The following is a 72,089-nucleotide window of genomic DNA, read 5'->3' on the forward strand; positions in this document are numbered from 1 at the left end:
CTTCTGTTTGTGTGCGTACATAAACGTCTTGTTGATAGTCGGGGGATATCTTCTAGGGTCTCTATAGTAGTAACACATCCCACAAAGACTGAAATTCAGTTTCCCTAGGAGAATCCGTCACAACTTACCGGATAAAACACACCAAAATAAATATGCTTTAAGTAGCATGTGAGGGGTCAAACTAGGGGTTTTTCATGACTCTGAATCCATTGCAAGCATTTGTTTTGCACGAAAAACATTCCTTGGGGGGAAGGTGGCTCCCACAAAACTGTGAAAAGTGATGACTCATCACTAAATCATAGTGTTGTGAGGTCTTTTTTTTTTAGCCCAAGGAATGTTTTTTGTGCAAAATAAATACTTGCAATGGATCCAGAATCATGAAAAAAAAAAAAAAAAAAAAACCCTAGTTTGACCCTTCACATGCTACTTTAAACATATTTATTTTGGTGTGTTTTATCCTGTATAGTTAATTTAATGGGACTCCAACTTTCAGCAGCTGTCAGATTCTCCTATAGGGAAACTGAATTTCAGTCTTTGTGGGATGTGTTACTAGGTTGCTAGAGACCTTTACAAACACATTGGTGAAGACATTTTTTGGTAAGGAATTTATTCCAGGATATGACACTATTTCTGAAGATATCCCCCGACTATGTGTGATTCAGCCTGTTGACTGGGTACTCCACAATAAAAGCTGACTTGAGTGCTGGTTACACCACAATAAAAGCTGACTGGGTACTGTGTCTCCACAATAACAGTGTCTGGAATCTAACCCATGTGTTTACTGGTGCCATCATTTCAGCGTGTCTGCATTAGTGAAGCACATTTAGAGACATTCATGTGTTAAACTAAATTAGTATCGTTGGACATGAAGTAAAGGCTATTTGAAGGTAATTATGTAACAGGATCTCAATGACACATTTTTATTGGTTTTAAAGAAAGAAAGAAGAACACCCTTATTAAATGTGAATGTTATTACACCAGTAAGACTCCCTAATCGGGAGATAAGCGACCGTAGGTCACTTATCTCCACAAATAGGGCAAAAATGTGTTTTGCCAAAATCTTCCTGATCCATGTTGATGACATGAGTGTAGACATACTGTGTAGTGATTTTCGTGATTTTAGGGCAAAATCTGTAGGAGCAGTGTCCAAAAATGTGTTTTTAAAAATCGGCCTGGAGGTGGCGCTATATGGGACAGATTCATGTTGATGGGATGAGTGTAGACATACTGTGTACCGATTTGCATGATTTTAGGGCGAAAATTGTAGGAGCAGTGTCCAAAAATGTGTTTTGCAAGAATCGGCCTCATGGTGGCGCTAGAAGAGGGCCATGTGACAAATGAGGGGTGGGGTCTCCGCGCCGGCAAGGCGGACGAATAGGTACCGGCCCCGGCTGTCCCGGTCGCTCCTAGCCGGAGTTACGGCATTTTATGTGAGCTGCAGTGTAGGGGGTCCTCCACTGGGGGCGCCACCACTTTTGCATCCGTTCTGGAGCACCAGGAGTCGGCGGTCCCCGGGAATTCCCCATGAGCAGCCCCGTTGGGGTGGTCATTTGGTCATGTTTGCGCATTTGGTCATTTTTTACATCTGGGGGTCCCCCAGTGAAGTGACAATTTAAGGACTTTAATAAGACCTTTTTACTTACACTGACCAAATTGTCCAATCATTTATCAAAATTTCTGCTACTGTACCTGCTACAGATAGTGAAAGGCCCTCTGTCTGTAACTGTTTGTGTTGTCATGGTCACAGTGGTGGACAAAGTACTGTAGTCAACTCCACATGGGTTTAATGGGTTAAATCTAGCAGCAACAGGGAGAATATAAAAAAGACAATGGTTTATATAAAAAATGTAAGGATTATTACTTTAACATTATTGCTGTAACTCACTGTAGTGTGAGTTTATGCTGTCTTTTTTAGTATGTGTGAGCAAGTGTCCAGGTGAATAAATAAACAGGCTCTGGCACTGGGATAGCCAGCTGTGCTGTCAGGATGAATCCACACACCTCCATATTATTATCAACTTTTTGGAGCTGTGTGAAGCACAGGCTCCCTATACGTGGCTGTGTGGGTCTGTCTGTGTGTGTGTGTGTGTGTGTGTGTCTGTCTGTATGTAGCCTGAACTTCCTAAACTTCGGCACGCCACTAGTCCCACAGTTTTGCCACCACACACTCGCGCCATATGTCAAATCGACCGGCTTACTCGGGAATCGTGGGCTATTACTTTTCTAAGAGAAAGGTTCTATAGTTTAATTGATATTAATTTATTAGTGAATTAATTTTCCCCATTGACTTATAATGGGAATTGCGAAAACTCACATTCAATTATTTGTCTCTCGCAAACCATAGGGGCTAGAGTTTCAAGACTTGGAGAGGAGGTTCATAATGATTTCAAGGATTAAATAAAAAATAATTGTGTCATTTGGCCGCATGGTGGCGCCATAACACCCCACTTTACGTTTTGGCCTGTAACTCTTGAACCGTAGGTCGGAAAATTAAAAATATTTTTTCCCTGGATTCCTTGGGTCATGACGCATCTCCCCATATAGGCCACGCCCATTTGCGCCATGATAGATTTTCCGCCATCTTGAATTATCTCCAAAACACACTTTTTGCTCCTTTTCCTACATATTTTCTTCAAATGTCACAAAAATCGGTACACATGATCTACACACACACACACACACACACACACACACACACACACACACACACAGCTCCACTTCACACGGGTGTGATTTTTATGCTTTAAATGAATGCCTGATTCATCATAAAAGAGTAGGCTATTGCATTAAAGTATTGAAAATGAGCATGTGAGCTTATACCGTTAGATTGTTTATTTTCACTGTTTAAAATTACTTCATTCAGTAAAAGTACAGTGTGAGTATAAGTGTGCAGTAGGCCTATATACTCACTGTCATTGGCGCTGACCTTTCTCTATTCAAATGGATGAATAGAAAGTATTTTTCCCATCATTGAGTACTTTATTTACAGTTTGCCAATAGTACAGTGGTACGATAACGATGTCATAGAATGAATGCACTGTATAGGGATTTTATGCACATGACTCAATCATGACTGTTCAGCATGTTTCAACATCTTAAAGTAATTAATAAATGGCATTGCACCTACATTAACATGCTACAGGCGTTAGCAGAACGCTCATAGCTTATTTATTTATTATTTTTTAAATCTTTTTGTCTATTTTAAATGTGGAGGAAACATCTCTGTGGAAATACTCAAGTAAAGTAATACCTTAAAATTGTACTAAAGTCTTTAGTACAATTTTAAGGTATTACTTTACTTAAAAGTACAGTACTTCAGTAAATGTACTTAGTTACTTTACAGTGTACTGTCTACTATGGGAGTGCATGTGTCTGTGCCCCTCCAACGAGAGGACAAAGGGAAACGGTGTGTAAACATCTGGCCAAGCAAGAATGTGCATGAGTGAGAATTGTGTGTTTTGGACGGTGGCTTGGCTCCAGCTTCCAGCAGGCACTCCTGTTCCCATGTTCCCTCATCATCCTCACCTGCCTGCCATCAGCTCATCACCGGGAGTCTATAAAATAATGTTTGTTGCTTACTCTGGTAAAGAATTGTATTTTTCAACCTTGGTCTTTCCCCTTTCCAAATGGATTTTGTGGCGAGGCCCTGTATTTGGGACCAATAGCGGGGAGGGGTGGGTAGTGGAAGCATGCTCGATATCAAATGAACCCTTGGTAATATGTTCATGTTTATAATGGATATTCGACTGCTTTTTGATTGGACCATCTATCTAGATCGTTGCAAATTAGCCGGGGATCCAGTCCCTCAAAATGGGAGAGGACCTGTGATGTTCTGCCGCACTTTTTATTTCTGTTTTATTTATTAGTTTGGTCATTAAGATCCACAGAATGAGAGGCCTGCTCTGCCGGAAACATTGCAAAAAAATGTTAGGGCCATTTGTATATTCACTGTCCCATTGACTCCATTACACAGGAAAGGAAATATATTATAAAAAAGAAAGAACATATGCTTTAAGTAGAATGTGAGGGGTCAAACTGGAGGGTTTTCATGATTCTGAATCCATTGCAAGCATTTGTTTTGCACAAAAAACATTCCTTGGGCTAGAAAACGGACCAACAAAAGTGTGAAAAGTGATGAGTCATCACTTTTCACAGTCATCACAGTGATGAGTCATCACTTTTCACACTTTTGTTGGTTCCTTTTCTAGCCAAAGGAATGTTTTTTGTGCAAAACAAACGCTTGCAATGGATTCAGAATCATGAAAATCCTCCGGTTTGAACCCTCACATGCTACTTAAAGCAGAATTGTTCTTTTTTTATATATATTTCCTTTCCTGTGTAGTGGAGTCAATGGGACAGTGAATATACAAATGGCCATAACTTTTTTTCGCGATGTTTCCGGCAGAGCAGGCCTCTCATTCTGTGGACCTTAATGACCAAACTAATAGATAAACCAGAAAAATAAAAAGTGCGGCAGAACATCACAGGTTCAACCCTATTCCTTGAGCCTTTGGGCATGTGGATCCCGACTAAATGGAATTACGTAGAGTTTTATAGTTAGCAGCTGCAATTCTATCAATAGATGCAAATATATTTATTCCTAAATATTTAAATGTAGAGACCTGAGGTATTTCTGTTTGCAGTCCTAGATAGTCTGCTGGCTTGCCTAAGGGTAAAAGAGGGTAACATTTCTTCAAGTTTATTTTGTAACCTGAAAAATTACTGTATGATGAGAAGATGTCCATAATTTGCGGCAGGTCACGCGGTGTATTTCCTAGGTACCGTATAGTAAAATGTCATCTGCATACAAAGATATATGATTACTAATGTTCCCCACCATTATAGGAGTTATTGTTTGCAACTGACATAATTATTTTCTGTTTTAGTGGTTCCAGTGAAACTGCAAACAGCAGTAAAGAAACCGGACAACCTTGCGGAGAACCTCTGCTAACTGAAAACAGGGGTGAAAAGTGCTTAGTCCTTGTCCCTTTTATGCCCATATATGGAGATCCTTGATGTCATCAGTAGGTGATTATTCAGAATGCCGCAGCACGATTGGTCTTCAGCCAGCTGAACCAGACAAAATGTCTCCCCCTTCTCCGCTCCCTCCACTGGCTCCCTGTTGCTGACAGCACAGAGTACAAAACACTGATGCTGGCACCTCCATACCTCCAAAGCCTGATCCAACCCTAAACCAATATTTCATATGTTTGTGGGACATAATATGGGTAAATCTCGCTTTTGCAAACGCTCATCATTTCGACCGGAGGGTTAGCGACTCACTCCACGGAGGTTAAGGTTAGGGTGAGGGTTAGAGATGACATGTAGTAACAGCGACACGCTCCCCATAATATGCTATATGCTATAGATGCTAAAACGTTTACATAGTGCTGCTTTAAGAAGTAGTAAAAAATCAAGCGGCGGTGACAGACATTTTGTTTTTGATAAAACCTGTTAATTCTGGACTGAAACGACCATATATGGACATGGGACACACATTTTGTTTTTGATAAAACCTGTTCATTCTGGACTGAAATGACCATATATGGACATGGGACACACATTTTGTTTTTGATAAAACCTGTTCATTCTGGACTGAAATTACCATATATGGACGTGGGACCCCCAAAGCCACTCCTTGGAAGCGGCTTTCACCGCTTAAAAAATAGACAAGCTTACAACGCCTGAGCTTATAGATCAGATTTTCAGTAGTTTGGGTCCCAGGGAGACGGTGCAGCGCTGCGAGCTTGTATATCTGCAATTCTTTATAGATAAAGCAGAAAATAATGCATCCCAGTCTAAATGGGTTAAACCCCCTCCAGAACATTCATTGTACCCAGAATTTGTTTGCGACACCCCTGAGCTTTGCAGCTTTGCCATATGGACGATTTGCGTGATGTCACAGCAACGTCACGTCTACATCACGGCAAAATCACGTTATAAAAGGATCGTAAAACACATTCCCGTCCTTCTAACACATCCTGAGCTGCTCAGCCGTATATATACACCTCTAACAAGATACACGGAGATTACTATCGTAGGCTATATAGCTCACTTGCAACAGACATGGCTGACTTAATCGCGGACGGCCCCGACACCCCCAGCTTCCAGGAGAAGCTCCGAGCTTACGTGAAGACCCAGAAGGGCTTCCTCCTCGCCGCCGAGATAGCCCTCAGCTTCGTGGTCATGGTCTGCTACCTCTCCTCGCCGCACGGCGTGCTCGCCGTCGTGCCCGCCGTCATGATGTTAGCCGCCGTATACTTCTTTGGCGTCTCCCTGACGGGCCTGGACAAGCCCCTGGTCCTCCACTTCCACTGGCCCTCCGGAGACGTGGTCCGAGCTTCGCTGGGCGGCGTCCTCTACCTCGTCGCCTCCGTCATGGTGGTGTTCAGGGAGGGCGGCGCGGCCAGCGGCGCCTTCGGCCTCATCGCCGGCGCCCTGTTCTGCTACGACGCGGCCACCACCTTCCTGCTGCTGAAGAGCACCGGGCTGCAGCAGAACTACAACTACAATCTGGGCGTTTAGACGGTGAAATCTCGCTGTTTCGACGTCCCCATCATTTTGACTTCCAGCGTCGGCAGGTTAGCAACATTTCACCAGGTTAACGTTCACCTGCATCGAAAAGATGGGACGTCGAACAAATGTCGAAATGATGACATGCTCCTGTTTAGACGCCCAACGCGCTCTTCACCGGGTCGAGGGGGCGAGGATAAACCCTAGTCCCTAACAGATGAAAATAGAGAGAATATAAAGTAATAATTAAGTGCTTCAAGGAAACTCAGATACCAGGTAAATGCCAAACCTACCCAACATCTAAAGAACATTCTTAGCATTTGTAGTCTAGCAAAAAAAATACCTAAATATCTAAATCACCATACGCAGATCTGGAGATAACTAGCATCTACGTATTAAAACAAAGTCAACAAGAAGCATACACAACGAAAGAGGAGTGGGGTGTAAAGGAATGATGGGGATCTGAAGAGGAGATGGGGAATGGGGCAGTCCTGACTAGGAGATGGGTGAGCCATCCACAGATGGGTGAGCCATCCACAGCTTGGGAGCCAGCCAAGGTGGGATATCAAGAGTCCAGGATGCTTGGAGCATGAAGCGTGGGGTCATGGGATGCAAGGTTGGCTGGCCTTTCCCCAAAGGGTGAGAAGTTCAGTCATCCACAAGAGGCCCGGAGTAGAACCGCTGCTCCTTCACTCGGAAAGGAGACAGCTTAGGTGGGGTTCGGGCATCTAGTTCGGATGCCTCCCGAGCGTCTCCCAGGTGAGGTCCTCACTGCACGTCCCACTGGGAGGAGGAGACCCCCTGGAAGACCAAGGACCAGATGGACCAGATGGGTTATATCTCCACTGGGAGGAGACCCCCTGGTAGACCAAGGACCAGATGGACCAGATGGATTATATCTCCACTGGGAGGAGACCCCTGGAAGACCAAGGACCAGATGGGTTATATCTCCACTGGGAGGAGACCCCTGGAACACCAAGGACCAGATGGACCAGATGGGTTATATCTCCACTGTAAGGAGACCAAGGCCCAGACGGGGGGAGTACATCTCCACACTGACCTTGGAACACCTCGGCTAATGTTGCTCAGGAAAGGGAAGTCTGGAGCCCTCCTTGCCACCTGATTCCAGATAAGCGGTTAAAGACGGATGGACGGACGGACGGACGGACGGACGGACGCACGCACGGACGGACGGACGCACGGACGCACGGACGGGTGGTCTGTACTGGGTTGTGGACAAGCATCCGGAAGCCAAAGCGAAGTGAACGCAAAAGAGAATTTGGGGAGTTTTTGAAGACCAAGATGTGCCGCGCCTCTTCTGTATCATTTGAAGTGGTCTGAGCATAATGTCAGGGGGACCATGAGCGAGGGGGATAAAGATCAGAAAATCCCACCAGCGGCTCTATTTCCTGCAGCAGCTAAAAAAGTTCAGGGTCAGCCAAGCAGCCATGACCCACTTTTATAGGGCTACTACCATTGAAAGCGTGCTCACCTTCTCAATGACTGTCTGGTTTGGTCACACAACATCTCAGGACAAGACTCAGCTAGAGAGGGTAGTACGCCGAGCATAGAAGATCATCAGACGTAGCCTTACTAGCCTCCCCTCACTCTCATCACTCTTCTCCACAAGAATAATTAGGAAGGCTAATAAAACTAGACCAGGTCAACCTGGTTGTGCCAGACTCCCTGTCTGTCATCATCATTTATGACATCATGCCTTTTGTAGGCATGTCATCATCATGTCATCATCATATATACCCTTTATATAGAAAACCCGGACAGACCGACATTTGCTTATGTAGGCCTACCCATTTCATGGGTCTGGCAATCATAGCAGACAACTCTCATCCTGCACACTACCTCTTCAATCTCCTCCCATCAGGCAGGAGATACAGAAGCATTATAAGCAAAACATCCCGCTTCAGAGACAGCACCCCATAGCTATTAGACATCTGAACTTGCACTGACTCCTTATGCACTTATGTGGTAATATACTGTATGTATATAGCACTTTAAACTGCTGCTGGTGATTGTTTCCTGTTGTTTACTCTTGTGTGTTTATGGGTGTCCGTATATGTGCACTGTCCTTGTTTTTTTGGTTTATGTCTGAGAGTGAACCATGGCAAATTCCTATCCTAATTTACACAATAAATTGAATCTTGAATCTTGAATCAGAGGATGGCTGATGCTAGGCAGGCAGACCCTTTGGTGATAGGGTCCCTATCAGGGTACCCTGTGTCATTTTTATTACCAGCTTTAGCTGGTCAATAGAGAGACAGCCGATGACGTCGCAATCTCCTGCAAATTGCAGGAGATTCTGACGCCATATTTATGAGATATTATAATCATACCATTTATATATTGTTATAATATAAATGGTAAGACAGAATTCAGTTCCCAGTGGATTCCATGGACAAGGCCGCTGAACTGCTTCAGCTCCAGCTCCACCAGTGGCGTCAGTTCAGAAAAAGCTAAGGTATGGCAACATGACTGGTGTCTTGCACGCGCGCCTTCGCGTGTGTGCACGCACGCCCCTGTGCTCCACAATAGTCCACAAGCCGCAAGCTGGTATAAAAGGACTGTGTCATTTCTTGTTTTTCTGGGTGTGTCTGTCTGTCTGTCTCTAAAGGTTTACACAGGCACACATAATTGCAACCGTAGGTTGCAGTTTAGTATCAGAACCGTCACATCGTACAGACTGTACAGTATCTGTTCTGTATGGGTAATGCTTGTCTTTTTTTGTTGGTTGACTCCCACACTCTGACATCACACTTTGACATCACTGTGTTGTCAGGGGAACCAAATCCCTTTATGCCCATATCAAGGTCAAGGTCAAGGTCAAGGTATACTTTATTTGTCCACAAGGGATATATATATATATATATATATATATATATATATATCCATATATATATGGAGATCCCTGTGATGACAGGGGAACCAAATCCCTTTCATGCCCATATATGGAGATATGGAGATCCCTTTGATGCCAGGGGAACCAGGGGAGCCTTAAACGGACATGCCCCATCTTACATGTCCAGCTTTATAGACCCCTACATCCCTGGAAGACCACTGCGCTCCCAGGATGCTGGTTTACTGACTGTCACAAGTTATAATAAAATAACTGTTGGGGGCAGAGCACTCACACATCGTGCCCCCCATCTCTGGAATGCTCTCCCCCGAGCTGTCAGAGATGCCGACACTCTGGCCATTTTTAAATCTAGGCTGAAAACCCATCTTTTTACCCTGCATTTTGGTTTTCCCAATCTCCCTAGTTGTACTTTTACTCTAGTTGATTTTAATTTTACTGATCTGCACACTTTTGCAGCCGTGCTCTGCCACATTATTATTATGTTATTATTTCACCATGCATGCTAGCACATTCATTGTATTGTCTTGTTGATTTGCTACTAATGTTTTTGTTGTATCATATTGATGTTTATGTTGTATGACTGTTTTTAATCACTTGTTGTACTGTTGTGAAGTGCACAGAGACTCTATAAATAAAAATAAACTGAAACTGAAACTGAACCAAGTCCCTTTTATGCCTATTATGGAGATCCCTGGTTTCATCAATATTAAGCCCATATCTGTGATGGATCTCCATATATGGGTAACCGGTCTGATATACGTGACTGGCCAGATGGCCAAGACGTGGCGCGACCTCGTTGAGGTCGCTTTTTGCCCTTAGGCGTCTTGTATTATACTGGTAATTGTAGCCCTGGGTAGGCCACCCAGCCGGGTGAAGACCTTTCTAATTACTTGTGCCAGCAGAGCGCCTAAGTAGCTGCGATCGGCTGGCTACTTACTGTATGTATGTCGGTGTCCTTCTTTGTTTAAGCCCGTAGCCCAATCAGGGGCCAGCATTTCTGGCAACGTCATCATTATAACAGCCAATTAGGGACCAGCATTCCTGGTGATGGCAGTGGTGATTGCACCAGCACCTCATGGCGCATTCTGCTGGTGCACAAAGCGCAAGTTGGCACCTCCACAGAGTGCAGTTATAGTTTTTTTCCCCTTGTTGTTGTTGTTGTTGTTGTTGTTGTTGTTGTTGTTTAAGGGAATTCTAAATTGCATATCATTGCTGACAAGCTCACTGCGAGGCGTTGTGAGCTTGTAGATCTGCTATTTTTGGCTAAAGTTCTCTGAATATGGACACTAGGGTTCAAGTGTTTAAAAAAGGAGGGAAAAAAATAAGTTTCTACCACACAAAGAGGGTGCACCTGGAGGACCCCCTGTATGTGACTCTCTGAGGACCCCCTAGGGGTCCCGGACCCCTGTTCTCCACCGTCTCTGATGGCATGATGATGAGGCTCCTCTACAAGGTGCATGGAAACCACCTTCTCCGGGCCTTTCTATGCTGGCTTTGATTTCTCATTGTAGACATCAGCTGGAGCCATGGCTGAGATTGTGAGACCGACTGAGCCCATGGAACTTTTCCTTCTGTTCTCCTTCTGTTCTCCTCTATGGCAGTGAATGCTGGACCCTGAAGCCAACCCTGCAGAAGTCTCTAGATGGGTGCTACACCAGAATGTTGCGTGCAGTACTTAACATCAGCAAGAGTGCACATGTTACCAACAAGAGCCTGTATGAGGGAATACCAAGGGTTAGCGAGAAAATTGCTGCCAGAAGAATGAGACTAGCAGGACACTGCCAAAGACATCAGGAGCTTCCTGCCAGCAAACTGGTGCTGTGGGAACCAACACATGGGCACCGGTCACGAGGACGTCCCACAATAACATACGTGGATGTACTCATGAAAGACGTAGGAGCACAAAGCACCAACGAGCTGGCCAGATGTATGGAGAACCGGGATGACTGGAAGCGACGATGGAAGGCTCGTCTGAGGACGACCTAGAGAGAGATCAAAGACATGTTTAAAAAAGGCCTTTTAATGTAAAGAATGCCTTGGATTTATTTTCACATAACAGATGTAATTCTATTTTACTAATGTATTTGGGTACATTTTATAGAATTTAGCAATTGTTTTGTATCAATACTGCAATGTAGACACTCTCTGTTACAAGTAAGAGTCCAGTACATTTTCATTATTATTTGGCTTCAAAATATACTAATAATTATTGCATTATGCCCCGTCTGATGCCCCAAATCCCTTAAGGTTAAAGCTCCAAACAGCCCAGAACAAACTGATTAGGGTCCTGCTTGGTCTTTCTTCTCAGGCCCACCTTACTGCTTATCACCACATCAGAGTGGGGCGGCTCAAAGTAGCTGACAGAGTACAGCATCTTGCAATGGTCCTGGTGTACAAGATACACTACACCTCCAAGATACCCATGTACCTGACAAACTACTGGTGTACAAGATACACTACACCTCCAAGATACCCATGTACCTGACAAACTACTGGTGTACAAGATACACTACACCTCCAAGATACCCATGTACCTGACTAACTACTGGTGTACAAGATACACTACACCTCCAAGATACCCATGTACCTGACTAAATACTGGTCTACAAGATACACTACACTACTAAGATACCCATGTACCTGACTAAATACTGGTGTACAAGATACACTACACCTCCAATATACCCATGTACCTGACAATTACTTCAAAGCGTCTGTCAACTCCACAGCCAGGTGGAAATGATGGTTGTGTTCTTTTTAAGATCAAATGACAACTCATGTGTATAGTTTTAAAGTTAAAGGGGGTGGTTCATCTTACCCAATGGTTCATCTTACCCTGTTCTCCCCTATAGTGTTTTTATAACTGCAATATTATTGAATGTTTTCTTTGCTTGCTATTTATTATGTCCATGAATTAAATACAGAGGACTTCCAACGTAAAAAGAAGACCATAAAAGGTCTTATTTGGGATGTTCCTTTTAGGGCAGGGTGTTTAACTGTACTTGTACTTCTATTGTATTGACCATACTTGTACTGTTTTTGTCTAATAAAATAATCAATCAATCAATCAATCAATCAATCAATCAATCAATCAATCAATCAAACAAACAAACAAACAAACAAACAAACAAACAAACAAACAAACAAACAAACAAACAAACAAACAAACAACTTCCACTTTTGGGGGCTCCTCTATAATTTCTGTTTGTCATTCAATGTTATATGAGTTAAACAAAGAATCATTCAATGTTATATGAGTTAAACAAAGAATCATTCAATGTTATGAGTTAAAAAAGGATCTCAATGTAAATAAGCCATATGCTTTCCTGAGCTTATCCGTTTTAGTTGACCTTGTACCAGTGAACTGTACTGTCATGACACTGTACCTTTTCCTATGCAACCTTCTAATAATAAAGTCTTCAATCAATCAATGTTGTGCTTTTTAAAGAAACAGCTACCTCTGCGGTCACACAATTCAGTAGGTCACTAATGTCGATGTAACATCGTAATCTTGGAGGTCTTCCTCCGCCTGGATTGATTTAATCACGTTCATACAATTGTGGTAAAAAAAATATAAATATGAAATTAATATAAATTATAGAAAGACCGTATTTCACTTCGAGGGAGTGTTTAACAACATTAAATTACCATTATTATTATTATTATTTTATTTTTAATTATTATTTGATCGGGCACGTTGTGGACAGCTATACACTGTTGACGTCATCGGGGTCCTTGGTGAAGGGTGTGTTTACATTGTTCAAGAGCTGTGCTGTGGTGAGTTGATGAAACAACGTCTTTTTGGGAGATTTAACTCAAATAAAGCCGTCCTATTCATTCATTAACATGTTATACAATAACGTAGCGTTCACGTGTGACATAATGCATACATGTTGTGTGTTTCTCTGTTAACACTCATAATATAAGCGAATTCCACAGGAAATGTCAGCTAGCTATAGCGAGCTAGCACTGCTAATGTAGCTAACAGCACAACAACATCATCATGGAATGAGTAATACATTGATTGAATAATTTATTAGAAGTTTGCAATGGGGAAAAGTACAGTTTTACGACAGTACAAACCACTGGTACAAGGTCAACTAAAAGGAGATCTTAGTAAGCTTTTCGTGGGTCTGAGTCTGAGATAAGTAAGGATTGAATTGGAAATGGAATAACCGACCGGTTGGATGAATGTTGATGAAACTGATGATACTACCTTGCTTGTAGAGAGTCTAGAGACTGTCAGTGTTTGAGCTCAACAACGTCATTTTAGTGACACTGTTATTATGTTTCTTTGTGTCAGTGGTTCTCAACCTTTTCAGGCCGCGACCCTCTGAAATAATCATGTTTTATTCATTTTAACTGGGGACCCCCCACCCTGACGAGCACTGTGGAGGAATTACATTTTGTATAACACGGTTCTATTGGGAAAATAGCTGATCTACATGCTCACACCGCCTCGTGTTCTGTAGATCAGCTATTTTCAACATTTCTGCCTAATATTTGACAATTTGGCCGATGTTTAATTTGTCATTTTAGAGGTATTAAAAGGTCCTTAAATTGTCACTTTAGAAATGTGCAGATGCCCTCTATATACTTAAACGTTATGTTGGTTTGTTTACTGGTGAGTGAGAAAACAATGTTGCACATTAAGTTAATCATCTGGGGACCCCCCAAAATAATTTGGGGACCCACAGGTTGAGAACCAGTGTCTAAATAAGGCTACACAGTAAAATCCTGGGCACACACAGACAAACAGGGCCTCTTTTAAACAGCTTATAGATGTAGTATTGGTGAACTGGCCATTTGTATTACTATCTACTTGTGCTGTGTATTGAACCTTTTGTTTATTTTTCTACTATTTTTTTGTTATCATTTATTGTTCGTTGTCTTTGATTAGATAAACAAGTAAAATCCATCCCTTTTTCTCTTTATACTCGTTTCGGGAGAGGTCATTATTATCTGAGAACTGCTTCTGTTGTTGTTACAAATAGGTATTACAATTTCAGGCAACAAAACCAAACCATTTGAGTTATAGTTGCCTGTTTTCAAAGTAAACCGTTGTCTTTCTCTTCCTCTCTGTTTCTCTGTAACATTACTTTTAGTTGAACCTGAAATCCTGAATATTCAATATCAACTACAACTATAGTGCTACAGCGGCAGCAGCCATGTTCCATGGAATACCTGTGACCGGAGGCATAGGAGGAGGTAGATACTTTACCCAGAACGCATTGTTACGCCTTATTACTTGAACCATTATTTTATGCTTTAACTATTGAAAAATAGCAGATCTGCTATTTTCTCAATAGCTAAGGTACAAAATAATGCCAGGTCGTAATGGGTTTAATAACTCATATATCACTGCATGCCATATGATTTAAAAGGTAAAATAATCTAATGTTATATCCCTGCATTTCCCACAGCCCCGGCCAACAAGCCAGAGTTGTATGAGGTAAAACCTTTTTTTTTTTAAATACATACTTTCAGACTGTCTGAAATGTCTTGCTTATTGCTAAACGCCTACATTGTAAATGAAACAGCGTTAATCATTTAAATCAGTTCCTGATGATACATAGTAGCATACACACATTATGAATCCTATTTTCCTTATCCACGAAACAAAGTGACAAAACTGGTCTAAATCTGACACTCTTTAGAAGTGAAGCTAAAGAATATTTATATTTTTTTTACATGATCAGTTTCTCTGCTTCTTGATTAATCAGTTATCAATCCAGTTAAATGCTTTAAAGTTTACTTCACTTTTTGTTTACAGTTTTTGTATGGGTTTTTTTTGCTCTATGTGGTGGTGGGGAAAAAAAAATATATATATATATATATATATATATATATATATAAAAATGTGTCAAAATGTCTTTAAAAAAAAGGACATAACATGCGAAAAGTTTTGAAAAATGATTTAATAAGTGCATGTTTTGACACAATAAAGTATAAAAAAAAAAAAGTTTACTTCACAGACCATAAGTGTGGGTGCAAGTAGGGATAAGACGATATGAACATTTTATGTCACGATTATTGTGACAAAAACTATAAAAAAAAAAAGTGATTTACGATATCGCGATAATCAAAATCCACTATTCTTGGGCGGAACGTTTTCCAAAAAATTGTCGATCTACAATTGCAACACGTTTACAGGATTTAAGTGGTACCGGATATGCAGCTCGGCAAATAAAAGGTGAATTGATCCCAGTTCTTGACGGAGGACGATATCACGATAAATTAAATCTCCACGAAATGATTATAATAATAGTGATTATCGTCCCATCCCTAGGTGCAAGTTGATGCCAGTAACAGCCCGTTTGAAACATTGTAAAATTGTTCAGTGATATTTATGGTGCAAATGTAATTGGTAACCAGTTGAACCAGTACTTGTGTTGTTGAGGCCAGGGAATACTTGTCATGTTAAGCTGCTACTAATCACAAATTGATGCTTGTCACTTCAGGAGGTGAAACTGTACAAGAACGCACGAGAACGAGAAAAGTAAGTGTCTAATGTCTTACCTAATAATGATCAGGCTGATATGAATCAATGTCATTATATAATATGAATGAATACCTTTGCATCCCAGTGACTCAAGCTATGTCTTCTTAATATTATGTGTGTTTAAGGTATGACAACATGGCTGAGCTGTTTGCTGTGGTCAAAACCCTCCAAGCCCTGGAGAAGGCTTACATCAAGGACTGTGTCACGCCCACCGAGTGAGTTCTCGTGTGTGTGTGTGTGCGTGCGTGCGCACGTGCGTGCGTGTGTGTGTGTGGACGGTACTGTATGTATGCAAGTACACTTCACTTTCAAATATCTTCGCAATTATAAAACACTATAGTATTAGTAGCATTATGTAGACAGGTGCCAGGTTAATCTGCTGACCTGAGATCCTTTAGGGTGTATAGTTTGATATGCTGTTTAGACTGATGATTTGTTTACCCATGAAGATCCTAGATTACTGTTTCTATACATTATTTTACCTTGCTTACTGGATTAAGAGAGTCTGCTTAATGCCCTAAATTGTAAATTGAGTTCTGTGTGATGTTAATGTGTGTGAGTTGTATGTTTACAGGTACACAGCAGCCTGCTCCAGACTCCTGGTTCAGTACAGTAATAATAGTATTGTATTAACAGGTATACAGCAGCCTGCTCCAGACTCCTGGTTCACTATAATAATAATAGTATTGTATTAACAGGTACACAGCAGCCTGCTCCAGACTGCTGGTTCAATACAAGGCAGCGTTCAAGCAGGTCCAGGGCTCTGACGTGGGCTCCATCGATGACTTCTGCAGGAAGTACAGGGTGAGTTAAACTGACTGACTCTGGAAAGGGTCTCTTGAATAGATCACTAACCTCGCTCACCAGGCCTGGTCTTCGTTTACAAGACAGGTCTGTTGATCCGGTCTAGAGCGGATAGCATCCTACGTCATTCTGTAGTCAAAACGGACTACACTTTGGCAGGAATCGGTTTCAACCCAGTTAGCGCATGCGCAAGTAGTTTGCGCATGCGCAAGTAGGGGTTAAAACTGTTTCCAGTTTGGTGTTTCCTGCCAAAGTGTAGTCCGTTATGAATACAGAATGACGTAGAACGTCATCCGCTCCCGACCGGATCAAAAGCCCGAAATTGGAAGCCAGCCCAGGCTAATAGATCACTAGTTGGTTAATCCGTCTTCAACCGCTTATCCGGAATCGGGCCATTTCGGCCGTTTGTACCTTATACTTTGGGTCATGACCCACAATTCATGACCGTAGGTGAGAGTAGGAACGAGGATTGCTCGGTATACAGAGAGCTTTGCCCTCTGGCTCAAATCTTTTTTTCTTCATAACAGTGTGATTTAGCGACTGCAAAACCGCTCCCGCCGCTCCGATTCTCCGGCTGATCTCCTTCTCCGTCTTCAACGCTTAAAGTTATACTATATAACTTTTTTTATAAAACATATCTTAAAATTAAATCGCTAAAGTTTTAGAACCCCCACTCCGTTCATTTTCAGCCCCAAAAGCCTTTTCTTTATATGTTTTCTACTTAGCCGTGACAGGGGCGGGATTTCGCGGCAAAATGACGTCATCTGCATCATCCGTATACGTTGTGTATACGTTGGCCAATCACATTGCAGATCATACACACATGATACACTACCGACCATAGCTTGCTTCAACAGCTTTGTTTACACTGGTCTAGAAGTCTAGCCTGTAAACCTCCCCAACGCCGGTCCGCAGAGGGACACTACAGATGCGTGGCGACTTGGCGAGGCGGGCGAGGCGGACGCGGGGGTCTGAAGGCCCGGTCCGCGGCGAAAAACTCGACCGCGGTTTGCTATAACGCTACTGACCACTAGTTGAGCAACTTACACAGTATAGCTTTAATTCAACGCTGTCAGTCAGTTCCCTGTCTCCATATACTGTAGATATTGTTACATTGCGTTATAATATGTCACTATATGTTGTATCTGTAAACGGATGTGAATTCTCACGCGCCTAGGATTTTCTACCACCAGGTCAGGCACGGTAAGGCAAGGAGTAGTTCACCCCCAAAATGACTTTTTGTTCTATTGATTACTCACCCCGTGTAGACTTGAGTTCAATATCATTATTTAGTTTTTGTCGCATTCCTAAGATAATAATTTGAGGAGACTCTTTGTAGGCCCATTAATTCCGGATGGAGACCCAAAGGCATTTGGGTAATATTATTGACCTCAAGTCTCCATGGGCTAATAGTAATCTATAGAAAAAAAGTCATTTTGGGGGTGAACTACTCCTTTAAGGAGAATGTTCTGTTTTAGTTGGGCAGTATAGTGAAGAGTGACATAATAATAATTATTATTATTATAATACTGTCTCCTAGCTGGACTGTCCACTAGCCATGGAGAGGATCAAGGAGGATCGACCAATCACCATCAAGGACGATAAGGGCAACCTGAACCGCTGCATAGCAGACATCGTATCGGTACGTCTCTCTGTCTGTCTGTCTGTCTGTCTCAGTCAATGTAAAGACATTATGTCTGTAGTTATGTACTGTATACAGAGAAAAGATTAATCTCTCTCTCTCTGTGTCTCTCTCCCTCCAGCTCTTCATCACAGTGATGGACAAGCTGAGACTGGAGATCCGGGCCATGGATGAGGTACGCACCAGCTCTCCTCCATGTGATTACTGTGTTCATAGGCGATGCCTTGATAGGGAGGTAGGGAGTGCTCCGCTGTGTTCACTTGCACTGCGAGGAGGTGCCCAAAGTCAGGGGGATGAAGATTTACAATGCCGTCTCTAACGGGATGTAACTCGAACAGCGCTGAGTCGGCTCAAGCAGACTTCGCTTTAGCTGGCTCGGCGGTGTCTCACGTGACTCAAGCATAGACTGTAAAAAATATGATGGTGGGAACCCATTGGTTTCTATGCTGCGGAAATTATGTTTTGTTTTGCCCTTGTATGGGTGTCAACATTGTTTTTAATGGTACCCAAGCACAGGGATGCTTGGGTAAATGTGTTGAGCCTGCCGAAAATAAAGCACACAAAGAAGAATCATCACAAGCCTTTGATCACAAGCCCCTCCTACAGCATACCCTGCTTTAACATCAATTATAACATAAATTGGACCATATTTTCACAAAACGCATATCATGGTGATTGAAACGAGGCTTTAAACTATCAACACAGGAACCATAAAGTATTTATGACAATGTATAAGAATCAAATGTTTGGGGGGAAATGAAAGGAATTCTATGGAGAACATGTTGCTTCTGGTACCAGAACAGCGCAACTAGCAGCCAATCATATGGACTTTCAGTTCCATGTTTGCTTCATTTTAAATCCAGACAACAGGGGCCTCTTCACATCTTCATAATCGGCTGTACAATCGGTTGGTTCACGTCTGTGTGTCCGTGCATTGCAGATCCAGCCTGACCTGAGGGAGCTGATGGAGACCATGAACAGGATGAGCAACATGCCTCCTGACTCTGAGGCCAAGGACAAAGTCAGCCTCTGGTGAGTTACACACCGTTACCGTGACAACCTGGTGTTTATGTTAGCACTGGCGGTGCTGCCAGAGCTTGCTAGAGAAATGACAACAAGCCTAAAGGAAGCGACACCGCTGCGTGATAACACACAAACACACACAGGGCGGTCCCCAGCAACATGACTTGATGGCATTAGAACCACTTGAACCACCCATGCTGTACTGTACCTGAAAATAGCCGATCTATGGTGGTATTGAGTTTACAATTTACAATTTAGGCATTTAGCAGACAGTGTTTTGTATTCTGTGCGGGCCGCAACCGGGAGCCAGTGGAGGGAGCGGAGAAGGGGGGAGACGTGTGAATTTCGTGTGGTTGAAGACCAGTCGTGCCACGGCATTTTGGATCAGTTGGAGAGGCTTAAGTGCACATGCCGGGAGGCCAGTGAGGAGAGAGTTACGGTAGATTGTAAACCTTGGAGGGAAAAATAAATATTTGGAATATCTTTTATGACACAAAATATTCTCAGATGGGGGTCTGTGGACACATACATATTAATTAGGGGGTCGTGACATGAAAATGTTCATGGAAACTTTAGAATAATAATAATATAGTTACCTACTTTCTCCCGAGGGGGAAATTCAGTATTTTCAGCCCAACCCAGCTGATTCGCTGCCCAAAAGGAGCGTGTGAGCAGTTAGTGGTTAAGAGTCTTGCTCAGGGACACACATCCACATTGCTACCCTGGCCTGGAATGGAACCTGGGACAACCAGGGGCTCTGGTTCCCCAGGTGGGCTCCCTAACCATTCAGATATGGAATGGAACCTGGGACAACCAGGGGCTCTGGTTCCCCAGGCGGGCTCCCTAACCATTCAGCTATATTATTAGGTTGGAGCCCAAACAAGCCCCCAAAAAACTGAAGCGACAACAATGCATCTAAACTGCACCTCACAGAGTGAAGTGCTTCAATCCTAACCCTAACCCTGCTCTTCTGTCTCCAGGGGTGTCTAATAGGGGTGTCTTCAAAAATTCGACGATTCGACGCGTCGTTTTAAGCCCCCGGAATCGACGCCAATTGTTTGAGTCGAGCCGTCAAAAATATATTATTTTTTATCACACCGGTGCGGTATGAGAGCGCTGGACTGTCATGTTCTTCCTATTTAGTCCATACTTCCTACTGCTTGCAACTAGACTTAAAAATAAAACCAGTTCACGTGACTTGAAAGTTGCCTTGATCATATAACAAGGTGCTCTTATTTTGAAGTTAACCGCTTTGAGAGGAAATGCGTCGACTTGTTGTTATTCTACTTGTTAAAGCTGACCAAGAAGGAGCTGCGCGATGCGCTTTCACTTTCACTCACTGCCGCTGACTCGCTGAGTGTGGCTCTGTGGTGGTGGTCTAAGGCAGAGGACTGCGGTGGAGTAGAGGACTTCTTAAAAAGTTTTAGATTATGACAATTTGCTTGCATTGTGATGCAGCTGTGTGCCGTTCTACATCGACGCAGTGATGTTACATTATTGTTACCTTTAGCCTACTTTGGTGTTGTTTTTCCTCCTGAAGGAACAGGGCTAAATCGTTAGCATGTTAGCGCTTTAGCCCTGTTCCTTTAGCCTTGGAGAGGAATAAAATCATTACAACCAGGCAGTTTTCAAAGCAGAGAATCCACCAATCATAGTGGTTTACAACAGCTGTTGTACCGGTACTCTTATCAATGCGTCGCGGTCGCGCCTCCTCTCCAGTCATTAAAGCACAACTTATTTTATTTATTTTTTTATTATTTTTTTACACATAAACGATTCGTCGACGCGTCGGATTAACCCCCGCGACTCGAGTCGACTTGATAAATCCTGAGTCGAAGACAGCCCTAATGTCTAATAACCTGCTCCTCTGTCTCCAGGCTGACCACTCTGAACAGCATGCAGGCCTCAGAAGAACTAGACGACTCCCAGGTGAGACAGATGCTGTTCGACCTGGAGTCAGCCTACAACGCCTTCAACCGCTTCCTGCATTCCTCCTAGGCCTGGTCCTGGTCCTACCCCCCCCACCCCTCCCACTCCTCCCATACATCACATTACATCGGACTCTTTGCCTTCGACGTCTGACAAAGTCCTTGTAGCAGATGTCCTGTCTGTCAGTGCAGTCCTCAGTGTTCATCTAAACCAAGGGTCTTCAACAGGTGGTCCGGGACCCCTAGGGAGTCCTCAGAGGTGCTACAAGGGGACCTCCAAATCGTTGTGTGATAGAAACCTTTTTCTTTAATTAACCACTTGAACCCTAGCGTCCATATTCGGAGAACTTTAGCTAAAGATCTTCAACGCGAAGCGTTGTGAGCTTGTAGATCGGCTATTTTTGGCAAAGAGCTTTGGTGTAGAGGGGAAAAAGAGCAGACTAAGTACAGAGTGAAAGGTCACAATTATTAAGTATTGACAGTTCAAGTGGTTAAACATCTGAAAACACAAATTGTCATGAATCCAAAATACACTGATGATTGTGCTGTCAAACAGTGAAACTATCTGGAAGGTTGTGGGGGTCCCTGCTTCATTTCTCTCTCAACTAAGGGGTCCTTGGCCTGAAAAATGTTGAAGACCCCTCATCTAAACGCAGAGAGTGTACACTGTCTGTGTTCAGATGAACACTCAGGACTTTACAGCTTGTTTCAGAAACGGGAACACCCTACTTTTTTATTTCTTTGTGTCTCGGTGTGGCCGGAGTCAGCCGCCCCAAGTCGCTCCTTCTGTCCCTCTGCCCGGGCCATCATAACTATTCAGTGATTGTGGAACAGTTGTCTGGCTTCCTCAGACTAATCAGAATACCTCCTGAAAGAACATGGTTTAATCTAATCATACTGGAGATGTACTTGATCTATATCTGTTTGATTTGATTTATTGCAGACCAAGATCATAAGCTTGTGTCAATCCAGTGTTTAAGTAAAAGGAAGTAATAGTGGAGTGAGTTTGTTTTTTTCTAAATCTTTAGCCACTAAACTAAAGGGTCGTAGAAGTGTGCGGGGTAGAATTCGTGTCGGGCGGGCTGTGTTAACGGCATCTGAAGTCAGACCAAGATATTATTCAGTCATGTTAACAATCATCAGCACATTAACGGAAGCTTAGAAAGGATGGACCTTTTGATTTGAGGTGGTTTTAATTTAAAGATGGCCAGGGTGCACTTTTTTTCTCTTTTTTTTTTTACTGACGCGTCGGTCAGGTTAATGGTTTAATGTTTCTACTTTTGTTACGAACTACTTTTCGTGTACATTTTCTGTCTCTAGCGCTGTTTGTGTAATCATATTCTTTACTCGGATTCTTCTTTAGGAGTGAGGACTCAGGAGGTGAGGACAAAGAGTTGGTGGAAACGATCTGTATGTTTTCAGTCCTCCTCCTCACCAGTTAGTTCATCCTGGTTTATGGTTTCTATTCCCACCGTACCACGCTATCTCTCGCCTTAAAATAGCCGATCTACGAACTCGCAATGCGTGTGGAGCTTGTGGATCGGCTGTTTTCGGCGAGCGACACCATCGTACGTCGTAGCATAAGCATCATTTATGACTCTGTGGTACGACGGCGCTGCTGCTTGCCAACAAACCGATCTTCGAGCTATCAATGCGTCGCATGTATCGTACCGTGCGCCTTTCAAACACATCAAAAACCTCACCGGTATATAAGAATCGAAGGTCCTCACAGCAGGCTCTTCCTCAGACCTGTTGGCTCAAAACGTTATATAAGTCAACTTGCATTTGAGATACTGGTGTGCAGAATATATATATATATTTAGTATTCTTATATACATGTCTTTGCATTTGCAATGCACAGGGCCACTTATTGTTATGGAAGCTTGAAGATCTTGTGCTTGTTGGCAAAGGAAGCGGTCGTACAATGGAGCATAGAATGATTAAGGTTTAGGAGAACATATTTATTATTAAGACGTATCACTTGTAAATAATTCAACTTTTAATTGAAAAGAAAGCATGTAACACCTTTTTAGAAACAAATAAATGTAAAAAATTCAACTAAAGATTGTCTTGGCCTCCAATGCGTTTATGAGTAATAAGGGATTGTCCACAAAATACATTTTTCTTTATCCTACAATCATATTTTATCCTTGGTTTTGAACTGGAATTGTAGCATCGTCTTTTACAGATGTTTAGCGTTTAGCTTAATGTTAACATTGTTTTCTCACTCAACAGTAAACAGACCAAAGCAGTAAGTGTATACATGGTATCTGCACATTTCTAAAGTGAAGAATTAAGGACTTTTTAGAACTTTTTAGTACCTCTGGTCAAAAGTTTTCCAAATTGTCAAATAATAGTCCATAATTGTGAAAATAGCATATCTACAAGAGCTTGTCAGGGTGGGGGGTCCCCAGTTGAAATATGATTATTTTGTGGGTTATGTTAAGTACCACTGCACTATGCTATGGCCACCGACTTATTTTAATAGTTGAACATTTTGATGGATCAACAGGTTTGCTGGTTGCACACACATACAAGAGACAAGAGATTGTCAGTAGAAAGTGATACAAAGTAACACTGCTTAGGCTGCAATGAATCCAAATGCTTGAAAATGTATTTACAGGAAAGGTATTTCATTTACCGAAAAGGTATTTCACTCAAGAAAGACTGAAATTGAAAACTGCTAAAACATTACATCAGAACAAATTATTTTCCACTCAGCACAATTTTCAGTATAAGCAAAATATAGGCCTTGGCTGCCGCCTTGTGGTTATAATGGGACATTGCAGAATACATAAACACATTTTGGGCTCCTTCTTGTTGCTTGTTAGTTGTAGCCAGCAATGTAATGATGGATCCTACTGTTATTTATTTCTAATGAGAGAAAATAACATTTTGTTAAATGTTGAGGGGTTTAAAAGTAATACTAAGAAATACTATAAGTACAAGTCTGGTAGGCCTATTCAAAATGCACTTGAGTAAAAGTTTACAAAGCTATCGGCACGTAAGTTTTCTAAATCTACAAAATAGGCAAACCCAAGGTTTCAAACGTGTACTTCTACACACTATAATTGATGTACGTAACTTGTTTACTTTGAGAAGGGGGGGGGGGGGGGGCTAGGCATTCACTGGTTCTCCCAGCCTTAAAATGCTTTATTTTTTGCCTGATATTGTTCTACATAAAATGAGGCAACACTTTAAGACCAGAGCTGTGGGCGTTGTAACAGCAAGAAGAAGGTACCACACGGACCACACGTACATATTGAGGACCAGCGCACCCAGAAATGAGCGCATGTCTCTTTAAGAGGCATGGGGGACGGACACAGTGTAGCAGAGTGTGGTCACCAGGACAACCTGAACACAACGCTGTTTAACTAGTTGGTTACTGAGGATCCATGCCGTTTACACAGCTTTACCGGGCCTGTGGACTTTATCCTTTTATAAACCACTTGATTTGAAACAACCGGACCTTTTAATTCACCCGATCCAGCAACACCTGCACGGACGGACCTGATAAGATGTCTAACAACAACTTGAAGAAGAAACAGCAGCAGGAGGATCGCCAGATAAAACTATAAAGAAAAGATGATATGTATCCTTATAACACCATCTATATCAGACTGATGTTTGATCTTTTATAAACGACAGATATATTAAGTTGAATGATCTGTCGCAGTGTCACTGCGTTGCCAAACAACTCACTGTTGTTGAAAACACCTGCTTCACTGAGGAGGAGGAAGTGGAGATATAGCAGCCTGCTGTAAAAAGAAGAACAGATTTTTATTTCTCTGCATGATGAGGTGCAAATGACCAGAGAGAGAGAGAGAGAGAGAGAGAGAGAGAGAGAAAGATGAGCAACAAAACATTCTGCGTCTCGGAGGTGGAGGAACACATTTCCCTGAAGTATGAGATCAAGAGGAGGCTGGGGAAAGGAGTGAGTACAATGAAATGGTGTCTTTTTATTTAAATCCTCATCAGTGTGTGTGTGTGTGTGTGTGTGTGTGTGTGTGTGTGTGTGTGTGTGCGCGCTCGCGCGCGCGCATGTGTGGGCGCGTGTGTGTGCCCAGCTTGGGTAAACATGCACTTTGGCTGCTGTTGCTACTGTTGTTACTGTGTGACTGTGTGGAGAAACAACAAAACCAAGCCAACACTCTCACTTCACATCCAATTAGTCTAGTCTAGTCCATTGGTTCTCAAAGTGGGGTCCGGGGACCCCCAGGTGTCCTTGAGGGAGTCCCAGGGGGACCCCAGCAAAATTATAGTTATAGGAACCAAATGGACTCTTATGGGTCTGTTACTCAGAGAGTGTACGAATGGAACCACCACTGTCAGAGTTAAATTAACATTGATTCTACAATATAAATTGTGGTCCCAAGGATAGAAATGCCATCAGATGGGGGTCCGGACCGTAGCCTAATGCATGTCAAACTGGGGGGTCCTTGAAATTAAAACGGTTGAGTCACTGCTAGAGCCGTAAAATAAATCTTCTCTCATGGGGAGTCCCTGGCATTATCTTTTCAAATGGGGGTCTGCGGGCTGATAATAGTCAATTTGGGGGTCCTTGACATGAAAAGGTTTGAGAACCACTGGTCTATTCTATAGGGCAGGGGTCTTCAACGTTTTCAGGCCAAGGACCCCTTAGTCAAGAGAGAGATGAAGCAGGGACCCCCTGAACCCATAGATACCAGATAGTTTCATCGTTTGACAGCACAATGATCAGTGTATTTAGGATTCATGTCAATTTGTGTTTTCAGATATTTAACCTCTTGAACCGTCAATACTTAATAAACTTGACCTTTCACTCTGTACTTAGTCTGCTCTTTTTCTCCTCTACACCAAACCTCTTTGCCGAAAATAGCTGCGAGGCGTTGTGAGCTTGTAATTCTGCTGTTTGGCTTAAGCTCTCAGAATATGGACAGACACTAGGGTTCAAGTGGTTAATATAAAAAAGGAGAAAAAAAAGCTATCACACAAAGATTTGGAGGACCTGTAGTAACTCTGAGGACCCCCTACTAGGGGTCCCGGACCCCCTGTTGAAGACCCCTGCTATAGGGGTTTGACTGACTCCTTTTTGACCTTGAAGTAACATGTTTTTATTTTCTTGATAGTCAGTGCAGTGCCATGTCAACATTACGTTTCATTGTGTGACACCACATCATAATACATGTCCAACACATAACGTTGTCCATATGATAGCAGAGTGACTCAAGGCTAATATCTCCCCGGGTCCATAGGGATATCCCTTTCGGCTAGCGGTTAAGACATTAGAATTCCACCTGGGAGACCTGTGTTCGAATCCCAGGCGTTACACATATGCACAACAACCTTTATTTCTTCTTCGCATCAGGATGTAATGATCATTAACCTCATCTATCTCTCCCCAGTCAGGAGTTTAGAGTTTGAATGTAAAAGGTGCATTTATATACAGCACCTTTATCCAAGGTGCTTTACATAGATTGTGCATTACATTCTCCCATTCACACACCGATGGCAGAGGAAACCATGCAAGGCACCAACCTGCTCACCGGGAGCAACTTTAGGGGTTCAGAGTCTTGCTCAAGCACACCTCGACAGTAACTCTGGGGGAGCCCGGGATCGAACTGGGAGCCGTCCAGTTGCCAAGCGGCCACTCTACCCTGGAGCCACTGGCGTATCCGGCCCTATGCCGGATGTAGAAGTATGTGCAGAATGAAATTAGTATACAGATTTGAGGAGACTTAATTTAATTGACTATATAAAAAAAAAGAATGTCAGAGAGGCAGGAGCTGACATTTCTAAAAGGGCCTTTTGGTGGAAATGTTGAAAATAGCAGACCTCCAAACTCACAACTTGTTGCACGGGGTCGGCTATTTTCGTTGTTTGATACCACACTGAACTAAGCGTAATCAAGTGAATACTGGAGATGTGGCGTAACGGCATGGATTTCTACACAGTTCACAATTCTTTCAACATAAGATGCTGCATTCAAGTTCAGGAGAGTTTGGACAAGGCAATTCTCTTGAATGCTGCCTTCAGGTATGGCATGGAAAGAGGGGCATTTGCATTTCTTTCACCATAGTAAAAACTGCATTCATGGTCTGGAGAGGGCACTTTTTACAGACGGATAAAAGGGCAGGGACTCAAGCCTCAAGCCTTAGAATAAAAATCCTCTCACACTTACAGTGTGCCAGTGATCACCCTCCCCTCTGTGGCAATGTTGGCACCCGTGCCTATAAGGTTGCCGCCCTGTACCCCAGATTTAGTCAGTGGTTCAAAGTGGGGTCCAGTTCCTTTAGAGGGATATAATTTAAACAGATCCTCACAAGTGTGCAAAATGGACCCTAACAGGTCCATTTGGTTCCATTTGTACACTGTCAGAGTTAAAGGACAACTTTAGTTTTTTACAACAAGGGTTCATATTTTAGATTGTAATTAAAGAATATAAAAGATGAGTGTTAAAATGATTTCATTTACTTCTTTCTATTGTTTTAGAGATTCTTATTCCAGTGGTTGGGGGCATGCGTACAAGTGGCTAAATATGTCATTTTACACAGAATAAGCCCATTCCCAAGATACAACCTTTCATGGTTGGATGTGACTTATGGGGGCTAGAGGTGTTACTGTAAATAACAATAAAGAAACTGCTGGCTTATTGTGTCTAAAAAGACATATTTAGCCACTTGTACGCATGCCCCCATGCGTACGCATGCCCCACATTTTAGCACGGTAAACACAATAAAACAATAGAACGAAGCAAATGAAAACATTTTCACACTCACTTTTTCTTTTCTCTAATTACAATCTAAAATATGAACCCTTGTTGTAAAAAACTAAAGTTGTCCTTTAAGTGAGGTCCTAGATTGTCCAAAGTTTGAGAACCACTGCATTGAGTGACCAAACTCAATGCAGTTCTGGCTCAGGTTCATGTTCACCCTTTCCCCTCGTTCTTAAGACCAATTCCTCTCTAATTCCTCAGTGGAATACCAACAGTTCTACACAAGAGCTTTATATAATATAATAATACTTTATCTGAGGACTAGCAGGAGCTTAGCTGGAGGACTGCCAAGGCCATAATCCAAGGGTTATTGCCGTTTTATTGCATGTATTTATTGATACTGTAGCTGCCCTGCTTGCACTGGACTCCTAATAACAGGCCACAGGGGCTCAGGGGTAGAGTGGCCGTCTTAGAACATGGAGGGTTCCCGAAGGGTTCCCAGTTCGATCCCGGGCTCCCCCAGAGTTAGTGTGGAAGAGTCCTTGAGCAAGACTCTGAACCCCTAACTGCTCCTGATGAGCAGGTCGGTGCCTTGCATGGTTTCTTCTGCCATTGGTGTATGAATAGGTGAATGGAATGCGCAATCTATGTAACTTGCCTTGGATAAAGGCGCCTTATAAATGCACCATTTACCAGGTATAGTCTTTTAAAAGCACATTTCTGTTTTAATTTCTAGAGCACATCCAAATATTGTTCATTTCTTTGGTTGATATATTGATTGATTGAATATTTTATTAGCAGTTCGCATAGAAAAGGCACAGTACAGATACAAGGTCTACTATTAGGATTTAAACCCCAAAAGGCACCATGGCTTGTTTACATTGGGGTCCTTTTGTACTCATTTCATTGAGACATTAAATGACAGATAAATATACAACAAAACCTCATATAACAGTCAGAAATCAGAAGAAAAAAGTACAGTAAACAGGTTGGGGGTCGAGGGGTAACAGTAGGCTTTGACCTTTTACAGAGTTGAAGGAATAACCACCAACACAAGAACAGTTACTTACTAGCCTTTATACTCTATAAGCATAACTATAACAAAAAGGTGTAGGCCTATGCTATTATGTGTATTGTTGTAAATGGTTAGCACTTTAATTATGATTGTGTGATTTCACTATTCTTTATTGATTGATTTATTGAAGAATTTATTAGAAGTTTACATAGGAAACGTACAGTTTCATGACAGTACAGTTCACTGGTACAAGGTCAACTAAAAGGATATGCCCAAGAAAGAGATTTTTTTTTAAACCCATATAACATTGAATGACAGACAAACAGAACACAGTACTATGATAGATATTTAACTCATATAACATTGAATGACAGACAGACAGAACACAGTACTATGATAGATATTTAACTCATATAACATTGAATGACAGACAGATAGAACATAGTACTATGATAGATATATAACTCATATAACATTGAATGACAGACAGACAGAACACAGTACTATGATAGATATTTAACTCATATAACATTGAATGACAGACAGATAGAACATAGTACTATGATAGATATTTAACTCATATAACATTGACTGACAGACAGATAGAACACAGTACTATGATATATATTTAACTCATATAACATTGAATGACAGACAGATAGAACACAGTACTATGATATATATTTAACTCATATAACATTGAATGACAGACAGATAGAACACAGTGAAGAAGATATCATCAGAAAAACAGTCGTCAAAAAAACAATGCAACATAAATGGTATTTACAATAGAAAGGTCAGGGGGAGGTCAGGATAAGGATTGTTTTCATTTATCAGTTTGGAGTAGCAGCCTCCTCTAAGTGGCTTTTCACTGCTGTTTTAAAGGAATTTATGGAATTTACTTTTCTTTAAGGCCTTCAGTAGCTTGTTGTTTGTTACACAGTCATGGAACGTAATAAATAATGTCTTTATAATCCTGCAGTCATGCTGATGATCATGTTCCCCCATGCAGGGATCAGGTTACAAAGTTTGTTTAATGTCAGATTATCTGTGGAGATAACAGGGTAAACAGAAGGTTATTATGTGAGGAGATAACAGCGTTAATAGGAGGCCAGCTGGCCGGTGGGAGCTGCTGTCACATCATGTGTTATCTCACCTTACCTGAAGCCATGGGGCCAGGGGAGCCTTCCCATTACACAGCTGTCTGTCACACAGGCACCCATGAGACATTACAATTACAGTTACAGTAGCTATTAGCTAAGGCACCCGTAGTAACCCGTAGCACGCTCCCAAAGACTTGAACAATACAAACCAAACAGTAATCATACAACATAATTGCAATAACATAATAAAATAATAAAACCCAAGTTACAGTACAGTAATGAAAACAACAGTTACAATTACAGGCAGCAGAACAATAGAATATGTCACAGGGAGATAGAAAGGCTATTCTATAAAAATGGGTTTTTAAACAGGATTTAAAACTAGTTAGTGATGTTGTTAGCCTGAGTTCCTCTGGTAAACTGTTCCACAGTTTGGGGGCCTTTACAGTAAAGGCCCTGTATAGGCTCTGTCTTCACCTGCAGGCAGGTGATAAGATTCACACTGCCAAGTGCAGAGGACAGTGTTACTGCATGACGCTGCAAATTTCTCTGGGAGAACAGGTCTGAGTCTGCAAGCACGTGCACACATAGACATCATAGGCGGCTTGCCTTGAGCCCCCGCCCTTTTATCCGTCTGTAAAAAGTGTCCTCTCCAGACCATGAATGCAGTTTTTACTATGGTGAAAGAAATGCAAATGCCCCCTCTTTCCATGCCATACCTGAAGGCAGCATTCAAGAGAATTGCCTTGTCCAAACTCTCCTGAACTTGAATGCAGCATCTTATGTTGAAAGATTTGCCCTCTCTGTGTAGAAATCCATGCCGTTAGGCCACATCTCCAGTATTCACTTGATTATGCTTAGTTTAGTGTGCTATCAAGTACCGAAAATAGCCAACCTCCAAGCTCCGCTATTCTGATAGGTCTGCTATTTTCAATATTTTCACCAAGAGGCCCTTTTAGAAATGTCAGCCCCTGCCTCTCTAACATTCTCTGCACGTCCCTGCTGCAACACATGCAACTATGATGCATGAATAGCAGCACCATGTGGGAGTGAAGGCACAGTGACATGCAGTCAACGAGAGAGACAGAGAGAGGGAGCAAGCGAGGGAGAGAGAGAGGTGTTTCATCCAGAATTAAAATTGACCAAAAGATAGAAAAACAAACCCTGAACCTATAAGCGTTCTGCTTAATAAGTGCTTGTTGTAGGCCCTCTGTTTATCTTTTGTGAGATCATCAATAAATGTCTTCTTGCATAATGTCGGTGCAATGCCATTAATTAATAATTACTTTGTTGATACGGTGCTTAAATGTTGAAACATGCTGAACATTCATTGTAAAATCGTACCATTTTATACTATTGGCAAACTGTTAAAGGGGAATACCACTCATTTTCCACTATTAATATAATGCCCTGAAAACCATGTTGCAAAAACTCACCTTTCAGGAGGCCAGAGAAGGAGGTAGTTATCACTTCTCCCATAGACAGGCGAGAAGTGAGCTTACCGTAGCCCCACCCCCTTGTTCCCCCTATGCTGTACATAGTGTTTTTATAACTGCAATATTATAGAATGTTTTCTTTGCTTGCTATTTATTATGTCCATGAATTAAATACTGAGGACTTCCAACGTAAAAAAAAATAAAATAAGAAAAAAAAAAATACCGTAAAAGGTCTTATTTGTGATGTTCCTTTTAGGCAGGGTGTATAACTGTACTTGCACAATAATCAATCAAAAAAAATATACCTTAGTTGTTGGAAATAAAATAAGAAACAATCCCCCCCTTCTGTGTTGCTTAGAACTGGAGGATTGATTGTGGGGTCATGTGATCAGTGACATCTGATCAAACTAACATCTCGGCTGTCTCTGTGTCCTACTGTATGTGATAAAACTAACCGTGAAGCCGTGGTAAAGCCCTTAATCCCTCTATACTTAGTAGGCTAATACTAAGGTGACCGGGCTTGGCTCTTCTTTACTTGGTTCGCTATACATAAAATCTCTTCGCCGAAGAGATTTCCGTGATCTTGTAGATATTTTCCCCCCGGGATATGGGATAGGGAGGAGATGCTAAGGTTTTTATATTTTACCCCAGGGATATGGGATAGAGAGGAGATGCTAAGGTTTTTATATTTTCCCCCCGGGATATGAGATAGGGAGGAGATGCTGAGGTTCAAGTTCATGGTTCAAGGTTCTTTTTATTTTGTCACCCGTGGGAGGAGCTCTTGTTGGAGCTGCAGGGACTAAAAACTGCATTACATAAAAAGTATAGAGAACAACGCTAGAAAAAAGACAAAAGGACGTTACATAAAGTGACACATCATGTACAAACACTGCTGGAGCCCCCAGAGGGACCAGAGCTCAGTCAATCTGACCCTGTGCCCTCTAACACTGATGCACTTCAGCTCAACTCAGCATCTACAAATGCTGCGAATCGCTACAAAACCTGCAAAGTTAGTCATTTTGAGCATGAACAAGTTATATTAATTTTGGCAATGATTGTGCATGTTCAAATGATGTAAACTTTACTGAAGACCATTTTCAAAATGCTTGTGTGTGTGTGTGTGTGTGTGTGTGTGTGTGTGTGTGTGTGTGTGTGTGTGTGTGTGTGTGTGTGTGTGTGTGTGTGTGTGTGTGTGTGTGTGTGTGTGTGTGTGTGTGTGTGTGCGCATGCGTGCGTGCGCGTGTCCCAGGCCTATGGCATCGTGTGGAAGGCGGTGGACAGACAGACTGGAGAGATTGTGGCCGTGAAGAAGATCTTTGACGCCTTCAGAAACAGGACAGACGCCCAGGTGACCTGGAAACAACATTAATACATCATATTTATATAATAACACTAGTAAGACACCAAGACTGGGTCACGCCATGTCTTGGCCGTCTGGCCAGTTATGTATATCGGACCATTTGCCCATATATGGAAACCCCTGGTACCCATATACCGGTATGGAGATCCATGTACTGTATATGGAGATATGCTGTGAGAGCCCTATGTATTCATTATGTGACAGTCCTATGATGTCTATGACATCTGACATCATACATACAATCCATTTTATGCCCATACATGGAGATCCCTGTCTGTAGAACCAGCCACACAGATATGGGCTGTCTTGGCCATATATGGATTCTGTTGGTGTGGTATGTGGCCGATGTGGCCTCCATATATGGGCATTCCCATATGAAGTCCTGTTAGATATGGGCTTAATATTGATGACATCAGGGATCTCCATTTATGGGCATAAAAGGGATTATGTTAATGTGGTATAATATAATAACATCTATCTATAAATGCGACAAATCTCTGTCTGTTTGTTTGTTTGTTTGTAATCCGCGTATCTCGAGAACCGTTCGTCCCACCGGCTTCAGATTCGGCACGCGCGTTCCCCGCCGCCGCGCGGAGTGCAGTGCCGGGCCTCGACCCGACCCGACTCGCGGTTTTCCGAAACCGGCGCGAAACGTTCGGAATCTCCTTATGCGGAGCTGATTGTTGACATCAGGCTGTTCCGGAGGAAGCGCTGACTCATTGTGACATCACTTCATAAAAGGCTCTGACATCACGTACACCACATGAGTCAACAAAAAATCTCTGTGAATGTGTATGTATGTATGTAATCCGAGTATCTCTAAACCATTCTTCCCACGTTCTCCATATATGGGCATAAAATGAATGCCCGTATGCGGAACTGATGTCTGACATCAGAGTTTTCCGCAACCAGTACTGTGTGTGCAGAGATCTCCATATATGGGCATAAGGGGTATGGGCATAAAATGAATCCCCGAATGCGGAGCTGATGTCTGACATCAGAGTTTTCCGCAACCGGTACTGTGTGTGCAGAGATCTCCATATATGGGCATAAGGGGACAATGGCAAACAGATGGTCAAAACGGGTCCTATGACAACAGGTATATTGGGGTTTGCATTAAAGGGTGGGGACAAAGGCTAACAGAAGGCAAACAGATGGTCCAAACGGGTCCTATGACAACAGGTATATTGGGGTTTGCATTAAAGGGTGGGGACAAAGGCTAACAGATGGTCAAAACGGGTCCTATGACAACAGGTATATTGGGGTTTGCATTAAAGGGTGGGGCAGGCATAAAATGGACGCAAATAGACAGATATCTCCATATATGGGCATATGGGCATAAAATGGACCCAGAACTATATCTGCAGTGATCTCCATATATGGACATAAAATGGACGCCGACAGACAGACAGATACAGATATCTCCATATATGGGGAACTGATGTCTGACATCAGAGTTTTCCGCAACCAGTACTGTGTGTGCAGAGATCTCCATATATGGGCATAAGGGGTATGGGCATAAAATGAATCCCCGAATGCGGAGCTGATGTCTGACATCAGAGTTTTCCGCAACCGGTACTGTGTGTGCAGAGATCTCCATATATGGGCATAAGGGGACAATGGCAAACAGATGGTCAAAACGGGTCCTATGACAACAGGTATATTGGGGTTTGCATTAAAGGGTGGGGACAAAGGCTAACAGAAGGCAAACAGATGGTCCAAACGGGTCCTATGACAACAGGTATATTGGGGTTTGCATTAAAGGGTGGGGCAGGCATAAAATGGACGCAAATAGACAGATATCTCCATATATGGGCATATGGGCATAAAATGGACCCAGAACTATATCTGCAGTGATCTCCATATATGGACATAAAATGGACGCCGGCAGACAGACAGATACAGATATCTCCATATATGGGCATAAATGGACACAGGAAAACAGATGGTCAAAACGGGTCCTATGACAACAGGTATAATGGGGTTTGCATTAAAGGGCGGGGCATTCATTCTCTATTTACATCGTTCCCGAGTTGGCCAGGTCGCCGACTAGACGCTGGGCCGCCCTTCTAGTACTATATAAACAGGACACATGTGACATGGATACATCATATGTTGTCAACAACAGAAAAAGACCAGATAATCTTTATTGACTCTTTACTGACAATATTATAATGTGTGATGCATGTCTAGTGCTGATTTTGATCATATCCAGACTCTTTTAAGGGCTAAAAAAAGAATGAAATGAAAAGAGCACCTGTGCTGTACAATGCATGTCTTCATCCTCAGTACAGTATAAGTATAGATGTCAGCAGGCCTGGAATTTCATCATTTTAGGGGCAAGGCCACTTGACCTTTGGTGTTTTTTGAGGGCACAAAGGCCAAATGCCAGGGCAGGAAGGCCATCAAATAAAGAAGATTTTATAAGATTTTAGTCCATTGAAAGAAAGTGTTCTGTTGAAAGTAAGGGTTAGGGATGATAACCTAATCTGCAGTGAAATAGATAAATGATGATATTTACAATCTGATGAATCCATGCTCAGCCCTGCACCAATCAAAGTCACTGGATTGGTTTAAAGATGGGGACTCGGGGAGTTAAGATTTCAGAATCTCAACAAAAGACACTGGTGTCTACATGACAAGAAAGAGACTCCGGTGTCTACAGTCTACATATTGACCAGAAAGAGACAGAGGAGAAAGTGGTACAGTCAGCTGGGGCATTAAGGCCACTGTGGCCTCAGGTCATGCTATTGGTTTGAGGGGCACAAGGCCAAAATGAGGGGCAACGGCGGCCATGGCCTCCATGTACAGTAATTCCTGCCCTGAATGTCAGTGTATGGTGGTAGCCAACTGTTGTGTTCATATAGTACTGTATATTGTAGCTGTCAGTGTGTGGTGGTAGCTAACGTTGTGTTGTATTCTCTTTGCAGAGGACATTCAGAGAAATCATGTTCCTTCAGGTAAGAACACAGCTTTGTGTTGAGTGTTTATTTAGTGTGTTGACACAGTGGAGGCAGGTATGCTGTTTACCCAAAGAGCAATCTGTGATTACCTGCCAGCACCCACTTGTTCATTTAAAAGACAACTTTGTTTTTTTAGATTTTTTAGAACTGTGGGTGGGGGCATGCGTACAAGTGGCTAAATATGTATTTTTAGATACAATAAACCGGCAATTTCTTTGTTACTATTTACACCAGCTCCCATAAGTCACATCTGCCCATGAAAGATTGCAATGCATCTTGGGAATGGGCTTATTGTGTCTAAAAAATACATATTTAGCCACTTGCATGCATGCCCCCAAATCAAATTCGTTAAAATCACTAAAACGATAGAAAGAAGTAAATAAAAACATTTTAACACTCATCCTTTCTTTTCTCTAATGACTATCTAAAATATCAACCCTTGTTGTAAAAAAACTAAGTTGTCCTTTAACTCTGAGATTGTACACATGAAACCACATAGACCCGTAAAGTCAACACTGGATTCTACGGTGGCAAACAGGCATTAAAGGAGTAGTTCTCCCAACAAAAATACTTATTTTCTATCAATTACACACCCCATGAAGGGGAGCGTTTCGCTGTTACTACATGTCATCTGTTCGACACCCAAACCCAACCCTAACCTCTGTGGGGTGAGTCGCTAACCCTCCGGACGCTCCTTTGTCGAACTGACGGTCGCTCGAAAGAGCGAGATTTCCTCCCCATGAAGCCTTGAATTCAAGGAGATGTATTTGTCACATTTCTAAGTCAATAACTTGATGCTCAGCAGAAGACTCTTTCAGTCATCAAATTATTGTCTTAGGAATGAGGACAAAGTCAATTCCCTGAGTGGACTAAACGGCCAGTGAATCCTTGTATAGAGCAACAGTCTGCAGTGAACTCCACCAGTGGAGTAGCCTAACGCAGTGGTTCTCAACTTGTGGGGCGGGACCCCAAGTGGGTCCCCAAATCCTTTTGGGGGTTCCCCAGAGGATTAGAAAACAAACCAAAATTACAGTATATGTGTATAGAGGGTATCTGCACATTTCTAAAGTGAAAATTTAAGGACTTTTAAGACCCCTTTAATACCTCTAAAATAAATTAAAAAAACGATGTGAGGCGTTGTTAGCATGTAGATCTGCTATTTTCACAATAGAACCGTGTTATACAAAATGTAATGCCTCAACTCTTAGTGCTCGTCAGGGTGGTGGGGGGTCCCCAGTTAAGATATGATTATGTTGGGGGTCATGGCCTGAAAAGGTTGTAACGTGCAGCTTCAGTCATAACATTCTTCCAGGATGTTATGTTGCTATAAAGTTGCAGAGTTCAGTGCTGTGTATGTAATGTTTAGATTACAGTTAAACCACTTAGTGATCAGCCTTGTGTTATGTGGCATTAGAGCCAAACATCCAAAGGGAAAAGATTCCTAAACACAGCGTCCTCCTTGTTGTGACCACATTTACCACATGCACCCCCCCACTCCCCCAGCGTCCCTATTCTGGGGGGTTGAACATTTGAAACAAGCTGATCTGACACATTGTGAGCTTTTTTGGAGATTTGGAGCAGAGGGGGTTAAAGGACAGAGGGCCTGGTATAGAGCTGCCTGTTACCATGCTAACTCTGACCATTATGTCACTAATCTGTGTGTGTGTTTGTGTATACAAAACTTTGATATTTGTCACATATTATGAGTCAAAGCATGGTTTAAGGAAGTCGCATACATGTATGTATGTATGTGTGTGTGTGTCTGTCTGTCTGTCTGTCTGTCTGTCTGTCTGTCACAGCGTGCGTGCGTGCATGTGTGTGTGCGTGTGTGCGTGCGTGCGTGTGTGTGTGTGTGTGTGTGTGTGTGTGTGTGTGTGTGTGCGTGCGTGTGTGCGTGTGTGTGTGTGTGTGTCTGTCACAGCATGCGTGCATGTGCTAACGCGCTACATTGTGTTGTTTCCAGGAGTTTGGGAATCACGCCAACATCGTGAAGCTCTTAAACGTCATCAGAGCTCAGAACGACAAAGACATCTATCTGGTGTTTGAGTACATGGGTGAGTTGTGCCGACATCTATCTGGTGTTTGAGTACATGGGTGAGTTCTGCAGCATTAATACATCAACCCAGGAACGCATCTTTGTTACGTTCGATTTTAACCACTTTAACCATTATTTTAAGATTTAACTATTTAAAAATAGCAGATATACAAGCTCACAGCGTGGCACAGAGTGCCGTGGATACTCCTGACGCTGTCGCAACATGACGTCATACACATTGAAGCAGACGTCACGTTACACACCTTTCACAAATCCTCTAAAGCGCTGGTTTTCCAAACGTCTTAGCTCGACACCCAAAAGAGAAATGAAGACATTTAGCCCGGGACCCAAACTAGTGGAAATAGCTGATCTACAAGCGCACAGCATTTCGGTGTAGATCGTCAGTTTGAAGTATTTTAAAAGGTTTTTCAAAATAGTAAAAAAAAAAAAAACGTTAAGGAAAAGGGGTAAGGCATGGATGAAAATATAGCTCTGTGTCTGTATCACTAACGTCTGCATATTTCCTCGTCGGGTGCATCCATCCATAACACTAAACAAACGCTGACTGGCTGTGTGTGCAAAAAGCATGGTGTCAACATCACACCCGTTGACATAAATGACAAAGAGCCCTCCCTATCTTGCGTGATGCCTTAACCCTTTATGCATAATGTTATTACAGTTTACAGTTTACAGTTTAGGCATTTAGCAGACGCTTTTAATCCAAAGCGACTTACAATAAGCAAATAAACATCACAATAAGAAAACAAGATTAAGTGTCAGTACATCAACAGCAATATAACAAATGTAAATGAATATATATCTAGAAAAAAAAAAAAACGATATAATCCGTAAAAAAAAGGTCTTTGAAGGTCAGCATCAGAGTTTTGTATTCCGTGCGGGCCGCAACCGGAAGCCAGTGGAGGCTGCGGAGAAGGGGAGAGACACGTGAGAACTTAGGCTGGTTGAAGACCAGTCGTGCCGCGGCATTTTGGATCAGTTGGAGAGGTTTAAGTGCACATGCCGGGAGACCAGTGAGGAGAGAGTTACAATAGTCAAGTTTTGATATGACAGATGTCTGGATGAGGAGCTGGGCTGCCTCCTGGGTGAGGAAAGGTCTGATTTTACAGATGTTATAGAGTGTGAACCTACAGGACCGTGTGACTGATACAATGTGTGCCTTGTATGATAGCTGGCTGTCCAGGACCACCCCAAGGTTTCCAGCGGTAGGAACCGAAGTCACCAATGCGTTATCTATGGAAATAGTGAGATCTTGCCTGGGGCAAGACTTAGAGTTTATTATTTGGCACTTTTTATTTTAAGGAAAAAAAAATGCGTTTGGATTAGGATCTACACGTTGTGAGCTTGTTGATCAGCTACTTACACTTTCAACTTTTGAAATGTTTTTCAAAATAATGAGAAAATGCTTAATAAGGCATAAGGCTCCGTGCAAGATAGAGAGAGCACTCAGGTTCAAATCCCTATCTGCACATTTAGCCTGGAGCCAGGCTGCTGTTCCTGGTGGCCGTTATGAGATCACAGTGCATGGAGGATGCCAGGTTACTTAGCATTATAGTAGCGGGAAAATGCTACACACACACACACACACACACACACACACACACACACACACACACACACACACACACACACACACACACACACACACACAGGGTTTTTCCTCCTGGGCTCTTGCTGCTGCTGAGTCCACAGTTTGGCCTCTGTCCCTCTGCTGTGTCATCTGGGCCAGTGTCCCTACACACACGCACGCACGCACGCACGCACACGCACACACACACACACACACACACACACACACACACACACACACACACACACACACACACACTCTTGTCCTCTCAGTGTCCTACAAGAACAGCAGAGTGCCAGCCAGGGTTTTGGATAATACATATTGTGATTCCATCTATATTGGCTCAGCCACTCTATAAAACATGTCACTCCTTCAGAGCTTTCCCTCTAGTTTGTAGTTTATAAAACATGTCACTCCTACTGAGTAAAAAAGGACCCCAATTTAAAGAAGCCCAAAAGCTTTTTTGAGGTGTCGATCCTACCAGCAGTGAACTGTACTGAAACTTTACCTTTTCCTATGCACAGCACACTTCTAATAAAGTCTTCAATCAATCAATTAATGTTTGTTCTGACAGACACAGACCTCCATGCTGTGATAAAGATCTTGTTATGTTCTATCAGACACAGACCTCCATCCATGCAGTGATAAAGATCTTGTTTTGTTCTAACAGACACAGTGATAAAGATCTTGTTTTGTTCTAACAGACACAGACCTCCATGCGGTAATAAAGATCTTGTTTTGTTCTAACAGAATGTGATAAAGATCTTGTTATCTAACAGACACAGTGATAAATATCTTGTATGTTATATCAGACACAGTGATAAATATCTTGTATGTTCTAACAGACACAGTGATAAAGATGTTGTTATGCTCTACCAGACACAGACCTCCATGCAGTGATAAAGAAGGGGAACCTCCTCAGGGACATCCACCAGAGGTACGTCATGTACCAGCTGCTCAAAGCCACCAAGTTCCTGCACTCTGGCAACGTCATCCACCGGGACCAGAAGGTACGGAGCTGCATTTAACGGGGTCGCAGCACTCAACGTGTTAAAAATCGGCGTTGCCTGCCATGATTTCCTTACCTTTTAATGTGGGCTTGTGCGTGTCCATAGTCCACAATTGTGCATGGATCGTGCTGTTCGCCGTTCGTGAACACAAAAAAACACATGTGAATCCGATCACACTGCTTACAATGTAATCAAGCATGTCCAAACTGTCCTCTCTCTGTCTCCTCAGCCCTCCAACATCCTGTTGGACACAGACTGCTCAGTGAAGCTGTGTCTCTTTTCCACATCATGTCCAAACTGTCCTCTCTCTCTGTCTGTCTCCTCAGCCCTCTAACATCCTGTTGGACACAGACTGCTCAGTGAAGCTGTGTCTCTTTTCCACATCATGTCCAAACTGTCCTCTCTCTCTGTCTGTCTCCTCAGCCCTCTAACATCCTGTTGGACACAGACTGCTCAGTGAAGCTGTGTGACTTTGGCCTAGCGCGCTCTCTGTCCCAGATGGCGGCGGAGGACAGCGGTTCGAACCCCGCGCTGACCGAGTACGTGGCCACCCGGTGGTACCGCGCCCCAGAGATCCTGCTGGGGTCCACAAGGTATGGACTGGGACCTTCTTTTGTTTTGTGATACTGTATGTCTTTGGTTAAAGCAAAATAAAAAGCTAAAGCTCTATATTCTGATAGTAACCATTGCTATGGAGTGTTTGTTCAGTAACAATGGTCTCATTTATCAAATCATTTATCAGCTTGTGCACCAGTTCCAGTTTTGTTTACTCATTTATTCACTTCCAATTACACTTTTGACCCCCCAAATGGACCCCCCATTTGAAAAGATATTCCACCCCAGGGAGTCAGGGACCCCCATATATGAGAAGGTTTTTACAGCTCCAACAGTGATTCTCAACCATTTTGATTTCAAGGACCCCCAGTTTACTGACTCTGACCTCTAACGTACTTTTCCCTGAGAGGGTTGCTGTGGCGTCTTGCTGTGGCTCCCTTTATTGTTTAAAAAAAGAGGAAAAAATTAATATATATATTCTTGATTTATTTGCACTGACTTTGGTCACTTATTTTCTGGCCCTGCACTATTGGGCTGTGTTGGTTGAACTGAGTACAATTGCTGTGTTGATATGGCGGTGTGATACTTGTGTTGCATTGACTAGCATTGACTATATGCACTCTTTTATTTGGCACTGTCTGTTAAGTTGTGCTTTGAGTATAGCTTTTTGACGTGTGACGTGTCACTTATGAGCGTTGAATGTTTCGTGGTCACTTTATGTATATATTCATCTTTTTTGGAATAGCTTTTCTACACTTTGGCCCTCATTTATCAATGGAGTGTATGTAAAAAAACGGTGTATTTTTCCCCTCCAAATTTTGCGTAGGGCAACGTTCACATGGCATTTACGAACACGTCCTAAACAGACACACCTGGCGTTGATAAATGCGCAGGCTGAAATTTAAATAACACGCCCTGAATTATTCTCGAAACGCCCCGATTTTACGACTAGAACAACCCGAATACGACCTAACAACGAAAGGAAAGCCAATAGAAGAGGGTTTACTCCACGCTTCAAGTTCACTCTCATGTCCGCGTCCCACACAGACCACGCACACATGCACGCATGCACGTACGCACGCACACACACACACACACACACACACACATGGGCCTGTTCTAACGCCACCAGAAGGCCGATTTTTGTTTTAGTCATATGACGGCGTGGCAAAGCGATGGTGAAAATAGCCGATAGCGACACGTTGTGAGCTTGTGGATCTGCTATTTTGGTGCAGTGCCCAAAATAAGCGAGACACATTTCATTCGTCGCGCAGAACAGGAAGTGGCCTTGATAACAATCTGTATCGCCAGCACTCTGTGTTGCCAACTGTTTGTTACATGCAAGGAATTGCATCTTTACTGCCCCACATAAACATTATGACAGCAATCTGACAGTCATATCATAAAACATTAGAACAGCAGTCTCACAGTCACATGCACACATAGACATCACAGGGGTCTTGAGCCCCTGCCCTTTTTAGCAGTCTGTAAAAAGTGCCCTCTCCAGACCATGAATGCAGTTTTTACTATGGTGAAATAAATGCAAATGCCCTCTTTCCATGCCATACCTGAATTGGTAATTGGTAATTGGTGCATTTATATAGCGCCTTTATCCAAGGCGCTTTACAGAGATTGTGCATTACATTCACCCATTCACACACATTCATAGACCGATGGCAGAGGAAACCATGCAAGGCACCAACCTGCTCATCAGGAGCAGTTAGGGGTTCATGTCTTGCTCAAGGACCCTTCCACACTAACTCTGGGGGAGCCCGGGATCGAACTGGGAAACCTTCGGGAACCCTCCATGTTCTAATGACGGTTTCTCTACCCCTGAGCCACTGCCGCCCCTGAAGGCAGCATTCAAGAGAATCGCCTTGTCCAAACTCTCTAATCTGAATGCAACATCTTATGTTGAAAGAATTGCCCTCTCAATCCATGCCGTTACGCCACCTCTCCAGTATTGCCATTGTTATGCTTAGTTTAGTGTGGTATCAAGCACCGAAAATAGCAGACCTCCAAGCGACTCCGAGCTTGGAGGTCGGCTATTTTCGATATTATGTCAGCCCCTGCCTCTCTAACATTCTCTGCACGTCCCTGCAGTCTGACAGTACAATCATAAAACATTACGACAGCAGTCTGCCTGACAGTGCAATCAGTGTGCTTTGCAGAAGCACACAGTAGGCTACTTTGCAGACACAATAGTCACAGTAATCTAGTATGGGTGTAACAATATGCATGTACTGTAGTAACTAATCTGCAACAATCTACTATGTCGATATGCAAACAGCAAAATATTGTACCCTTTAGCTTTGTACTTGGACTTTTAATAATAATAATAATTATGGTTATTATGGTTACAAAGTTACAGGGAAGTATGAAAAGAAAAAAAGCACTGTTGTGTACAGCAAAAAAAAAGCATCAACAATACAGAGTAAACAGAGGTAAAAAACAAAACAAAAAAGAAAACAGTCATTGCTATGTACAGTAAGTGTCTCACTGTTATTTCATCATTAAACAGATATACTTATAGTAGTACTTATCATTGCGACCGTAGGTCGCATTTACTACCAAAACCTCCACAGGCTGTCCGTCCGTCCGTCCGTCCGTCCGTCCGTCTGTCTGTCTGTGAGTCAGTCACACTTTTGCCCTGCTCATATCTCCACAACCGTTGCCCCCATCCATGGCACATTTTGCACACACACACTCCTTACCTGGCAAACTACAACCTCCAAGGACCCCTGGAGCTCCAGGGACCCCCAGGTCTTTGGGGGACCCCCAGGTGTAAAAAATGACCACATGTGCAAAAATGACCAAATGACCACCCCAACGGGGCTGCTCACGGGGAATTCCTGGGGACCACCCACTCCTGGTGCTCCAGAACGGATGCAAAAGTGGTGGCGCCCCCAGTGGAGGACGCCCTCCACTGCAGCTCACATCAAATGCCGTAACTCGGGCTAGGAGCGTCCGGGAGAGCCGGGGCCGGTACCTATTTGTCCGCCAAGGCAACCCCACCCCTCATTTCTCACATGGCCCTCTTCTAGCGCCACCTGCAGGCCGATTTTTAACACATCTGGTGCCAACCCCGAGTTTCCCGAGTTTGTATTGATACCAACGCTGTGCCAACCCCGAGTTTCCCGAGTTTGGGCCGTTTTTGAAAAAAAAAAAAAAAAAAAAAAATCAATTTTTTTTTCCCAATTTTTTTTTGGACCTCCAGAAATGTATTAGGCATGATCGCGATCGCGAAATTGCATGTTTAACCCCCATACCAATAACCTGACTTTCGCCAGATGGTTTGCAGCATTGCGTATGCCTGCATAACGCTCTGCTTCTACCATCTGGACTCGGTCCAGCACAACCGATGTAAGGGGTGGGCCATTTTTTAAAATTCTAAAGCAGGTGATTGGATATGGCCGTGCCAACTCCAACGACTCATATTGGCCTGTCTGCATGACGTTGCACCCAGAATCCGCCTCCTGGGTTTCCACGTGGTCTGCAATCAGACTCTATTGGCTCAGAGCCGCTCAGAGCCCGCCCATAGCTGCCGCTGATTGGTCCGGCCAGGGACATTCCGAAGGGAACCCCTCCTCCGCAAGTGAACCCAGATGGTAAAGCAATGCATAAGCAATGCTGCCACCATCTGGCGAAAGTCAGGTAACCATACCAACCCATTCTTTCAAACATGGCAGCCATGTTTGTTTACATCTGAAGAAAACATAATGGCCCATAAATCATGAATGCCTGAACGGATTTCCAAGCGGATTTTTTTGTTTGAAAGCTGTGAACAGCATCTACACACGTGGTGCATCATCTAGGCATGGGCGTGCACTTTTTACACAATTGCACAATTACATGGAAGTCTATGGTAACCATGGCAACGCGAGACATTGAAGAGAAAAAATCATTGCAACATAAGTGTTAAAACACATTTTTGGACACTGCTCCTACAGTTTTTGCCCTAAAATCACACAAATCGCTACACAGTATGTCTACACTCATCCCATCAACATGAATCTGTCCCATATAGCGCCACCTTCAGGCCGATTTTTAAAAACACATTTTTGGACACTGCTCCTACAGATTTTGCCCTAAAATCACGGGAATCACTACACAGCATGTCTACACTCATGTCATCAACATGGATCAGGAAGATTTTGGAAAAAACCATTTTTGCCCTATTTGTGGAGATAAGCGACCTACGGTCGCTTATCTCCCGATTAGGGAGTCTTACTGGTGACTCTAACCGTGTGTGTGTGTGTGTGTGTGTGTGTGTGTGTGTGTGTGTGTGTGTGTGTGTGTGTGAAGGTACACTAAGGGCGTGGACATGTGGAGCATCGGTTGCATCCTGGGAGAGATGCTCTTGGGCAAGGCACTGTTCCCTGGGACTTCAACCATCAACCAGATAGAGAAGATCATGAGTGCAATACCTCACCCCAAACCAGAGGGTGAGACACGCACACACACACACACACACACTCACACACACACACACACACACACACACACACACACACACACACACACACACACACACACATACACACCACTGCTCACTTCAAACTCGGTTTGATTTTTGGGACACAGTTCTTATACGTATGACACCTGTAAAAAAGATTTACCAGGATTGCATTTTTCCCCCGCATTCAGATTTCCCTTAGAGCACTGTTTCCCAAGCACTGGGTCGGGACCCATTTGTGGGTTGTGTATGGGTCCCTCAATCTTTTGTTTCCTACATTGTGTTTTTGATTATTATTATTTCAAAACATTTTCAAAAACCATTCCCAAAAAAGCAATCATTTTTCATAATTAAAAACATTATGTCTACGTAGTTTCATGAATAAATAAAAGATCATTTTAAGAAATTCCATGAATTAGAAAACAAATGTTGAAGAAGTAGTGAAAATAGCAGATCTGCAAGCTCACAACGCGGTGCGAAGCGACGCGTTGTGAGCTTGTGGATCAGCTGTTTTCACTAGTTAGGGTCCCGAGCAAATGTTTGATTTCTGTTTTGGGTCACAAGCTAAAAGGTTTGGGAACCACTGCCTAAAGGCCGGTCCATACTTTGACCGAAAAACCGCCCATTTCGGTCAAAAGGTCCGGTTCGACTGCAAAATGACGTCACTCACGACTTCTGAAAAGCATTAGACCGAATGAGAGTTCGGAAGTTTGCACGTCGGAAATTCCAACTCATCGAACATTTCGGTCAAAGTATGGACAAGCCTTTAGACCAGGAGTTTTCAAAGTGGGTGACTGGGCACCCTGGGGTGCCGCGATGGCAGTCCAGGGGTGGCGCGAGATAATTTGATAATATTTGGAATTTATTTGAACACTTAAACATATATTTGGTATCATTTTAAACTTGAAGTACAGTTATTTTCAGTAAGTTTTGACCAAAATGGTAATTATCTCAATGTTTTCCTCGCAACATAATCCCTAAAATATGCCATGAATATAAGGGGAGTGAAAATGATGAATGTCATGTAGGTAATATTATAATATAATGTAGGGGTGCCTCGGATGAAAAATATATTTATAGGGGTGCCCTGAGCCAAAAATGTTTGGGAACCCCTGCTTTATTTAGACTTCCCTTAGCAGCAGAACGTTGAACATGTTCAGAAAGACTGTTAACAACAGCAATACAATATAACATAATAATAATAGTGATAATAATGGATGTAATACAACATACACTACAGTATATGTATTAATAGTTCATATGGGTTAGGTTAAAGTTATAAGAGAAGAATTTAGACAAAAGGTAAACTTGGCAATGGTACGTTTAAAAACCACTTCAGCAGATTAAAAAAGAAAAGAAAGTTGGCAATAGTCCAGCTAAAAGCACTTGAGCAGATAAAAAAAAAAGAAGTTGGCACTAGTGCAGTTAATGTACTTTTAGAAGCAATGGTAAATATGGAAATATGTATCTGGATTGCAGCCCAGGCCTACAGTATATGATTATATAATTCATACACATTGTATGGCAGCAGATATACAAGTTCACAACGCATCACGATGTGACGCATTGTGAGCTTGTAGATCTTAGTATGACACATCAGGCTTGCAGTGGTTGGTGAGCAGTGACCTTGAGCGATGTCAGGCGACCAGTGGTGTAAAGCAGTTGTTCTCAACCTGTGGGTCGGGACCCCCAGGGGGGTCCCCAGATTATTTTGGGGGGGTCCCCAGATGATTAACTTAATGTGAAACATTGTTTTCTCACTCAACAGTAAACAAAGTTTAAGTAGAGAGGGTATCTGCACATTTCTAAAGTGACAATTTAAGACCTTTTTAATACCTCTAAAATGACAAATTAAACATTGGCCAAATTGTTAAATATTAGGGACAGAAATTGTGAAAATAGCCGATCTACATGCTCACAACGCCTCGCAACAAGAGGCGTTGTGAGCATGTAGATCTGCTATTTTCACAATAGAACCAACCATGTTATACAAAATGTAATGCCTCAACTCTTAGTGCAGGGTGTGTGTGTGTGTGTGTGGGGGGGGGGGGGGGGTCCCCAGTTGAAATATGATTATTGTGGGGGTCGCAGCCTGAAAAGGTTGAGAACCACTGGTGTAAAGTAACTAACTTGTGGATTTTCAAAAGATTTATAAACATTTTGAAAACTTGAAATGGCATAATGAGTACTTTTATTTTTATTACTTGAGTAAGAACATTTTGACCCCCAAAATAAATATATTTTAACTGGGGACCCTCCCACCCTGACTAGCACTAAGAGTTGAGGCATTACATTTTGTATAACATGGTTCTATTTTGAAAATAATTTCGGGCCCTGCTGGGGGTCCGGACCCGCAGGTTGAGAACCACTGCCCTAACAGAGTATTTCTACATTATGGTATTTGTTTTAAATAATTATTATTTCAAAACAAGATTTTCATGAATAATAATAGAAATAATCTATAATTTTTCTAAGTAAATCTCATAAATCCCATAAATTAGAAAACAAACATTTAAGAAGAAGAAGAAGTGAAAATAGCAGATCTACAAGCTCACAACGCAGCGCGAAGCACAGCACTAGTTTGGGTCCCCGGGCAAACATCTAATTTCTCTTTTGGGTCATGGGCTAAAAGGTTTGGGAACCACTAATCTAAGGTAAGGGGTCAAGGAATATCCACACTTGGTGTCGGATATACAGGTATTGAGGGCATTGAGTTCCATTGACTATTTTGAAAGCTGAATCCATTTTCAGTTGTTTAACCCTGTCTTCTACCCTGAGATAGTCTTGCGTAGCCAGACAACTATTCCACTATCTCCAAATGCTTTATAGTCTGGAACTACACTTCCCAAACGGCGAGTATCGGAAGCTGACATTTCCGTTCACAAAACTATATTTTAAAATGTCATTTCTGATAAGCAGCAAGCTATGGTTAGATGATTTTTATTTATATTAGGATAAATGTGCACGACTGTAAAGTGGGGAGGAGGCTTCACTTCCGCTTTATAGCCTCTCATGTCTGATACTCATCATCAGACCTCCGTCGCCCAGATTGCTTGACGGAAGCGTTTGAAAATCGCGGGAGTCAACACGAGAGACTAACCCTGAGCCATTTTAGGCTAGCAGAATGTGTGGGACGACAAATTGTAACAACCTGTCTCTCTTTCAGACATGGTGGCCATCAGGTCAGAGTACGGTGCTTCTGTCATCCAGAGAACAATGATGAAGTAAGAACTACAGTCAACACATTGTATGCTTCCTTAATAGCTCTGGCTTTGGTCAGTAACATTTTGGCTTTGGTTAGTTTATATTGTGCCTTTATATCCAAGGCGCTTTACATAGACTGTGCATTACATGCACCCATTCACACACACATTCATACACAGATGGCAGAGGAAACCATGCGAGGCACCAACCTGCTCACCAGGAGCAACTAGGGGTTCAGAGTCTTGCTCAAGGACTCTTCCACACTAACTCTGGGGGAGCCCGGGATTGAACTGGGAACCCTCCGTGTTCTAATGACGTTTTCTCTACCCCGGCCTGAGCCATGCTGCCACGAGGACATGAGTTTAGTTAATAATTTAATAGTAGGATGTAAAGAAAAATACTGTTGTTTAACTGTCATTCTTCTAAAAGGTTGTTGCAATTCTTCCATTCTCTCTCTCTCCCCTCTCTCTCTCTATGTCTCTCGCCCCAGGCCCCAGGTGCCCCTACAGGACCTTATGCAGCCCTCAGTGTGTCCTGATGCTCTGGACCTTCTGTCTGCTCTGCTGGTCTTCAACCCTGACAAGAGACTGACCGCTGAGCAGGCCCTTATGCACCCTTATGTAGCCAGGTATAATATACCTTATCTCCCTGATGCACCCCTATGTAGCCAGGTATAATATACCTTATCTCCCTGAGTCACCCTTATGTAGCCAGCTATACCACCCTATCTCCCTGAGTCACCCTTATGTAGCCAGGTATATATACCTCATCTCCCTTATGCATTTCTATGTAGCCAGGTATACATACCTTATCTCCCTTATGCACCCCTATGTAGCCAGGTATATATATACCTTATCTCCCTGAGTCATCCTTATATACCTCCTTATCTCCCTTATGCACCCCTATCTAGCCAGGTATAAATATAGCTTATCTCCCTGAGTCACCCCCTGTTTGTTTCCCCAATCCCTATTTAAATGCTAGAGAAGTCTAGTCTTGCCTGTCACTACGAGTTGGACTAAAAGATGCATATGTTACAGGATGTTTGGGTAACGCAGGACGTTCATTGTAAGAGCGCTTGTTTTGTCGTTCACCACACACTAATCACCACCAGGTGGCGACGACAGCCATTTACTCGCATTCATTAGTGAAGGCGCTGACGTCACTCGTTTGCGACTGTATTTACTAGCCTAGCCTAGCCTAGCCTAGCCTAGCCTAGCCTAGCTTAGCCATTAGCTCCATTGTAGTCACTTGGACAGGGTGTTTATCGTGGGCTTGCCCAGGCCTTACGGCCTGGGCATAAATATAACTATTGCATTCACCACGGCTTCGTAACTCGCGCGGCGCTCCGCCGGCCGCGCGGCCCTGGCCCGCTCTTCGCGGCCACTCGCACCTGCGGTGCTCGGGGGCGAAGAGCAGGACCAAGGTCCGCTGGCCTGCGCGCCGCTTGCAATGTCGTGGACAATCGAGCGGGCGTGGCTCTGCCTGGAGGATGTTGCTGTGGGCGACCGCTTGTTCCGCCCCGTGCTGCACACCGAGTGCTCCGTTTCTCGACCGTCCTGTTTCTCTTTAAAACCGTGACAAATATACCAAACAAACTATTAAAAAACACGACACCTCATCAAGGGTTTTATTGGGTAGGCCCTAAAATTATGCCCTTTATTTCAGGTTAAAATGTCTCGGGTTTGGTAGTTCACAAATTTCTCGCAAATGCCGACCAGGTTACCAAATGGTGGATTTGCAGGAGAACGGTTTTTATTTACTGCTCAGCGCTCAGATCTGGTCTAGAGCCCGCCTACTGGCCCGGTCATTTGCACATATTAAGACGGGATCTGCAACCGCCTTGTTTGTCTAAACAATATAATATCAAAAGAAAATAATAATCTGTACTTTTAAAGAATCACACTCTGATTCTAGTTGTCTTACTGTATGTGTATGTGTGTGCGTGCGTGCGTGCGTGCGTGCGTGCGTGCGTGCGTTCCTCCCAGGTTCCACAACCCAGCCAAAGAGCCCTCGCTCAACTACGAAGTGGTTCTGCCCGTGGATGATGACGTTCAGCTGTCTGTGGTTCAGTACCGCAACAAACTGTATGAGGTACAGACTCTTTGCCCTCTTGGCACCCAAACTGTAAATAAACTCCCAGTTGCACTTAGAACTACACTATTGATGTTGATGTATTTATTACCTTGCTTATTGTAAGTCGCTTTGGATTAAGAACGTCTGTTAAATGCCTAAAGTGTAAATTGTACAGACCATTCAGCTGTCTGTGGTCTAAGTGTCCTCTGGTCATTGTTTAAACCTTTTTGTCACCACGTACTCTGACTTGACTGGTGCAGTGTCCTCTAGATCAGGGGTGGGCAGTTATTTTTTTCCATGGGGCCACATGAAAAACAGAAAATATTGTGGAAGGCCGGGCCAAAAGGCAGTTCTCCCCACAAGATGTGCTCCCTGTAAACTAAACACGGCTTTACCTTTGACTTCAGTCAATAAATACTTAGCAGTTCAATTATTTTTGAAAACCTGGCATTCGGCACTTTTCTTTTTTTAGGCACTTTAGCCCTTTTTGATGGGTAAGGTAAGGCAGGTCGTCTTGACGTGTAACCTTGCTGACCACCTGCCTTTTATTGAGACAACGATCCAATGATCACGCACACGTGCTGATGTACGCATTGCATCCATATGCACTTGCACTAAATGCTCTTATGAATTCAGCGAAAAAAAATACCTCTAGGTGCAAATTTTCACGCTTTCTGCTGGAAGTGAACACCTTTTTCACATATTTCTCCCACTATGACATTCTCAGTGACATCAGAGCATGATGTCACAGCGACAAACCCATAGAACCACGTTTAAGTATCAGGATTTATAGACAGAGATACATACGGACAAGCTGTGGCCGTTCACTTACTAAAAGATATTAAAAATATTCAAAGAAGAAGTGGTTGTGCGGCTGGGCGGGTCCTGTCAGCCTGGGCCCCCCCGTCTTCCTGGGTCTTGAGAGACGCCCCAGCCAGCCGTCCGGATCAGGTTCAGGAGCCCGGGGGTGTTTGAGCGGGTGCTGAACCCAACGCTGGGGGGTCATTCAAGCAGGGGATGCGGGGATGGATCCCAGGCTGGACAGTCTGGGAGGCAACACCACTACCAAGTGAGCCACCTGCACTTCCACACCCACTGTTGTTTTTATGACATTATTAAAACGTTCCATCTCCGGCCTTTCACGTCACAGCAACCCATATATGGAGATCCCTGATGTCATCAGACAATATTCTGGGAATGCCCAAATATGGTATGGACATATTGTCCAATCCAATCCAGGCCAACTTTATTCATAGAGTGTGTTTACAAACAACAGAGTTGACCAGTGACCACCGCTCACTTCAAACATGGCTTTGATATTTTCTAACAGTGAATAACAGAGGGTTTAAATGATGGTGAAAGAGAGGATAAATCAGGGACCCCCACAACATACTGTAGTAAAACCTTGTTGCAGATTAAACTGTTTTCCTTGATCACTTTACACACTTGTTAGACACTGTCATTGTGTAGCGTTCAGTTGGATTCATGTTAATGTGTACTTTTAGACAGTTTTAGATCTGCTATTTTTGGCCCAAGTTCTCCTGAGAATAGGGATGATATGGTTCAAGTGATGTCATGTAAGACCCCCTGTAGTAACTCTGAGGACAGGGGTCCATCTGTGGAACAAAATATTTTGAGATGTGGGTCTGCGACCAAAAACACAGTTTGGGGGTCCTTATAACCACTAAAAAAAAACATATGTTGCTATCAGTGTTTCTCAAAATGTGTCATGTCAAGGACCCCCAGAATGATATTTATTTGACCATGGACCCCCATCACAAAATGTTTTGTTCCAGGGACCCCCAGAAGCAAAGATTTGATTTTGGTCTATTCTACATCAAGCTAAAGGCCACAGACCCGTTGCGACCCGTTCCTGTTAGTCTCATGATGAGTGTAGAAATATAGTGGCCCTCACCATCATCAAAGTCAGCCACCCTTGCACTAAATGCTCTTATGTTTGTGGGGGCGGGGGAACAGATGATCCTGGAGAGGAGAGCCAATCAGAGGATAGCATCCAGACCGCTGCAGCAGGGCGGACCCTCAGACAGCCCAGCCAATCAGAGACCCTCAGACAGCCCCCCGCGGTCGGGGGGGTCGGCGAGGGACAGCGCTGACAGGAAGGACGGCGGAGGAGGAAGTGACCCGGTGGGCGCGGGGCACAGGAAGCAGGACACGGTGGTCCTCATCACCAAAGCCCCCTCCTACTCCTCCTCCTCCCAGAAGAAGAGCAGTCCAACGTCCAGCCCCGTCCATGGAACACTCACCTACAATCCCATCACACACTCCCCAAGTACGTAACACTCACCTACAACCCCATCACACACTCCCCCAGTAAGTAACACTCACCTACAACCCCATCACACACTCCCCAAGTAAATAACACTCACCTACAACCCATCACACACTCCCCAAGTAAATAACACTCTCCTACAACCCCATCACACACTCCCCCATTAGGTAACACTAGCCTACAACCCATCACACACTCCCCAAGTACGTAAGACTCACCTACAACCCCATCACACACTCCCAAAGTACGTAAGACTCACCTACAACCCCATCACACACTCCCCAAGTAAATAACACTCTCCTACAACCCCATCACACACTCCCCCAGTAGGTAACACTAGCCTACAACCCATCACACACTCCCCCAGTAGGTAACACTCACCTACAACCCCATCACACACTCCCCCAGTAGGTAACACTCACCTACAACCCCATCACACACTCCCCAAGTAAATAACACTCACCTACAACCCATCACACACTCCCCAAGTAAATAACACTCTCCTACAACCCCATCACACACTCCCCCAGTAGGTAACACTAGCCTACAACCCATCACACACTCCCCAAGTACGTAAGACTCACCTACAACCCCATCACACACTCCCCAAGTAAGTAACACTCACCTACAACCCCATCACACAATCCCCAAGTACGTAACACTCACCTACAACCCCATCACACACTCCCCAAGTAAGTAACACTCACCTACAACCCCATCACACAATCCCCAAGTACGTAAGACTCACCTACAACCCCATCACACACTCCCCAAGTAAGTAACACTCACCTACAACCCCATCACACAATCCCCAAGTACGTAACACTCACCTACAACCCCATCACACACTCCCCCAGTAAGTAACACTCACCTACAACCCCATCACACACTCCCCCAGTAAGTAACACTCACCTACAACCCCATCACACACTCCCCCAGTAAGTAACACTCACCTACAACCCCATCACACACTCCCCAAGTACAGTACGTACCACTCACCTACAACCCCATCACACACTCCTCAAGTACGTATCAATGACATTATTTAACTTTATAGCTGCCGTTGACATGTCAGCTCGTCAATGAAAGGGTTAATACCATGACGCCGTTGACGGGGCAGCTCGTCACTCTTACTGTAAATACAGTAACACTGTTTTGACTTACTGTACATCTCGGCATTTTGACATTTTGATCACAAGGCTTGCGTGTTTCGAGCTAAATCTGCAATTGTGTGGCAGCCGCCATGACACTTTCATGTCAACAAACTGTCCCGTGACTAGATGGGGTAAACGTTGAAGGAAGTAAAGTGAAAAAAGAAATCGGCGCAAATTCCTGCCCGGCCCTTCAAAATAAGAGCGACAGCCTATGGAGGAAGCGACGCGGCAGCAAGGAAAATTCATCCCTTTTTTTGTCTCACCCCTGTAGCACCCCCACATTATCATTTTCACTCCCAGTACCTTATATTTATAGCATATCGTCGTTGTCGGGTGGAAACCTTGTATGTCCAAAACCGTTCGTTTTGTATTTATCATCTATAAAATGTACTAAACTACAGCCGATCAACAGATGCGAGGCGTTGTGTGCTTGTAGATCGGCTGTTTTCACTAGTTTTGTGCGACGGTCTTGTATGATGAAGCAGGGCAAAAGACGTACGCATTTGAAACTTGAAGATACAAGGTTTCTGCCCGACAGTGACGATATTTTAGTGATTATGTTGCGAGGAAAACTTTGAGATGATAGCCGTTTTGGTTAGAACTGACTGAAAATAACTTTGTACTCGCGGCACCGTTAGACTGCTGTCACGGCACCCCAGGGTGCCCCGTCACCCACTTTGAAAACCCCTGCTCTAAAGTGGTGTATTGTTTAGCATGAGGAGTGTCCACCACGTCTGGTCCGGTGCATCTCAGGAGCGGGACTGGTATATGTAGGAGGAAGACACTGGAGCTGCGCTGTGAGCTTGTAGATCTGCTATTTTTGAAAAGTCAGTTGTGCAAGTCTTTGAAAATGTTTTACCCAATTCTATAAATGTCTTCTAAATCAGTGGTTCTCAAACTTTTTCATGTCAAGGACCCCCAAAATTACATGTATTTGGCCGCGGACCCCCATCTCAAAATATGTTGTTCCAGGGACCCCCCAGAAGAAAATATTTGAGTTACAAAAGTAAAAAAAAAAAAAGAAAACGTTTAAAAATATATACCAGTATTGAAAGATTTCCCCAAAAAATCACATTCTTTCAAAAATAGCAGATCTACATATCCATTGCTTGTATATCCAAATGTCATTACTTCTTTCAGATGGTTTTAATGTTGTTATTTTAATGTCATTGCTTCTTTCAGATGGTTTTGCCAAGACTAACTTCTATCGATACGGTGCCGCAGGCCGCAAACTGACACAGCACACCAGCAACGACAATGCCACCACATCGCCAACAGATGGCGCCAACGGTAATATAGTAAGTAGCTGGGATCCAATCATCAAGCCCACTGACTTTTGATTGATTTCATTTCATTTTTGATTGATTCACTCTTACAATGATTCACTCTTATTTACATTATATTATCTTTATCTCATTTACATTTAATGTATCTTTACCGTTGATATGAACTCTCTCTTCCTATATCACCTCAACTTACAAGCAGGATCCTTGGCCCTTGAGGAAGAAGCCCAATTTCTTTAGAGCCTGTTCCCCTCCAACTCTGAAGTGTTTCTGTTTCTCTTGGTCTCTCTCCAGTCCATGGAGCAGACCTAAAGTGTTTCTATTGGTCCATCTCCAGTCCATGGGGCAGATCTAAAGTGTTTCTATTGGTCCATCTCCAGTCCATGGAGCAGACCTAAAGTGTTTCTATTGGTCCATCTCCGGTCCATGGGGCAGATCTAAAGTGTTTCTATTGGTCCATCTCCAGTCCATGGAGCAGACCTAAAGTGTTTCTATTGGTCCATCTCCGGTCCATGGAGCAGATCTAAAGTGTTTCTATTGGTCCATCTCCAGTCCATGGAGCAGACCTAAAGTGTTTCTATTGGTCCATCTCCGGTCCATGGGGCAGATCTAAAGTGTTTCTATTGGTCCATCTCCGGTCCATGGGGCAGATCTAAAGTGTTTCTATTGGTCCATCTCCAGTCCATGGAGCAGATCTAAAGTGTCTCTCTCTCCAGTCCATGGAGCACATCTAAAGTGTTTCTCTCTCCAGTCCATGGAGCAGATCTAAAGTGTTTCTATTGGTCCATCTCCAGTCCATAGAGCAGATCTAAAGTGTTTCTATTGGTCCATCTCCAGTCCATGGAGCAGATCTAAAGTGTTTCTATTGGTCCATCTCCAGTCCATAGAGCAGATCTAAAGTGTTTCTCTTGGTCTCTCTCCAGTCCATGGAGTACATCTAAAGTGTTTCTCTCTCCAGTCCATGGAGCAGATCGTGCAGAGGGGTCGCTCGGCCCCCGTGGCCAGGACCACCAGCTCCTTCTCCCTGAGCCAGGCCCACAACAACCCTCTGGTGCGCAGGGACCACCAGCCCAACAACAACCCGCTGGTCCAAAGGGACCACCAGCCCAACGCGTGCCCTGGCATGATGTGTGTGACCTCCGCACGCCTGGTCAGTGTTCCATAATAATAATAATAATAATAATAATTAATAACAATAATAAGTGTTTCTGTGTTTGTGTTGATCGATAAGGTGCTCATTATCAATACAAATGTACGAGCTCCATCCCTATTCTTAAGTCACTCTGGATGAGATAAGATGCCAAAGTAATTAAAGTTCATCTACTTTCCCCCCTCCACTCTCCAGAACCAGCGCTCGTCCCATCCTCAGGTCCGCGAGGCGCGGCCCCCCCCACCGCAGCATCGCTTCAGCAAGAAGGTGTTCCAGAGCAACTCCAACGTGTCCACCTCCGGGGACCCCCGGGCCAAGCTGGGCAGCTACTCCCAGGCCTACGGGACCATCAGCAAGACCGGCCTGGACAACCTTCTTCTGCGGAGCCGCCCCTGACACCACTAAACTAGTCTGGACAACCTTCTGCTGCGGAGCCCTGACACCACTAAACTAGCCTGGACCACAGATAATGTAAGTGATAATGAATGGCTCCGCGGGGATTCACGGTACATAACAGACCGACAGCCTGATATCAGGCTGAAGGGCTGTTATGTACCGTGAATCCCCAAGGAGCCATTCATTATCACGCTTATTACCCGGCTACTAAATAAAATTAATAATTTGACTAAAAACTAAAAACAAAACAAAGTATTTCCTTGTTTACAGACGGAAAGAAAAAGTGAGTGTTAAAATGTTTTCATTTGCTTCATTCTATTGTTTTATCGCGTTTACTGTGCTAAAATATGGGGCATGCGTACGCAGGGGGGCATGCGTACAAGTGGCTAAATATGTCTTTTTAGACACAATAAGCCAGCAGTTTCTTCATTGCTATTTACTGTAACACTTCTAGCCCCCATAAGTCACATCCAACCATGAAAGGTTGCATTGTACTTGGGAATGGGCTTATTCTGTGTAAAATGACATATTTAGCCACTTGTACGCATGCCCCCAAACACTGAAACAAGAATCTCTAAAACAATAGAAAGAAATGAAATCATTTTAACACTCATCTTATATATTCTTTAATTACAATCTAAAATATGAACCCTTGTTGTAAAAAACTAAAGTTGTCCTTTAGCTTGTAGATCTGCTCTTTTTGAATAGCCAACATCCAAATGGAAAAAAAGTGGTTAAAATAAATGATTGTGATGCTGCAGTATGCTATCTACTTTAGATGCATGGGGACCCCCTGGAAACCCCTTAGGGACCCCCCTAAAGGACCCCCTGGAAACCCCTCAGGGACCCCCTGGGATTGCCTGGAAACCCCTCATGGACCCCCTGGCCCCCCTAAAAAAACCTCAAGGACCCCACTTTGAGAACCACTGCAGTAGGCACCCCAAAGTGACTTTGGGGTGGCAGTAGGCTATACGAGCTTGGATTTTGAATTGTTAATTAATTCATGCCGATGCAATGTTTATTTATGCCTTAATCTGGGACGATATTAAAGGAGTAGTTCAGCCCCAAAATGCCTTTTTTTCCATGGAGACTTGAATTCATAGATATTGTTTTTGTTGCATTCCTAAGCCAATAATTGAATGACCGCCTGTCATTCATACATTGGGAAGTGAAGTGGCGAACAGTCAATGCCAGCGTCCTCACTTCCCACATTCACACACCAACGGTGGCAACTGGCGAGCGAACACCGTTGGAGGCAACGCAGGGTTCAGTGTGTTGCCCAAGGACACTTTGACAGGAGACCGCCAACCCACGGATCATTGGCCAACCTGCTCTACCTCCTCTTGAGACACATTTTCAGGGCCTCTTAGCTGGCGAGCCAAGAAGAGACCTTGATGAAAGACGAGGACCAAGTATATATGCAATAAGAGAGACACAACGTGGACATTCAACGTAGACATGGCGAATCATCCACTGTCTGTGACGGGGGATGCATGTACCATATGGTCACTGTCGGGCAGAAACCTTGTAGCTGCTTATTTCAACTTTAAAAAATGTTTTATTTTTATTTTTTTTATTTTTTAAAGCATAAAATAATGGTTAAAGTGATAATGTGTTCCAGGTCTAAATGGGTTAATATTCCAATCCACAGCCTCCAGTCATCATCTATGCTAAGTTATAATATGTTGTTTTCTTTTTCCAGTATTTTGTATCTGGATTTCATGCAATAACAATATGTGTAAATGTGTTTTATATGTAGGCCTGTAATGATTGTTACTTGGTGCATAAAATGATGCATAGATTATCGTTGAATTTCACTTTGATAATAAAATAAACTAGAACTGCACTCTGTCGAGGTGCCAACTTGCGTTTTGTGCACAAGTAGGCCATGTGCGCCAGCAGAGCGCGCCACCGGGAGAGTATTTTTTGCAGGTCTTTAAAACAAAGTATACAGACCACAGTTTTCTTTTTTTTACTCAAGTAAAAGCAACACAATACAACAATATCAATCAATTCATTTTAAGTGACAGCATCAAAATGTACTTGAGAATTGGTTCGTTATGGCAATCATTTTGGTAGATTAAAGTAACTCCGTCTGAAGACCCCTTTGAGTTCTTCTCCCATAGAACAAAATCAATATAAGAATATGATTTTATGTCATGGCTGCCAGTTCCCTCCTGATGTGATGTGGGAGTTCTGACTGCTCCAGACCGTACTGAATAACTGCTAGCTTGCATAGCGTCTCAAGACTAGGACTCAAGTCTAAAATGAACACGTAGCCTGTGTCATTGTTACATGTAAATCCTCCAAAGATGATGACACGACTTCCCACCATGCAACAGCAGCAGCTAATAATCCCGAACTGGTCATCGTCATTAGGCTCGACCTCCGTCCAGGAGAGGGTCTCTGGACTGAATTTCCACATATCTGCGCTAAAATCACAGTTCTCACCACCAAATATGTACAGCTCTCCATTGTAGGCAAAGGCTGAATGTGACATGCGTGCTAATGGAAGATCCTCTGGTGAGTTCAGCCGTGTCCAGCAGTCGGTCTCCGTGTCAAACACACTCAAGTAATCGTAGATGCTTGATAGATAACAATGATGACTCGTCCCCCCAGCCCCCAAATACAAACATCTTTGTCCCGATGATGGTGGCAGAGTGAGCTGATGAAGGAGGACGCAGAGGACGTTGGTGTTGATTAAAGACCAGGCCATTGTGGAGGTGTCCAGCTTGTAGATGTCATTAGTGGGTCCATCCTGGGTATCTCCTCCGTAGACATACATGACCTTCCCCAAGACACAGGCTGAGTGGTGGTGCCTCCTCGCTTGAACGGTGCCAGAGACCTCAGTCTTGATCCATCTGTGGGCGTTGACATCAAATACATAAAGAACGTTGCTGCAAAGCTCATGCCTATTATTCTCTCCTCCCCAGAGGTAGGCGATACCGTCAATGAACACAGCTGTGTGGCCACAGCGAATACAGGGGACCTCAGAGGGGAGTCCTCCTCTTGTGGTTGTCACTGGGGGCAACGACCTCCAGCTCAAAGACACTGTGTTGAAGACGTACACATTGATCTGATCTTCTATAGATGTCCTGGCGTTCCCATAGTTCTTAGCTCCAAATGGTAGACTTTGTCTCCTGCCGATACAGCAACATATCTGGGGATATCTGGGGCTCCTCGCAGCCTCACTGTACAGCGCATGGTCTTGTTGGAATCGTTGTTGGAAAGAAGAGTCTCGGAACACAGATAGCTACGATGTGATGGCTCCTCGTGGTTATAAGCTATGAGCTTCGCGTCTTGGAGACAAGCAACGAGTAGAGAACTGCTTGCATCTGAGCTCAGGGGGCGATGGCCACCCTTTATAAAGTCCCGGCTGTGTACTTAGGTTGTGACATCAGAGACCGTCAGACTGATGTCACAATCTAGATGTCTTTGCTGGCTCCATATATGGAGCTTTCTCCATTTGTGGACGTATATATATCTCGTCTGGGTCCAGATATGGAGCTTGTATAAGGTCCGACTTAGTGAGATGCGTTGGGACATCAGGGATCTCCATATATGGGTTGCTGTGACGTGAAAGGCCCGAGATGGAACGTTTTAATAATGTCATAAAATCCACAGTGGGTGTGGAAGTGCAGGTGGCTCACTTGGTAGTGGTGTTGCCTCCCAGACTGTCCAGCCTGGGATCCATCCCCGCATCCCCTGCTTGAATGACCCCCCAGCGTTGGGTTCAGGACCCGCTCAGATTATTTTTTAGTAAGTGAACGGTCACAGCTTGACCGTATGTATCTCTGTCTATAAAGCCTGACACTGTGCTTCTATGGGTTTGTCACTCTCACATCATGCTCTGATGTCACTGTAATGTCAGGGGAACCAACGCTTCCCCTGCCTAACCCGGCTGGAGTTGGGTCAACGCAGCCAGAAGCAAAATGGAGCGTCTATTCTCCACTGATTCCTGTTCTATGCTGTAACATAACAACTCTTTTTCACGACTACACTCAATCGTGATGGTCGGCCCCGGTTAGGATTTTAGTTTCTCCTTCCTGTATTCGTCAGATTACACAACATGCACACACACACATGGCTTCTGGGGCTCTTCAAAATAAGACGACGGCTATGGCGGCAGGCGTTGTGTTAAAGTGAACATTTGTAACTCAAATTCTGCTTCAGGGGAACTAAATATTTTGAGATGGAGGTCCGGGGCCATATACATATCATTTTGACGGTCCTTGACATGAAAAAGTTTCAGAACCACTGACATGTAAACATGTGTTTTTCAGAAACCTTAGAAGGATTTAGAAGACACTTACAGAATCGGGACAAAGACTTGCACACATTTTCACGATTAAAAAAAGAAATAGCAGATCTACAAGCTTGCAGTGCTGCACTCGTGCCACGCTGTGAGCTTGTATATCTGCTATTTCTTAATAGTTAAAGCATAAAATAATGGTTAATAATGTGTTCCAGGTCTAAATAGGTTAATATTCCAATCCACAGCCTCCAATCATCATCTATGTCTAAAGTTATGTGTTTCCAGAGTGCTGCTGAATAACTTCATAGGCACACATTATTTTGTATCTTGATTTCATGCAATAACAAAATGTGTAAATATCTTTGTGTAAAACATCTCTGATGTCATCAATATTAAGCCTATATCTTGTCCATATATGGACATACTGCGTCAATCTCCTGTTTTTTTTTGCATTTTCCCATTCAGGTCAAAGGAGAAAATTCATTAACGAATAAATTAATATAAATCAAACTAATATAACATATCTCTTTGCAAAATGCAAGCAGACGAGTCTCCATGAATCCAGTCGATTTGACATCAACTGGTCAGTTTGACTTTTACGGTAAGTGCCAAAACTGTGGGAGGAGTAGCGCGGCAAAATACATTTCATCCAGAAAGATGGAAAGAAAGAAAGAATAAAGTCAGACAAGTACTACAATATTTTTTTTTACTCTAGTAAAAGTAGCACAAAACAACAATATCAAATCAATTATTCATTTTACGTGAGTACAAGTGATGGCATCAACATACTTTGTGATGAGAATTGGTTCTTTATGGCAATTGTTTTGGTAGATTAAGTAACTGTGACAGGGCCAGGGAAGTGCTGGCCATAAATGGGAAAAGCGGGATAACTCCCGAACGGCCGGTCCAGGCCGGTCATTAGGATAAAAATAAAAATAAAATGTCGGCCTTCGTTCCATTTTGGGGGCTGGGCGGCCAACAAAGGAAATCGTCACTGTCTGGCAGAAACCTCGTATCTCCAAGTTTCAAATTTGTAAATTCTTTCACAAAGCAAAGCCCTGCTTCATCATACAATGCCGTCGCACAAAAGTAGTGAACAAACAGCAGATCTCCAAGCACACAACGCCTCGCGGTGCGATGTGTTGTGTGCTTGTAGATCTGCTGCTGTTTTCACTATAGTTTAAATCAATTTTAAAATGATGAATGCAAAACAAATGGTTTTGGACATACAAGGTTTCCATCCGACAACAACGAAATATAACTCATGTAATTGGCCCACTGGCTTGTCACTTGTCATGATCTGAAATGGCAAATCTTTGAGTAGCAGCAGCGCTATAGAGAGATCTCTCTCTATAGCACGCAATGAGGGCCTCTCCAACTCTTTTTCCCGGGCTGAATCAGGGGCCCAGCACGTCCCTGGACAGGGCCGTGGGAACTCGTCGACAGCAGCAGGTGCTGGTCCACAGAGAGGTCACCAGCACTTTCGCCTAGGAAATATTCGCCTACACGCATTTGGTCCTTTCGCCTGGCATTTTCGCCATGGAGGAGAGTCTTTTCACCTACCTGTCTGAGCTATTTCTCAATTCTGCTGTCAGACTGTCCATTTTTGCATATTATCTCTTTGTCGTTTAAATATTATAGTGACTGTGACAGTGGTGTCAAGTTAATCTAACAGTTTATTTGACATTTATTATTTACATCACGTTTTATTCCTAAAAAAAAAAAAATGCAAAATTGTTTTTGCCAGACCCAGGGGGTCGGCCTACAAAAGGCTTTGTCGGTCTGTCGGTCTGTCGGTCGGTCGGTCGGTCCCTCTTTTCCTCAGTGTGCCTGTGTTTGCCTCTGACTGCTCATCTGCCCCTCCCTTCCCTTGCTCGGCTGATTGCCTTGAGTGCCGTCACCTGTACAGGACCAGCTGAGTTGAGTTGGCTGACGAGCTGCTGACACTATAAATTCCTCAGCCCATCTACAAGCTCAGAAACATTTCCAGCTGCTCAGCCTATACAATCCTGTGTGTTCATGTGTTAGTTCAGTGCCATACTAGTGAAAACAGCCGATCTACAAGCTCTTGCTATTAAGTGTTGAAAATGTTCCGCCCCAACTCTGTCAGAGTTCCCCTTAAATGGAGAGAGGCCAGACTAAGATTGATCCACCCCCCCCCCCCCTTCCTTGCATTCTGATTTTCATTGCGGGTCTGGCAGAACCAGGTGACCTGGTCTAGTTGTTATGCATGTTGACAGGCAAGGTTGATTCTAGGCTATTTAGGTGTATATCTTATATATATTGGCTAAAAGCCTACATATATATTTTGTATAGCCTAATGTTAAAACAATATAGGCCTACAATACTGTTCATTGTACAATACTGTTCAATACTGCACCAAAGAATTTATAGTAGGCTACATATGCATGGATTAATTATTTGGGCGCACCTGATTCCAATAGCTCTGTATTGATGTGATTACTATGGAGTACATAGGATAGCCGTGAGTAGGTTTGACATGTAACACCATTGTCACAGTCACTATAATTTAAATGACAAAGAGATAATATGCAAACATGGACAGTCTGACAGCAGAATTGAGGGTAGGCGAAATGGCCCAGACAGGTAGGTGAAAAGACTGTCCTCCACGGCGAAAATGCCAGGCGAAAGGACCAAATGCGTGTAGGCGAATATTTCCTTGGCGAACATGCCTGACACCCACAGAGACACGTCCTGCGGGGCGCGAGCGCAGTTAGTGCCCACGAAAAATGACGTTTTCTAATTGGTTTCTAATCAATTTTATAATGGGTTTAATTCAGGTATTAAAACATATAAATAGGCCAAATTGCAGAATTGTCTTGCGATGTAGCATATCAAATAGCCTAACATAACATAGGACTGAACAAATACCCCCAGATAAGTATAGATGTAGACTATGCCAAGGCGATGATCTGAAACATATTATAGTAGTAGGCTATATCATTTGTAAATATGCATATAGCTCTAAATCCTCCGCCCCCCAAAAAAATGTATAGGCCTATATATATGAATAAATAAACAACAACTACAACAACAGGCAATGGTTTGTTAATGTTTGATTTGTTCTTTTCTTTTTTAAATAAAAAAATGAAAACTTCCCCTCCAGACCACTAGGGGTGCTGGAGCACCTGCAGCTATGAACTGTGAAGACCCCTGTTTGTTCTTCTCCATCAGTCATGGCTGCCAGTTCCCTCCTGATGATGGGTGGGAGTTCTGACTGGTCCAGCTCGTACTGAATAACTGCTAGCTTGCATAGCATCTTCAGACTAGGACTAAAGTCTAAGATGCACAGGTCATCGTTGAATGAGGAAAATCCTCCAAAGATGAAGACACGACTTCCCACCACACAACAGCAGGAATAGTCGCAGGCAGGCATCTTGTCATCCTCCTTGGGCTCAACCTCCTTCCAGGAGAGGGTCTCTGGACTGAATTTCCACATATCTTCGTATCTGTCAACGTATTCACCCCCAAATATGTACAGCTCTCCATTGTAGGCAAAGGCTGAATGGTTCACGCGTGCTATTGGTGGATCCTCTGGTGTGTTCAGCTGTGTCCAGCAGTCAGTCTCAGTGTCAAACACACTCAAGTGATCGTAGATATTGTCTTCGGACGCAGAGGACCTCTGGCGTTGATTAAAGACCAGGCCATTGTGGAGGTGTCCAGCTTGTAGATGTCATCATAAGTGTGTCCATCCAGGGTCGTTCCTCCATAGACATACATGACCTTCCCCAAGACACAGGCTGAGTGGCGCTGCCTCCTCGCTGGAGCGGTCCCAAAAACCTTAGTCATGATCCATCTGTGGGCGTTGACATCAAATGCATAAAGCATGTTGCTGCAAAGCTCATGCCTATTATTCTGTCCTCCCCAGAGGTAGGCAATACCGTCAATGAACACAGCTGTGTGGTCTTGGCGAATACAGGGGACCTCAGGGGGGAGTCCTCCTCTTGTGGTCGTCACTGAGGGCAAGGACCTCAAGCTCAAAGACACTGTGTTGAATACGTACACATTGATCTGATCTTCTATAGATGTCCAGCCGTTCCTATCGTTCTTAGCTCCAAATGTGTAGACTTTGTCTCCCGCCGATACAGCAACAGCATGGACGATATCTGGTGCTCCTTGCAGCCTCACTGTAGAGTGCATTATCTGACGTTGGAATGAAGAGACTCGGATCACAGGTAGATGCTGGTTGCTCTTTGACTGGCAGTGGTTTGGTGGTGCTCTGTATGGTTAGAAAATAAATACACAGCAGTGTGAGTATGTGATACACAAAGTCTGTGCACTTTTGCAACATTATAGAAGACGTGTTTCCCAATAATATTACAGGTTTTCTTTCTTAGCCGCGAATTGCTTTTTGCTATCTGATTGTGTTAAACAACGTCAAAATCCAGTATGCACTGATTGAGCTGGCCAGGGGGAGGTAATATAGAAACCATGATTACTGCATGTTTTTGTGAGGGTATCTACCCTAGGTCTAGGAGACATGGGGGAGAACATGCAAACTCCACACAGAAAGGCCCTTATAAAATACTAATCAAAGGGACTGGTTGTCTAAGATTAGGACAACCTAATCAGTGGTGTCCGGTAAGAACTTAACCGAGATCTCAAACCTAATGATTATGAATAATGGATCTGAGCATCCCTGTATAAAGCAGAGGTATCTGGGTTGTAAGGCCAGATATCCTGGCTCGTACGGAGGAAGGCTATGGGGTCTCTCTGTGAGAGCTGACTCATGAAAGCGGTTATAGACGTTCTCAACGGGCCTGAAAATTAACTCATTTTGCGCCGATCCCGAGAATACTCGTGAAAAATACTCGAGTATCACATGGTGCCGATCCCGAGTATACTCGTGAAAAGTACTCTATTACTGTAACGGCGGTTCGTCTAACCTTTTGATGCGCGGAAGCTCCTGACACGATCGCCCTCGCTGATTCATCATCATCACAGATCCACGGGCACAAAATAGTAATCCCATAACATTGAGGCAGACGGGGAATCTCATCTTTAATGTCCATTATCTCCAAACAACACTTTCAAAGGGAGGATGGCAGTAGATTCTCGCTTATATGACACATGTTGAAAAGCTCCGTTCCGCCATTACACAACAGCATGTTGACGACGAGCGTCATGACGTCATGACGCGATGACGTCAGACCGGAAGTGTTTACGCTATGGACTTCTGGCCTTCAAAATAAGACAACGGTCGTGGATGCAGCCTGCGGGAGGCACGCTGGACATTTTAATCCGTTAATTTCATGAGCACAAAATGAGTTTTAAGGAACTGCCTGACTAGTAAGCCTACAGGCCCAAGACTATAGGGGCTATATTATGATCCATGCCTTATGCCTAAACTTCTTTCCCTTTTTTTTTTACTATTTTGAAAAACATTTTTAAATACTTCAAATGCTGATCTACATCTGCACGTTGTGAGCTTGCAGATCAGCTATTTGAAATATTTAAAAATGTTTTTCAAAACAGTAAAAAAAGGCAAAGAAGTTTAGGCATAAGGCATGGATCATAATATAGCCCCAGGAGTGTTGAGTAGGCTAAGAGTAGAGTATTCTGCTTGCCTTAATCTGTGTAATGGCCACCCTTATATAGCCTAGTGCTTGGCTGTGTCCATGTGATAAGTCAGCTATGTCCATATATGGAGTCGAATGTCTATATGTCTTTGTCGGCTCCATACATGGAGCTAGAGATCGGTTTGGTCCAAATATGGAGTTTATGAGGTCAAACCTAGATAAGTTTGGGTAGCTCCATATATGGATTATTCAGTGGGTCAGTCAGGGAGCCACACCCCATTTGATTGCGACCGTCAGGGAGCAGTTTACTATGAAAACCTCACCGGCCGTCCGTCCGTCCGTCCGTCCGTCCGTCCGTCCGTCCGTCCGTCCGTCACACGTCACACGTGACCATCAACAAACGTCACACCTTTGTTGATGTTTAAATCGAAGAGTCTTGGTCAAATACTTCTGTTGGTTTCTGCACTGATCATTTATACAATTCAGCTGTGTTTGCTCGTGTCATCATGATGAGGTCATAAATCAGCCATGCCCAAATATAGATTTTACGGGTTTACATGCTTACTCAGTTATTCGTTATGTGAAAGTCCTATGACGTCTATGATATCTGACATCATCATACATACATTCCCTTTTATGCCCATAAATGGAGATCCCCTCTGTAGAACCAGCCACTGACATCACTGTAATGTCAGGGGAACCAAATCCCTTTTATGCCCATATATGGAGATCCCTGTGATGCCAGGGGAACCAAATCCCTTTTATGCCCATATATGGAGATATGGAGATCCCCGTGTTGCCAGGGTAACCAAATCCATTTTATGCCCATATATGGAGATCCCTGTGATGCCAGGGGAACCAAATCCCTTTTACGCCCATATATGGAGATCCCTTATGTCATCAATATTAAGCCCATATCTGTGAATATCTTTGGGTACCAGATGTCTCCATATATGGTTAAATGGTCCGATATACATCACTGGCCAGAAGACCAAGAAATGGTGCAACCTCGCCCTTTGCTTTTCTCCCTTAGGCATCTTACTGGTAGGTAGTTTAATGAGGAATGCAGTATGGTGGTAGGTAGGTAGTTATGGCCTTTGATGTAAGATTTTCACTTTCTAGGATAACTATATTTGCTATTCCCAGATGATGCCCTTTTAGGGTACCCCTCGTGCCCATATATGGAGATCCCCAGGCTTTACTAATTAACATAAGTTTTATGCCCATATATGGAGATCATTGTCCCAATGTCATCAGATATATGGGCATAAATGGACACAGGCAAACTAGATGGGCTGTATGGATATCCAGATGTGTGATGTAAGTGTTTTATTCCAAATGTGGCACCCCACAGACATATTTCCAGAAACAAAATCCCTTTCATGCCCATATATGGAGATTTCTGATGTCATCAATCCCAGGCCCTGTAAAAAACATGGTTGCTATGGTAAACAGTTGGTTGCTAGGGTAAACAGTTGGTTGCTAGGGTAAGAAAACATGGTTGCTATGGTAAACAATTGGTTGCTAGGGTAAACAGTTGGTTGCTAGGGTAAAAAAAACATGGTTGCTGTGGTAAAAAGTTGGTTGCTAGGGTAAACAGTTGGTTGCTAAGGTAAAAAACATGGTTGCTATGGTAAACAGTTGGTTAGTAGGGTAAACCTTCAATGATTTTGACATCTTGTTACTAATCTGTCGGTAGATAATGCCGGTCTTATATAAGGGTCATTTGTGTACGGTGTGATGTCATACTGATGTCAGCAGTGTGACAGGAGATAAGCGACCAACGGTCGCTTATCTCCCGATTAGGGAGTCTTACTGGTATCCCTGGGCAGGCTAGGGGTAACGTATATGCCACCTATTTTGTGTTTAAGGAATCAACGCACTGTATATGTAAAATGCCATGCGTGTCGCATGGCGTCTATTGTTTCTCGGTGCTTGGCTTGAGAGGGAGGGTGTAATACGTTATTAGCAACTCTTTTGTTTATCTAGAAAGCCACCAGAAGAGGCCGTTGGGTGGGAGATGTGGTCTGGGGCTCCAGAACCAAACATGCATCCTGCTTGTATTCTGTCTCTATGCAACAAACCTCTGATCAGCTCTCTATCTGCATTCATCTTCCCAATGACAATATATTCTTCCCATAACAGGGGGCTTGTGTACAAGTGGCTAAATAATATGTCTTTTTTACACACAATAAGCCCATTCCCACGATGCATCACAATCTCTCATGGGCAGATGTGACTTATGGGGGCTAGTGGCCTACTTTTATCCCACTAAAAGTATTTGAAAACTTTAGTTACTAGTTACTTTGTAGAAATATATTAGCATTACAAAACGTACATAAACCACTATTTTGTAGCTATTTTATAACTATTTGAAAGGAAAACATATATAGGCTATATATATATATATATATATATGTTACAGTATGTTCAAGAAACCAGTAAAAGTTGTCAAGGAGCACTCGTTTTGACGTTCACCACACACTAATCACCACCAGATGGCGACGTCAGCCACTGCTCTGCCATTCACCAGAGTGTATATAAGAGAGTTACGTCACGCTTTGAACTCGCTGCAGACCGGAAGTGTTTACTCTTTATTTACTAGCCTAGCCTAGCCTAGCCTAGCCTAGCCTAGCCTAGCCATTAGCTCCATTGTAGTCACTTGGACAGGGCGTTTAACGTGCGCTTGCCCAGGCCTTACGGCCTGGGCATAAATATAACGATTGCATTCACCACGGCTTCGTAACTCGCGCGGCGCTCCGCCGGCCGCGCGGCCCTGGCCCGCTCTTCGCGGCCACTCGCGCCTGCGGCGCTCGGGGGCGAAGAGCAGGACCAAGGTCCGCTGGCCTTCGCGCCGCTTGGGGCTTCGTGGACCCAGGGGGGCCTCGTAACTCGTTTGGGCTTCGTGGATACAGGGGGGCTTCGGTAGCCGCTCGCAGTGTCGTGGACAATAGAGCGGCGCACCGCCTGGAGTACGTTGTTGTGGCGACCGCTTGCTCCGCCCCGTGCCGCAACTCGAGTGCTCCGCGTCTCGAATGTGCTGTTTCTCTAATATACTATGACATATATATATATATATATATATATATATATATATAGAGATATATATATATAGATAGATAGATAGATAGATGTAGCCTGTTTGAAAATATTTGAAAATAGCCGATGTGAGCTTGTACATCTGCTTTTTTCAAACATTTAGTAGGCCTAAGCCTTGTACTTTATTTGGTACTTTTAATTTTGATGCCAACACTTTCATACTTTTACTCAAGTACATTTTGAATTCTGGACTTTTACTTGTAGGCCTAAGTGTGCCCTCACACCAACATACCTAGAGTGGAATCCGCCAATGCATTTCAATGAGAATGGAGCGTTTTTTTGTTTGTTTGTTTTTTGCAGAAATCCTCTACTGGCAAAAACCGCTCCATTCTCATTGAAATGCATTGGCGGATTAAAGTGGTTCCTGTGTAAATAAGCAGAAAGGACTAGGATCTCATTTTAGCTTACCTTGTGATTTGTACCGTCATGAAACTGTACTTTTTCATATTGCAAACTTTTAATAAATTCTTCAATCAATCGGTCGAGAGCTTTAGTGACGTCATAGACCTGCGCAATGTGTGCAATGCGCATGTGTTCACTTCAGTGCATGCAGGATTCACAGAGAGGAGGTATGTTTTTGCTTGCTCCATCAGAGTTCATGTTTTTATTTCGTTTAAGCAGTGCACACAACAGTATGCAACTACAAATGCTACTAGTAAGCTTGTGATTATGCATCAGTGTCCTATATTTGAATATAAAGTATGTAAATGCACTTTTGTTACGTTATAGAAGAGGACACGTGTGTTTCCCCAATACTACAGGGTGTTTCTGAACCCGTGTATTTTGGAGGGCTGCATAGGCTACTCACAGTGGTGGAAAAAGTACTCAATTGTTTTGGCATCAATAAGTAATAGCCTAAAAGTAAAACTTAAAAACGTTTGAAAATAGCAAATCTACAAGCTCACAAACGTGTCGCATTTGCGACGCGTTGTGAGCTAGATCGGCTATTTTCAAATACCAGTAGCCACGGTATAAAATAGGGCTAAAGTGGTTTATATATGTTTTATACTATTATAAATTATAATTTATACCTGCAAAGTAACTAGTAACTAACGTTTTCAAATGAATGCAGTGGAGTCAAAGTACAACATTTGGATCCGAGATGTAGTGGAGTAGAAGTAAAAGTATTGGATATTCTCAAGTAAAGTACAAATAACTCAAAATTCTACTTGAGTAAATCTACTTACTTTACAACACTGATACTCACAGTGCTGTGTGTATTTATTTTATGACATAAGTGCACTTGGTGCTGGAACTGGTGTGTGGTTAATTGTATTGTATTGGTTTAATTTAATATGAATGCACTGCTGTTAATAATAATGAGATATACAGTGTGTAACAAAGGCCCTCACTCACCTTCACGTCATGTGGGTAGTTGATAGGTAGCCATAGTTACCTGCACTGAATATTGGTACTCCATATATGGAGCTACCCAACACATCTAATTTTATCTAGGTCTGACCTCATAAACTCCATATTTGGACCTGGAAGGTCTCTAGCTCCGTATTTGGAGCCAGAAAAAAACATCTAGTGCTCAGTAGAACTCCATATATGGGCATATCTGACTTATCGTGACATCATTTGTCAGATGTCACAAGGATTCAGCCAAGCACTATAGGATGGCCATTACAGCTTGAGATTGGAGGCAAGCAGAATACACACAACTCCTGTAGTCAATAATCGACTCCATAGCCTTTCATACGACCCTGGGTATCTGGCCTCACAACCCAGATATTTAAATTTATATCTGGGTTGTTATATATATGGGAACCCGTCGCAGACGGCTGTTTGCTTAACAATTTTGACTGCTACGGCGATTGCGTCATAGCAGCTGTACTTCCTTCCGCCTGGCGTAGCCGTCCTGAAAACCGTGCTGGCTTAAGGTCCCTAATATCTGGGTTGTAAGGGCAGATATCTGGGATCAGGCATCCATTATTCATAAGCATTAGGTTTGACATCTCGGCTAAGTTCTTGCCTGGACACCACTGCGGTGGGTCCTAATTAGGCCTGTGCAAAAAAATCGATTCACTATATTATCGTGATGTTAATGCTGGCGATTCAATTAATCGATTTTCAAAGTTCAGAATCGATTTTCCCGATTTTATTTATTTATTATTATTATTATTATTTTTTTAAGACGAAATTA

At 43.2% G+C, this 72,089-nt stretch overlaps 2 protein-coding genes across 3 annotated transcripts; both read left to right on the plus strand.

Annotated features, from left to right (window-relative positions):
- The first annotated feature begins 13,129 nt into the window (after nt 1–13,129).
- On the plus strand, nt 13,130–23,305 carry vps28 (VPS28 subunit of ESCRT-I). The gene is made up of 10 exons (XM_080734908.1): nt 13,130–13,162; nt 14,491–14,593; nt 14,809–14,837; nt 15,847–15,884; nt 16,013–16,102; nt 16,586–16,691; nt 18,232–18,333; nt 18,455–18,508; nt 19,274–19,365; nt 21,234–23,305. Exons 2-10 carry the CDS (start codon nt 14,554–14,556, stop codon nt 21,352–21,354), a joined length of 672 nt encoding a protein of 223 aa, XP_080591034.1. The 5' UTR covers nt 13,130–13,162; nt 14,491–14,553; the 3' UTR covers nt 21,355–23,305.
- A 1,382-nt stretch (nt 23,306–24,687) lies between these two features.
- Nucleotides 24,688–58,948, plus strand: mapk15 (mitogen-activated protein kinase 15). Of its 2 annotated transcripts, XM_080734828.1 has the most exons (14): nt 24,688–25,218; nt 32,782–32,880; nt 35,823–35,852; nt 37,819–37,909; nt 40,358–40,488; nt 40,912–41,081; nt 45,349–45,488; nt 48,666–48,723; nt 49,194–49,331; nt 50,689–50,794; nt 52,754–53,066; nt 55,403–55,518; nt 56,462–56,653; nt 56,849–58,948. In XM_080734828.1, exons 1-14 carry the CDS (start codon nt 25,135–25,137, stop codon nt 57,047–57,049), a joined length of 1,869 nt encoding a protein of 622 aa, XP_080590954.1. In that variant the 5' UTR covers nt 24,688–25,134; the 3' UTR covers nt 57,050–58,948. The 2 variants fall into 2 exon arrangements, with proteins under 2 accessions (XP_080590954.1, XP_080590955.1); XM_080734829.1 differs by lacking the exons at nt 24,688–25,218; nt 32,782–32,880; nt 35,823–35,852; nt 37,819–37,909 and adding an exon at nt 37,930–37,949.
- The last annotated feature ends 13,141 nt before the right edge of the window (nt 58,949–72,089 follow it).

The sequence above is a fragment of the Nannobrachium achirus genome (genome assembly GCF_963921795.1).
Source record: "Nannobrachium achirus genome assembly, chromosome: 10".
NCBI lineage: Eukaryota > Metazoa > Chordata > Actinopteri > Myctophiformes > Myctophidae > Nannobrachium > Nannobrachium achirus.

Bases quoted from the DNA above. Each gene is read 5' to 3' on its own strand.
- vps28 (XM_080734908.1), top strand. From the start codon at position 14,554: ATGTTCCATGGAATACCTGTGACCGGAGGCATAGGAGGAG. The intron at 14,594-14,808 runs GTAGATACTTTA...CATTTCCCACAG, and splicing joins GACCGGAGGCATAGGAGGAG to CCCCGGCCAACAAGCCAGAG. The intron at 19,366-21,233 runs GTGAGTTACACA...CTCTGTCTCCAG, and splicing joins AAGGACAAAGTCAGCCTCTG to GCTGACCACTCTGAACAGCA.
- mapk15 (XM_080734828.1), top strand. From the start codon at position 25,135: ATGAGCAACAAAACATTCTGCGTCTCGGAGGTGGAGGAACACATTTCC. The intron at 25,219-32,781 runs GTGAGTACAATG...CGCGTGTCCCAG, and splicing joins AGAGGAGGCTGGGGAAAGGA to GCCTATGGCATCGTGTGGAA. The intron at 32,881-35,822 runs GTGACCTGGAAA...TTCTCTTTGCAG, and splicing joins GAAACAGGACAGACGCCCAG to AGGACATTCAGAGAAATCAT.